The sequence below is a fragment of the Leucoraja erinacea genome, unplaced genomic scaffold (assembly GCF_028641065.1).
Source record: "Leucoraja erinacea ecotype New England unplaced genomic scaffold, Leri_hhj_1 Leri_690S, whole genome shotgun sequence".
Classification (NCBI taxonomy): Eukaryota; Metazoa; Chordata; class Chondrichthyes; order Rajiformes; family Rajidae; genus Leucoraja; species Leucoraja erinaceus.
The window spans coordinates 9,783-81,871 of record NW_026576609.1 but is presented as its reverse complement, the minus strand read 5'-3'; the positions used below and the strand labels follow the sequence as shown (position 1 = coordinate 81,871).

At 47.9% G+C, this 72,089-nt stretch overlaps 1 pseudogene; it reads left to right on the top strand.

Annotated features, from left to right (window-relative positions):
* The first annotated feature begins 32,196 nt into the window (after nucleotides 1–32,196).
* Nucleotides 32,197–46,295, top strand: LOC129694495 (zinc-binding protein A33-like; annotated as a pseudogene).
* Nucleotides 46,296–72,089: the final 25,794 nt, after the last annotated feature.

Genomic DNA, 72,089 nt, shown 5'->3' with positions numbered 1-72,089 from the left:
GGGGACTGCAGGCTGCCAGCCCAAAAGCCCGGAAGCCGCCCACGAACGCCAGACGACCCTCTGGAACCCATGTGACCGCGGCCCAACATACGGCTAACAGAACGAGGAAGCGGCAAATGGCAAAGGGGTCCGGAAGGGAGGGCCAGCGCCCAAGAAGGGGGGCATGCGGCGGGGCAGTGAGGACTCGGAGAGAGGGCGCGATGGGGCCGGCTCGAAAAGGGCACCTGACGGGCCGCGAGATGAAAAGGGGGCGCGTGGGGAGCACCAGAATAGGCAGCGGAGGGCAGGTGAGCACAGAACACAACAACAGCCCCAACGACACAACAAGGAAAACGGAAGAAATCTCCTCGGGAAAATGGAAAGGGGGCGGAGATGGAAGAGGCAGGCACAGGGGGAAACGAGAAACAACCCGGTGGCCGGGCTAAATGGCAACCAGGTGGTCGGCAGCACAAGAGAACCGAAGGGCAGGAAGGCGGCGCTGGGGGGGAAGCAGGCCACGAAGAGGGCAGGGGGGGAGAGGGGGGGGGAGAGGCACGGACGTGGCGGGGGGGGAGTGGGAAGGGCAGAGGAGCAGCGGGGGGGGGGGGGGGGGGGGGGGACGGGAAGGGGGGGTGCCGGAGGAGGCCAGCGGGACAGCCGGCGGGAGCACGCCGGCCAGGCCACGACCCGTAAGGGACGACGGCCAGGGCCGAGGGTGGGACGGCCAGGCCGCAGGAGGAGCGGGCAGCCCAAAAATCCAGGCTGGCCCACAAATCGCCCAGAGAGCCCGCGCGCCCACAACACGCCAGACTAGGCGCAACAGAAGGCCCCCCCCGTGCCCCCGCCCCCCCCGCCACGGACCGAGCAAGATGGGAAGGAGGGCAGAGGGAGGGAAGAGGGGGGGAGGGGTCCCTGGTGGAGCGGGACCCAAGGGGGCCCCGGAGCGCAGAAGAGAGGGAAGAGCGAGGGACCCAGCACGGGCGGGGCCGGACCCCAGAGGTACGCCCGAGCAGGCCGGATAACGGTCCCCGTTTAATGCCGACGCGGGGACGGCCGGGTGGCCATCCAGGTATCTAGCCACAGGAAACGGCACCCCCAAGCCCGGCGCTGAAAGGTTTTTTATACTACGCGCTTGAGGGCCATTTGGCGAAAGCCTTCGAAATGCAGATAAAAACATCCCCCTGGTCTCCCTTACACTCTACTAGTTACATTCGCTCGAAAAGTTCTTTAAGATTCGTCAGTGATGATTATCCATTTCTAAATCACATGCTGACTCGAATTCGTCACAATGGATTTCACCACGGATGTTTCCCAAATGTGGCTCTATCCCATCGTTACCTCCTGACTCTAGCAGATATTCCTTTGCTCGTCACAGTGTAACTACTGGTCTGTAATGCCCCCCGTTTTCCCTCTATCGCCCCACCATTATTTTAAAAAGCGGGGGTTACCTTAGCTACCCTCTCTCAATCCCAGTAACTACTCCATACTCTGTTTTAACTAATCTCTTTCTCTTCTCTTATCTATAAAACCTTCAGTCAGTTTTTAAGCTACCTGCCAGTTTTCTTTCATAATCTATTTTCCCTTTCCTAATAATGCCCACCTGATTCCACTTGTTATCCACGGTTGCACTACCTTCCCTGATTTATTCTTTTGCCAAATTGGGAAGAGCAATTGTTGTAGTTCTTCCATGCAGTCGTTAAATGCCTTGCATTGCATATCCACCGTCAACCCTTTAAGAATCAATTGCCGGTCAATCTTGGCCAATTCACGTCTCATACCCTCAAAGTTACCTTTCTTTAAGTTCAGAACCCTTGTTTCTGAATTAATAATGTCACTCTCCATCGTAATGAAGAACTCAACCACATTATGGTCACTCTTGCCCAAGGGGCCACGCACAACAAAACTGCTAAATACCCCTTCCTCATTACTCAATACCCAATCTAGAATAGCCTGCTCTTTCGTTGGTTCCTCAACATGTTGGTTTAGCAAACTATCCCGCACACATTCCAAGAAATCCTCTTCCGCCGCACCCCAGCCAATTTGATTCACCAAATCTATATGTAGGTTGAAGTCACCCATTATATCTGTTTTATTTTTGGTGCACGCATTTCTAATTTCCTGTTTAATGCCACCCCCAACTCCACTATTATTGTTAGGTGACCTGTACACAACACCCACTAGTGTTTTCTGCCCCTTAGTGTTTTCGCAGCTCTACGCATATCGATTCCACATCCTCCAAGCTAACGTCCTTCCTTACCATTGCGTTAATCTCCTCTCTAACCACCAACGGTACCCCAGATCCTTTTCCTTTCTGTCTATCCCTCCTGAGTATTGAATATCCCTGGATGTTGTGTTCCCAGCCTGTGTCACCCTGGAGCCACGTCTCCGTGATCCCAACTATATCATAATCATTAATAGCTATCTGCACAATCAACTCATCCACCTTATTACGAATGCTCCTTGCATTGAGACACAAAGCCTTCAGGCTTGTTTTTACAAAGCTCTTACCCCTTATACAATTATGTTGAAAAGCTGCCCTTTTTGATATTTGCCCTGGATTTGTCTGCCTGCCACTTTTACTTTTCACCTTGCTACCTTCTACCCTCATTTTACACACCTCTCTCTCTCGGCTCACACATTTAACAACCCCACCACCTCCTGTTCTCTGCCTATTTTTTTCCTCCTATGTTGGGTCTGAGTGCTTTCCTTCTCTGCCTCCTGCCTCACACACTGTCTACTAGCTTTCTCTATTTGAGTCCCTCCCCTAACCGTTCTAGTTTAATACTCCAGATGTGGTCTTACAACCCTATACAACTGCAGTACGTCTTTGATCCTCTACTGAAATCCTCTTGTTATGAAGGCCAACATTCCGTTAGCTTTCTTCACTGCCTGCTGTACCTGCATGCCAACTTTCAGTGACCGGTGTACAAGAACACCAGGTCTCGCTGCACCTGCCCCTTACCTAGCCTAAACCCATTGAGATAATAATCTGCCCCCTTGTTTTTGCCGCCAAAGTGGATAACCTCACATTTATCTATATTATACTGCATCTGCCACGCATCTGCCCATTCACTCAACCTGGTTAGAAGGATGAAACATCTTATTGAAACATATAAGAATATTACGAGATTGGATACGCTAGAGACATGAAACACGTTCCCGATGTTGTGAGAGTCCAGAACCAGGGGCCACAATTTAAGAATAAGGAGGAGGCCATACAGAGGAAATGAATGTTCACCCAGAGAGTTGTGAATCTGTGGATTTCTCTGCCTCAAAAGGCACCAGAGGACAATTCACTGGATGTTTTCAAGAAAGAGTTAGATTTAGCTGTTAGGGCTGACGGAATGAAGGCATACAGGAGCGGGGTATGCTGTAGGAGGCGCGGGGGCGGGGCCGCCCGCGCATTGATAACCGTTGCTAGGGCGGGATACGTGACTTCAATTGGCGGAGGGCGGCGTCTGTCCGTGAGGCGAGAAGCCCTGTGGTTGCTCTACTTGCGGCATGAGGTTTGCCCGTTTGTCAAGGCAATGGCAGCACCTGCGGGTGCACAGCAGTGAGCGGCCCTTCACCTGCTCTAACTGCGGCAAAGGCTTCACATCGTTGCCAGAACTGAAGGTGCACAGGCGTGTGCACACCGGGGAGCGGCCCTACATCTGCAGCGACTGCGGCAAGGGCTTCACCCTTTCCAACAGCCTGCTGGAGCACCGGCACACACACACCGGCGAGCGCCCCTTCACCTGCGCCCAGTGCGGCAAGGGCTTCACCCGCTCCAACAACCTGCTGTCCCACCAGAGGGTGCACGACTGTGAGCGCCCCATCCCCAGCCCGGTGTGTGGAGAGCTCTTTGCCATGGTCTCCCACGCCCTGTCTCACCAGCACGTACACACCAGTGGCCAGCCCTACGACTGCCCGTACTGCGGTGAGGCGTTTGACAGCTCGCGGGGTTTGCGGCAGCACTGGCGGACCCATGCCAGCGAGCGCCTGATCCCACTGCGACAAGCGTTTCAAGAACGCACGGTGACTGCAGGAGCACCAGTGGATACACATCAGAGAGAGACCCTTTGTGTGCGCTGAGTGTGGCAAGGATTTCGCCCGCTAGTCCAGCCCGTGACAGCACTGCCATACAAGTCAAGTCAAGAGAGTTTATTGTCTCGTGTCCCAGATAGGACAATGAAATTCTTGCTTGCTGCAGCATAACTGAATAATTTAGGCATAAATACAGATCAGATCATTGTGACCATATACCATAGAATAGACACACATAAATAAACAGATAAAGTGCAATAGACTGTTATAGTTCATAGTTTATTTGAAGTTGTGTTTAATAGTCTGATAGCTGTGGGGAAGAAGCAGTTCCTGAACCTGGATGTTGCAGATTTCAGGCTCCTGTACCTACCTGAAGGCAGCGGAGAGATGAGCGTGTGGCCCGGATTGTGTGGGTCCGTGATGATGCTGCCAGCCTTTTTGAGGCAGCGCCTGCGATAGATTCCCACGATGGTAGGGAGGTCAGAGCCGATGATGGACTGGGCAGTGGTCACAACTTTTTGCAGCCTTTTCCGATCCTGGACGCTCAGGTTGCCGAACTAAGCCACGATGCAACCGGTCAAGATCTTCTCCACTGTGCACCTGTAGAAGTTCTAGAGAGTCCATGATTTGCGCCATGATCAGCCTCAAAGCACGTCATTACCACAGACGTTAGTGCCACTGGTCGATAGCCACCTTGCTGTTCTTTTGACACCGTAATTATTGATGCCCTTTTTAATACCCACAACAGTGAGCATCCCCTGCCCATCCTGTGGTAAGGGCTTCACACACCTTGACCATCTGCTGGAGTAACGGCGAGTCCACACTGGCCAGTGCCCCTTCACCTGCCCGCTCTGTGGCAAGAACTTTGCCCACTCCTTCAGCCTGCTGGCACACCGCCACGTGGATATGCAATGTTTAGGTAGACACAAAATGTTAGAAGAAATTGATTACATTTCGGGTCAAGACTTCAAGCTGGACCCGAAACGTCACCCACTCCTTCTCTCCAGGGTTGCTGCCTGACCCGCTGAGTTACTCCAGCACTCTGTGAAACGTCACCTATCCATGTTTACCACAGATGCAGCCTGAGCCGCTGCTACTGCAGCATTTTGTGTCAGTTATACAGTGTGGATGCAGGCCCTTCGGCCCTACTTGCCCACACCGACCAAGATGTGCTGGCTACACGAGTCCCACCTACCTGTGTTTGGTCCATATCCCTCCAAATTTGTCCTGTCCATGTACCTGTCAAACGGTTTCCTGTACGTTAGGATAGTCCCAGCTTCAACTACCGCCTCCGGCATCTTGTTCAATACACCCACCATCCCGTGTGAAAAAGTTACCCCTCAAATTCCTATTAAATCTTTTCCCCTTTACCTTGAACCCATGTCCTCTGGTCCTCCATTCCCACACACTGGGCAAGAGATTCAGTGCATGTAACGAAATTGTGTTCGGTGCAAGATTCCAGCATCTGCAGTTTCTTGTGTCTCTCACCTATATCCACCTGTCACTTCTGAAGAAGGGTTCCAACGTGAAACATCACCCGTTCCTTCACTCTAGAGATGATGCCTGTCCCGCTGAGTTATTCCAGCATTTTGTGTCCACCTATCACTTTCCAGGCTTTGTCAGACCCCATCTCTCTTTTCCAGCTTCCTCCCCCCACCCTCTCTAATCAATCTTAAGAAGGGTTCTGACCTAAAACGTCGTCTGTCCATTCCCAGTCCAGGGGGCATGGGGGAAAGTGGTGGGAGTAGTGTGTGTGGGGTGGGGAGAGGTGGAATGGGGGTGAGGGAATGGGGCGGTTGCAGCAGACGCACTTTGCATGCTGCTCACACCGCACCTTCAGCTTTCGGCCTCACGCATCAGCTGCATCACGGGCTCAGCCCCGCCTCCGGGAATTTATTCTCCGTGGGTTCCGAAAGGGGCGATACCTTCATGGTGACTAACAGGTGAGAAGACCAATCTGCTGATCTCATGATTTTTTTAAACATTCATAACTGTTCTAATACTTCACCGGTCAGAACAAAACGTGTTGCTCTTGGAGCGGAGAACGGTGAGTAAGGTGGTAAAAACATCCTAGCGATGTAGGTTAACGTTTTTGCACAACTTTAAAAAAAACGCAAATCGGACAAGATGAGAGTTTTAGTAATAGTATACATAGATAAATCAATATAGATATAGATGAAAGTTTATCAAGTTTATTGTCACATGTATAAATTACAGTACAGTGATATTTGACTTCCCATACAGCAATACTAAGTAAAAAGCAACAAGACACATAGCGACATAAAATACAATTTCACTAGTATTCACTGGCGTTTAGAAGGATGAGAGGGTTCTTATAGAAAAATATAAAATTATATAAGAACTGGGCAAGCTAGATGCAGGAAAAATGTTCCCATATTGGGCGAGTCCAGAAGAAGGGGCCACATTCTTAGAATAAAGGGGAGGCCATTTAAGACTGAGGTGAGAAAAAACGTGTTCACCCAGAGTTGGGAATTTGTGGAATTCCCTGCCACAGAGGGCAGTGGAGGCCAAATCACTGGATGGGTTTAAGCGAGCATTAGATAGAGCTCTATTGGGCCAGTGGAATCAAGGGATATGGGGAGAAGGCTTCACTATGTTACAGTCCACAGGCCCCGAGGTAGAGCTCCTCACGGACGATCCTCGGCAAAGGAGAAAAATCGTCTCTCCGTCGAGGTAAGCAACTGAATAAACGTTTCCCAAATTCACCCCATCCCCCTCCCAATCCCCACATAAAACAAACCTAGAAATTCTACAACATACTTTTAAAACATAGTAAACAAATTAAAAACAGAATGGACAGACTGTTGGCGAGGCAGCCGCCCGGTTGACACTGATTGTTCGTCGGCCAATCTGTATTTTTTATTTTTTGCATAAAAAAAAACATTTAACTTGGCTCCAGTGGGTAAACGAGCAGTAGCCCTTGTTTCCACACTGTACTACTTGACTCTAACACGAAGTCCTGCAGTAGCTCGGTCGGTCAGGCAACATCCGTGGAGAGCATGGATAGGTGACGTTTCACAGTACTGGAGTGACTCAGCGGGTCAGGCAGCAACCGTGGAGAACATGGATAGGTGACATTTCACAGAGTACTGGACTGACTCAGCGGGTCAGGCAGCATCTATGGAGAACATGGATAGATGACAGTTTGGGTCGCGACCCTTCTTCAGACTGACACTGTCAACAGATGCGGGATGATTGGCAGATGAGTGAAGTGACGGAGGCGAGAGAAAATAAGGAGATAAAAGGGAGTGAGATCAGATGAGAGGAATATATATATGAAGCTTTAAAGGACATTAGTCAGGTAGCATTTGTAGTATTGCATGCAGTTCTGGTCACTCCATTACAGGACTGATGTGCAGGCTTTGGGGAAGGCACAGAGATGGTTCATCAGAATGGATTAAAAACAAGGAACTGCAGATGCAAAAACAGACACAAGATGCTGGAGTAACTCAGGAAGCACCTCTGGGGAGAAGGAATGGGTGACCGTTCCGATAAAGACTGTAGAGGGTCTCGACCCAAAACGTTACCCATTTTTTCCAGCAATTGAAATGAATGAACGAATAAGTTTATTGGCCAAGTATTCACATACAAGGAATTTGCCTCGGTGCTCCAACCGCAAGTGACAACATGGCTTACAGTGACAGTTTGAATGACATATAAAATATTAATAACAAAACATTATCGATTAAACATGTCAATTAAATAAAATACCAGCGCAAAAGGAGGCTACTCATGGATAAAAGCTGTTTTTATGTCTGGCTGTGGAAGCTTCGACAGTCCGGAGTCGCCTTCCAGAGGGAAGTGCTTCAAAGAGTTTGTGGCCAGGGTGAGAGGGGTCAGAAATGATCTTACCCGCTCGCTTCCGGGCCCTTGCAGCGTACAGTTGGTCAATGGAGGGATGGTTGCAGCCAATACCCTCCTCAGCTGATCGGACGAATCGCTGCAGCCTCTGGACGTTGTGTTTGGTGGCTGAGCCAAACCAGACCATGATGGAGAAGGTGAGGACAGACTCTACCATGGCCTTATAGAATTGGACCATTATTGCCTGTGGCAGATTGTGCTTCCTCAGCTGCCGCAGAAAGTACATTCTCTGTTGTGCCTTTTTGGCTGTGGAGTCGATGGTGGCCCTCCATTTGTCCTTGGAGATGATGGTCCCTAGGAACTTAAAAGACTCCACAGATGTGACTGTGTGACTGTGTGATTTTAGGAGAGCTCCCCTTCCCCTCACCCCACTCACTATGCGGCAGAAAACACCAGTGGGCGTTGTGTACAGGCCACCTAACAGTAGTAGTGGAGTTGGGGATGGCATCAAACAGGAAATTAGAAATGCGTGCAACAAAGGTTACATAGTTTTAATGGGTGACTTCAATCTACATATAGATTGGGTGAATCAAATTGGCTGGAGTGCTGAGGAAGAGGATTTCTTGGATTGTATGCGGGATAGTTTTCTAAACCAGCATGTTGAGGAACCAACGAGAGACAGGCTATTCTAGACTGGGTATTGAGTAATGAGGAAGGGTTAGTTAGCAGTCTTGTTGTGCGTGGCCCATTGGGCAAGAGTGACCATAATGTGGTTGAGTTATTCCTTAGGATGGAGAGTGACATTGTTAATTCAGAAACAAGGGTCCTCAACTTAAAGAAAGGTGACTTTGGGGGTATGAGACGTGAATTGGCCAAAATAGACTGGCAAATGATTCTTAAAGGGTTGACGGTGGATATGCAATGGAAGGCATTTAAAGACTGCACGGATGAACTACAACAATTGTTCATCCCAGTTTGGCAAAATAATAAATCAGGGAAGGTAGTGCATCCGTGGATAACAAGGGAAATCAGGGATACTATCAAAACAAAAGATGACGCGTACAAATTAGCCAGAAAAAGCAGCCTACCAGGGGACTGGGAGAAATTCAGAGTCCAGCAGAGGAGGACAAATAGCATAATTAGGAAAGGGAAAATAGATTATGAAAGAAAACTGGCAAGGAACATAAAAACTGACTGCAAAAGTTTTATAGATATGTGAAGAGGAAAAGATTAGTTAAAACAAATGTAGGTCCCTTGCAGTCATAAACGGGCGAATTGATCATGGGGAACAAGGACATGGCAGACCAATTGAATAACTACAGTGGTTCTGGCTTCACTAAGGGAGACATAAATAATCTGCCGGAAATAGCAAGGGACTGGGGGTTAAATGAGATAGAGGAACTGAGTGAAATTCAGGTTAGCCGTGAAGTGGTGTTAGGTAAATTGAATGGATTAAAGGCCGATAAATCCCCAGGGCCAGACAAGTTGCATCCCAGAGTACTTAAGGAACTAACCGCTGAAATAGTGGATGCATTAGTGATCATTTGTCAAAACTCTTTAGATTCAGGAGTAGTTCCTGAGGACTGGAGGGTAGCTAATGTAATCCCACTTTTTGAAAAGAGAGGGAGAGCGAAAGCGGGGAATTACAGACCAGTTAGTCTAACATCGGTAGTGGGGAAAATTCTGGAGTCAGTTATTAAAGATGGGATAGCAGCACATTTGGAAAGTGGTGAAATCATTGGACAAAGTCAGCATGGATTTATGAAAGGAAAATCATGTCTGACGAATCTGATAGAATTTTTCGAGGATGTAACTAGTAGATTGGATAAGGGAGAACCAGTGGATGTGTTATATCTGGACTTTCAGAAGGCTTTCGACAAGGTCCCACATGAGAGATTAGTATACAAACATAAAGCACACGGTATTGGGGGTTCAGTATTGATTTGGATACAGAACTGGCTGGCAGACAGGAAGCAAGGAGTAGGAATAAACGGGTCATTTTCAGAATGGCAGGCAGTGACTAGTGGGGTACCGCAAGGCTCAGTGCTGGGATCCCAGCTATTTACAATATATATTAATGATCTGGGTGAGGTAATAGAATGCAACATCTCCAAGTTTGCGGATGACACGAAGCTGGAGGGCAGTGTTACCTGTGAGGAGGATGCTAGGAGGCTGTAACGTGACTTGGATAGGTTGGGTGAGTGGGCAAATGGATGGCAGATGCAATATAATGAGGCTAAATGTGAGGTTATACACTTTTGTGGCAAAAACAGGAAAGTAGACTTAAGTAGAAAGTATAGAAAGTAGACACATTTTCAATCTGTCACCCTTACTTAGCCCTCCCCACTACTCCCTTATCACCCATGACTGCGTCCCTAAGTATGGCTCCAACGCCATCATAAAATTTGCCGATGACAGCACGGTGGTAGGACTGATCAGCGACAACAACGAATCAGCCTATAGGGAGGAGGTCCAGAACCTGGCAACCTGGTGGTCCAATAAGGGTCATGTTGATGCTTTGGCACCGACCGTGCAAGAGCTGGCTGGCACACAACCATTACTGGTAACTAAGGAAGTCTGGTTTCTTTACTAAATTAAGGAAGGAAGGAGGTTGGTTCACATGGCAGTGACTTTGCCGTAAGGAAGGGTACAGCCTTAATGGATGCTTGCAGGGAACAAAACCATCCACCAGACTGGTAGTAGAATATTGGCATTAGGGGTTGTGTGCCAGCCACATGATATCGTGACCTTTACATAATCAAATTACTGAGCGCAAACACACGTCATTCAATAATTTATCGGGGGGTCATTCTGACAGACTAATGAAGCAACCGACAGAGGCCACTATGCTACAAAAATGGTGCAACATACATTAGGCTTGTTCCTAACCAAACATTAACAGTTACCCGTCTATGGAACCACATACTGATGGGCCTTGGATTGGGACGCTACTAATACCATCTCCAGCTGCGCGGGAGATGGAATGCACAGGAGGCATCACTACTAATGTTGGGCATATATACCTGGGGAAGTGAGTTCAAGCCATGGCTTTAAGTCATATTGTTTTGGGTTATATCACCAGTATGTTAGACTACAAATTGACAACACGACCGAGGTTGCATATGTCAACCATATGGGTAGAAACATATCGACACCATGTGACTAGCTGGCCAACACTATTTGGGAATTGAATTGAATTAAATTGAATCCTCTATTGTCATTCAGACCTTTCGGTCTGAACGAAATGTTGTTGCCTGCAGCCATACATGTAATAATAACAACACACAATAAACACAAATTGGCATCCACCACAGTGAGTTCACCAGACACCTCCTCACTGTGATGGAGGCAAAAGTCTTAGAGTTACTGTCTCTATTAACCTGGATTAATAGCGTATGGAGATAGAGATTTGGATACCAGCTTCCAACTACCAGGGAAACTGAATTTAGTGGCAGACATCATGTCACGCTAGTCTAAAATAGTAAGATTAAACGAGAATTTACCAGTTTGAAGTTTGATCTGTATTTTATGAGGAGTTACGATGAGGGATTACGTGAAGAGCCCGCCTCACCACGCAGGTGCGCCATACTTCAAAGCAGCGGTGTGGAATCACAGATAGACACAAGTATTTGAAGTAACATAGTAAAGAAAAAGACACATCAATTGATCAGTTTGATCCATATAATGAGGGTGCGAGCGGAGGGCACGTAATCCCTCACCGTAACTCCTCATAAAATACAGATCAAACTTCAAACTGGTAAATTCTCGTTTAATCTTACTATTTTACTTCGGAGTCACGTGAGTGACTACGTGAAGATTTCAAAGCTCTGTGATTTCAAACCGTGTAACAGCTATTATTACACCATTGCCGAAGTCTTTGAGGGAGGAAGCGTGTTATCGTAATCAACCAATGAATCTGTTTATAGAAAAACACAATGGTATTTTTACAATAACAATGAAGAAATTTAAAAATGCTCCCCTGGGCTAATTTAAATATTTGCAGACTGGAATCTTTCTTGCAAATAAAAACAGGTTTTGTCAACAGCTTATAATACATTTTTTCTCTGAACGTTTTACCCCCACCATTCTGCTGTAGCCAGGATGTGGTTTATAGGCACTTTTTGGCGTTCGTCCATTCTTTTTGCCGTTGACGTGGAAGCTTGTCCTGTGGAATGAAACTTTGTACATGTTAGTTTTATCCCAGCAGCTTTAGTACCTGCTTGAGCCATCCCGAAATGGCTCGTTACCCGACCACAAGGTTTTTTGTGACTAAACCACAAGGCTTTTCATCTCCCTCGAATATTTAGGTTGTGTCTATGTAGGGTACTAGGGTCATGGCACATTACCGTGTTCTCTGGCGGGTAAGCCCGGATTTTATGACTGGATTAGGTGTTCCTGGTCTGGTTTGACCATTCCCTGGACAATGATAGAGATCTGGTCTGGATCTGTGAGCATGGTGTCCAGTTGCAATAAGAGTAGTGACTGGACCCTCTGTGCAGCTACAAGTGCCATCAACATGTGTGTTTAGAGCATAGATGGTTCAGGTTGAGGGATCTGGCTGGTGGGCATCCCCTGAGGTATGGCAGTACCACTGTGACATCCCATATATGGGTGTACCTGGTCTGGGGGTTTAGAGTTGTAATACCCTTCATAGATTTACCACCAGCCAGTGTGACCCCATGGCCTGTTGTCCTGTAGCTATTTTGAAAAGACAGGCAGGGCAATTCTAGCTGTGTTGATGGTACTGTAGCCGAATCCTTCATCATGGTGAAGGTTCACCAGGAATTCCAGTACGTAGTAACTGTATCGGTTGAGTAGGTTATCCCTGTATCCATGCAGTACTTCTCTTGATGCTGGACAAGTGCTGTAGTCCAGTGGATGTTCAGAGGGATGCTGACATGGTGTCGACGGTTCGTTATAATAATCCCAGTCCCAGAAGTGGCTTGTGCAGAATCTGCAACCCAGGAGCTTGAATTTCCCATGGCACAGATGACTTGTGCCCGACTCCGAGTGTTAATAATTCTGGGTCACTGGGGAATACCATCGAAGTTTCAACAACCATGTCATGGAGTATTGGGAAACCATGGCTGCGTAGGTCAGTCGGGTACTATCAAAATACCTGAAGCAGAGTCCTTTTGTACTGTGCGTAGTCCCCGACTGATGAGGCAGAAGGGAAGAATACATAGAAAATAATTTCACCAATCCAGCGCGAACGCATTTGCTGCCCAGGGTCTGGTTCCCAAGCGATATACATAGGACATCACCCAAACACCTGGTGATTTAGCGTTGATGCAAATAATCGATATCTGGCGTGTCATATAGTTTGATAGTTTTTTGAAACTTTTTTATAAAAACATCCAATCGATGTTGTCATTAAATTTATGTGACCTGGTGTCTGTCACTGTATTTAGCTTACCTGGCAGTTAAGTTCCTGATAGTCAAATACATCTTTGGACACACCATTGCCAAATTGTGTTGACCAACTTGTCGCATGATACCGACTTTATGCCGCCCATATGGTTAATGTAGGCCACCACCGTAGTGTAGTCTATTTATAACCGTACATGCAAATGCTTTAAATCCATAAAATTCACCCAATTAATGCCCCGTATAAGTGATAACCCCACCACTGTCCTTCTGATATTACTTCAGTGGGTAACTTCATGAGACGCTCAATGACAACCTATATGTCGTTTTTGATACTAAGGCCCGAATTATGTAGACATAAATGCTACCATTTTCCCAATTACTCTGTTACTTGTCGAGTAGTTGGTAGTTTGTTGACCATTAATTTGTTGCATGTTTGTGCCAATTCAACTATGTTGTCTCTTGGCAACATTATAGTCACGTAGACTGAATTGATTATGAAGCCCAAGATAGTCCAAGAAAGAGCTCTATATGCTGGTAGGAACCAGACCCACCTACCTCCATGGTTATTGGCGGTTTTGTCTTTTCTGTTTACTGAGTGCTTTGTTCTGACGACGTGCTGGCGATGTTGGGGGGAGGCGCATTTTCCAGGGGGTCCGCGGCGGGCCCTGATCTAAAAAAGATCTTTGGGGATAATGCGGCCCCAAGCGTTCACCAGTCCCATATTCTAGACGTCGACTGGTGGATGCCGTGGGGTGCTGCCGCTTGGGTATCGGAGGTCGTGGTTTGCTCGTCGCGGGGCCTGCCCTCATGAGGCCGAAGGTTTTTGATGCCTCTTCCATCTCCTTCAGCTTTTTGTTCAGATCTTTCCTAAACAGCAGTGAGTCAGCCTCCGCAGCTGGGGCTTTGCACAAGCCAGAAAATTTGGGATTGAGGGCAGGTCTTATATTTTCCCTCCGGAGATTGTTGTTCGAATTGTGTGGTACACATTAATGCCAGCACATCCTGCTGGCGTGTATACATCTCCGTTGTCTCCACAGAACGAGCAAAGGCTGTGATAGCTGACGTCAGGAGCCTTAGGATCCGCTGTAGCTTGAGTTATTGTGCCCGAATAGGGGCCCCCACATTTCCCCAGATTTGGCTGTTGAGGCTTTTTTCCCTTAGGGGCCTCACAGTTCTCTGGTGCTGTATGTTCTTCCAGCACCTTTTCCAGTAGAGGTTTATTGGATAGGTGGTTAATGCTGGCTGCCATTTTGGCTTCAGCGGTGCTCCAGCCCGTGGGGTTGCTACGAAGCGGTCCACCACACCCAACAGCTGTTCCTGTTCCTGCACCCCATGCCTACTCCCGATTTCGTCTGCCTGCCCCTGTTCCAGACCAGCCCTGCCCTGGTCACCAATGCAAGCCTCCTGGTATGAGGGAGCAAAGGGCAGTGCACAAGACACTGTGGAGGAGGTACCCGTCCTTTGTCCCCGGGAGCGCTGCTGTTCCCGGTGGACCAAGTCCTCCAGGAGCTGCTAAATGCAGGCGGCTATCTCTCTTCTGCTTTGGTGGAGACATGTCCCCCTCCGACGAATCGGAAACGACCGGCCGATTGGTCTTCCTGGCCGCTTTCCCAGTCCGCCGTGCAGGCTCTGGCGAGACTGGGCTTGGCTCGGTCTCGGGGATAGCGAACCGTTCTGAGAGCGACGCTGCCGCCGGTTGCTGCCCCGCTGGTAGAGTTGGAGCGGGGCAGTTTCTCTTTGAGAGTTTTCTGCGTTGTGACATCTCTGAAAGCCTGCAAAACACAACTGCAACTCACCTCTGTTATCCAATGCCCAAGAGCCGCTCCTGCAGCTCACGCGGCTGTCTCTCCCCCTCCTGGGTGGAGAGACGTCCCCGTCCGATTTCGGAACCACCGGCCGGTTCTTGCGTGTACATCCAGCCCGCTGCTCAGGCGCTAGCGGGGCTGGGCTCGGTCGCGTTGTCAGGTTAGCGGACCGCCCGGTAAGCGGTCCTACCGCCTGTTGCTGTCCCCGCAATGAAGACGCTCCTGCGCGGTCGAGCGGGCAGGTCCTGGCGGCCCGACGCCTCTGTGGCTTTTTTCCCAGCCTGCTGCGCTGACGGCTGGGCTTGGCGCAGTGTCGGGAGCGGAGCGGTGGTTAGCGGTCCTAGACGCTCTCTCTCTCTCATGCACTCGGGCTGCTGTCAGAGTGCAGCGCACTCCACGCCAACACTGCGGTAGTGGGTCCGCCCCTTCATCGGCTCCGATGGTCGGAAGCCTCCGCCCGCCCGCCTGCCTGCCTTCACCTGGCCAGCTACTCGAGGGGCGAGCGAGGACTGAGGAGAACCTCCTGAGAGGAACGAGTGCAAGCGCCGTCTTCTCTCCGTTGTCGCCCCTGTGTGGAGTGGTACCGGCACCGGCACAGCTCCCAGTCCGTGGTCCGCCGTGTGTGCGGTCCTGGTGGCGTCTTTCCCCCCCCCCTTCCGCGAACGGAACACTCCTTCCCCGGAGTCCAAGGGGGCTGCTTGCATGCCCTACGGGGAACAAGCAGACGCGAGGGGCTGTTAGAATAAAGGTAAGTACTTACCTAGCTTCGTTTTTCAGGTTGTAGCGGGAGCCCTGACTCCCGCCTCCGCTGTTGCCTGCTGAAACGAAATGCCGCACCTGCGTGCTGAGGCGGGCTCTTCGCGTAGTCACTCACGTGACTCCGAAGTAAAACCACTGTATGGATGTTGGATAAAATATGTATTGCGTGAACAGCACGGTATGAAACATCAGATAACGACCTATTCACATCCATGCTCTTACCAGTTATCAAATTATGTTCTTGGGAGCCAGAACCTGGGGCAGTGGTTCAGATGTATCTTCGCTGATTGGGGGATCATTTATGCATCCCTCCCTTTGCCTCATCAGTCGGGTATTTAGGAAGAAACAATAGACTCCACGTCTCGAATTTTGATAATACCTGATTGCCCTACGCAACCATGGGTCCGGGTGATATCAAAATGGGTCAGAACCATACATCACCATCCATCATAGACCTAACTTACTGGTTCTTCCCGCACTAGGGGAGTTACCCATGTCACTATTATATATTAACCTATTTATTTAGAGTTGAAAGCACCTCTTCTACACCTGGGACTGACGGACCGAATGCGGAATTATTTCAGCGGGTCACAGACAGTCCACCCAAACATCAGTACTTGGTATCATCTAGGTACGGGAAGTACTGCCACAACTATAATCATCACCCACAGATCTATGAACATCCCGTCTGTTCTGGAATTCCTGGCAAGCCTCCATTACGATGAGAGGCTCAGTCATAGTGCCATCTACTACACCAGAAGTGCTCTGTCAACATACCTGTCGAAGGTACATAACCGCATTCTGTTGGGCCACACCCTGGTAACAAAACTCATGAGGGGCATTTTAAAATTAATCCTCAAGAACCAGGTACTCCCAAATATGGGATGTGAGCATTGTACTGACCATGTTAAGAAACTGGTTTCCAGCTACAGCTCTGTCCCTACGGAAACTGACTATAAAACAGTCATGCTGATGGTCCTGGTCATGGCACAAAGGGTCCAGTCACTACAGAAAATAAGGTTGGACAACATGATTAATTCATATGGAATTTAATTTTCACATCAATGTAATAGTCATAAGGAACAGACAGGGGTCAGCAGGCCTAAAACAGAATTCAGGGCCTACCCTACAGATGGTCATCTCTGTATTATAACACACTTACTATCATACCGGAAGTATACTAAGATCATCAGAGGGAAGAAATGTCACTTTAATCAACTACTAACAGCCACTCAAACAGTGACAGTCCAGACCATCTCTATATGGCTAAAACAAGTCCTAAATAGGCTGGAGTGGACACTAGCATTTCAAATCTCACTCCACCAGGGCTGCAGCTACATTGGCAGCTATGAAGTTGGAAGTACCAATGGACTAATTCTCAAGACAGCAGGATGGTCAACGGAGGAAACTTTCCAACGACTTTATAACAAACCAGTCATTGAACCTGGAACATTTGCAGAAACAACTTTAAGTTCTGTATATAATTTACCCCAGGAATAGGGGCAATAATTGCTGTTAATATTTTTACTATTGGGTTTCAATATCGTATTGATGTCTAATGATGTTAACTTTATTCTCCCCAAAAATCAAGGCAGATGTGATGCATGGACTCGTTCCACGGCATGAAATCACGTGACTCCGAAGTAAAATAGTAAGATTAAACGAGAACTTACCAGTTTGAAGTTTGATCTTTATTTTATGAGGAGGAACGTTGAGGGAATACGTGCCCTCCGCTCCCACCCTTGATCATGGTCTGAACTGGTATCTGTTGTCTAATCTTACTATGTTTAGTCATTATAGTTATCTGTGATTCCACACCGCTGCTTTGAAGAATGGCACGCATGCGTCCTGGCGGGGTTCTTCACGTAGTCCCTCGTTTAATCTTACTATTCTCTTCCACAGAAGGAAGTTGAGGCCAGTTCATTGGCTTTATTTAGGAGGGAGTCAGATGTAGTCCTTGTGGCTCAAGGGATCAGGGGGTATGGAGAGAAGGCAGGGATGGGATACTGAATTGGATGATCAGCCATGATCATATCGAATGGCGGTGCAGGCTCGAAGGGCCGAATGGCCTACTCTTGCACCTATTTTCTATGTTTCTATGTTCGTAACGAGTCCGTCGGAGGCCGTTGCAATACATGGATATATCGTAGTGGCTCGTTATGCCAGCCGTAGGTACTCGGGGCTATCTTTTTACTGGTGGACATTTTGCATCAGGCCGAGAAAACGTCCCGACTTACCTGATGCCCCGAGTACCTACGACTGGCATTCCGCCTGGAATCCTGCGAGTCACCGTCAGATGCCGAGTCCGCGGAGTCCTGGTTAAACGCGGCCGGTCACAGGAAGTCTGTGAAACCGGCCCCATCAGAGACTGCGAGTAGGGTTACACATAGATAGGACCATCCCGCCTGTTATAGCGGGTGGCTGCTAGTTCCCACCCCGCCCTATAGGGGGTGTGAACGTAAGGTCACTGGGTCATCGTGTTTGACGCATGGAGCCGCTCAATCCATCTGGAGGACATCCGTAACTTTCGGTATATGTTATTAATGCAAGAAACGAACACTTTCCTACCTGTTAAAAACCGCCAAACTGTTTAATTTTTGCGCTGTAAAAAATTGTGGAAGTCGGGGTAAGCGTGAGAGACATTTACCTAACTTTAGAATTCCAAAGGTGAAGCGAAATGAAGGTAAAGAGAAGCGAGATCTGAAGGGACAACAGCAGCTAAAGTGCTTGGCGAACATTGGCTGTGCAAATATCGGAATTGAAAATATTGGGAATTATCTCGTTTGCTCACTGCATTTTATCAACAGTAAGGCATTACCATATAACCATATAACCATATAACAATTACAGCACGGAAACAGGCCATCTCGGCCCTACAAGTCCGTGCCGAACAATTTTTTTTTCCCCTTAGTCCCACCTGCCTGCACTCATACAATAACCCTCCATTCCCTTCTCATCCATATGCCTATCCAATTTATTTTTAAATGATACCAATTAACCTGCCTCCACCACTTCCACTGGAAGCTCATTCCACACCGCTACCACTCTCTGAGTAAAGCAGTTCCCCCTCATATTACCCCTAAACTTCTGTCCCTTAATTATGAAGTCATGTCCTCTTGTTTGAATCTTCCCTATTCTCAAAGGGAAAAGCTTGTCCACATTATTTGTGTTTTCCTTGATTCCTTGGCATCTAAAAAGTCTCAGAAGTTATAAATCTGGCTCTAAATTTTGCTTCAGAGGCGTTTTCGTTTTGTATGTAAAACCCCACGAGAACCATGAGCGCTTTAAAAAAATTTCAGCCAGATTTATCACTTTTGAAACTATTTAGTTGCCAAAGGAATGAAGAAAAAAGAAAAATAATGCCTCACTGATGATGAAATGCAGTGAGAAAACGGATAATGTTCGCCAAGCACTTTGGCTGTTGTTGTCCCTTCAGCTCTCGCTTCAATCTACCGTCATTTCTCCTCACTTTTGGAACTCTGAAGTGGCTAAATCTCTCTCATGCTTATCCCGATTTCCATAATTATTTACAGCGCAAAAATTGGCCATTTCGGCGGGTTTTAACGGGCCCGCTACGCTGGAAGCACTGGCAAGTACTTACCTGCAGTTCATCCCGTGTACTCCAGATGGCGTAGCTTAGCAACAGACCCGACTGCCGCGAAACCTTCCTATACCCCGCCCGTCGCCTTATCTCTTCTCCCCTGAAGCAGGCAGGTCAGGCACAGTCGGAGCCGGGTCTGATATTGTTAAACTTGCTGCCGCACACCGACTCCAACACTCCTGATCTTCAGCTGAAAGCCGAGCCGGTGTTCAGCCCCGGAGAAGATGTTCAGTAAATGCCCAGTGTCTGTTCCCTTCTCTTTCTGCAGTGAATTTAGTGGCGATTGTGATCCTGTCCCGGGGGAAGTGCGGCCTCTCCACCTGCACAACTCGCTACCTGGTGGCCATGGCAGCGGCTGATCTACTGGTCCTCATCACGTTCATATCGTATTGGCTCCGATATCATTACTTTTATTGGAGTTTCCTCTCCATCACCCCTGTGTGCAGAGTTGACGCTGTACTGCAGTTTGCAGCTACAGACTGTTTGTCTGGATCACCGTCACTTTCACCTTTGATCGGTGTGTCGACATTTGTTGCCAGAAGCTGAAAACAAAATATTGCAGCGGAAAAACTGCGGCTGCGGTTCTCGCAACAGTCGGCGTTGTGTTCTGTCTGAAAACCGTTCCCTGCTACTTCACACGAGAACCCCGGAAAATCATCGACAATGTCCCGTGGGGCTGTGTCATGAGGGACAGTTATTACACTGACCCCGGGTGGGTGGCATTTGACTGGTTCGAATCGGTTTTCACTCCGTTCCTCCCTTTCGCTGTAATCCTTCTTCTCAACGCTCTGACAGTCCGGCACATTTTAGTGGCCAGTCGGGTCCGTAAGGGGCTTAGGGGTGAGAGCAAGGGGGAGAACCGCAGTGACCCGGAGATGGAGAGCAGGAGGAGGTCTGTGGTTTTACTCTTCACCATCTCCGGCAGCTTCATCCTCCTGTGGCTGACGGCGGTTGTAAACTTCGTCTATTATCAGATCACAGCAATTGGAAATGATCTGAATGATTCTCAATATATCTTTGCCTACGTCGGGTATTTGCTGAGGAATCTCAGCTGCTGCACGAACACATTTATTTACGCGGCGACCCATCCACGTTCAGGGAGCAGGTGAAGAGCGCGGTGAAATATCCGCTCACCGTAGTCCTTCGGCTCATTAAGAAATCCGCGCCCTCAGCGCATCCCAGAGGCGGCCGCGGTCTGTCCCCTCCGGGATCCGGCTCCTGACATTCACAGCCGGATCTTCCAGGTGCCAGTCCCGATGGCCCTGCTCCGGACCACCAGCCCAACACATGAAGATCTGTCACATATCTCCAATCGTCCCATTTCCCTCCGCTGTCGGGCCCGGTCTGGGGTAAACTCCACCCTGGGAACGATCATCCCGCCTCCCAAGAAGCGTGGAAGCTTCCCAAGACAGCTTTGAGGCTCTAGGTGATCTAGACGTATTATTGTAAATGTGTGACCACACATTCCCGAAGGTCCATAGGGTACGCCATGAAACTGTTTGAGACCTAACGCCCCTGGTTAGTTCTGGTTGATTAAATTAAAAACATAAGATATTATGTTATTAGCAGATGTAACCACCCTGTCCAGTCGCAATTTATGTAGTGGCTGACCCGTGGCCAGTGCCATGAGGATTACTACCTTATGAGAACCGGCAAAAGATAAGGATGTAGCTCGAGCCCCCTGTTGACGTGATGTTAGCATAACGTCATTGTCCCATACTTCCGTGTAACTGGACCAGGGGGAACTTGTGTTTAGATATCCTATATAATTCTGGATAACTGAGGGTGAGGCCTGACAGTGTGGGTTCCACTTGTTGCTGCAAATATGATGAGAAAACACGTTGGCAGTGTAACTTAATTTTGGTCAAAGACTCATTTGAAAATTAACTCTTAGACGTCAGTTATCCGTGCTGTACATTATGCAACGTGTATTAAGACACAAACGTTTTCCATCTGCTGAAGTGGAGATGTAATGCCTTTTGGTGCTTCCCTGCACTCTGCAGTGATCACTTACACGGGTTGGTCTGACAACCCGAGCCGCGGGAATAGTCGTCTCAGAGTCTGCAAGTTAATGATTTGATGTAACCTAGCAATTATAGACCTGTTAGTTTGACTTCAGTGGTGGGCAAATTAATGGAAAAGATACTTAGAGATAATATATATAAGCATCTGGATAAATAGGGTCTGATTAGGAACAGTCAGCATGGATTTGTGCCTGGAAGGTCATGTTTGACTAATCTTCTTGAATTTTTTGAAGAGGTTACTAGGGAAATTGACGAGGGTAAAGCAGTGGACGTTGTCTATATGGACTTTAGTAAGGCCTTTGACAAGGTTCCTCGTGGAAGGTTGGTTAAGAAGGTTAAACTGTTGGGTATAAATGCCGGAATAGCAAGATGGATTCAACAGTGGCTGAATGGGAGAAGCCAGAGGGTAATGGTGGATGGCTGTGTGTCGGGTTGGAGACAGGTGACTAGTGGGGTGCCTCAGGGATCTGTGTTGGGTCCTTTGTTGTTTGTCATGTACATCAATGATCTGGATGAAGGGGTGGTAAATTGGATTAGTAAGTATGCAGATGATACCAAATTAGGGGGTGTTGTGGATAATGAAGAGGATTTCCAAAGTCTACAGAGTGATTTAGGCCATTTGGAAAAATGGGCTGAAAGATGGCAGATGGAGTTTAATGCTGATAAATGTGAGGTGCTACACCGTGGCAGGACAAATCAAAATAGGACGTACATGGTAAATGGTAGGGAATTGAAGAATACAGTTGAACAGAGGATCTGGGAATAACCGTGCATAGTTCCTTGAAGGTGGAATCTCATATAGATAGGGTGGTAAAGAAAGCTTTTGGTATGCTAGCCTTTATAAATCAGAGCATTGAGTATAGAAGGTGGGATGTAATGTTAAAATTGTACAAGGCATTGGTGAGACGAAATCTGGAGTATGGTGTACAATTTTGGTCGCCCAATTATAGGAAGGATGTCAACAAAATAGAGAGAGTACAAAGGAGTATTTACTAGAATGTTGCCTGGGTTTCAACAACTAAGTTACAGAGATAGGTTGAATAAGTTAGGTCTTTATTCTCTGGAGCGCAGAAGGTTAAGCGGGGACTTGATAGAGGTCTTTAATGAGAGGGATAGACAGAGTTGATGTGGACAAGCTTTTCCCTTTGAGAATAGGGAAGATTCAAACAAGAGGACATGACTTCAGAATTAAGGGACAGAAGTTTAGGGGTAACATGATGGGGAACGTCTTTACTCAGAGAGTGGTAGCGGTGTGGAATGAGCGTCCAGTGGAAGTGGTGTCGGCAGGTTCATTGGTATCATTTAAAAATAAATTGGATAGCCATATGGATGAGAAGGGAATGGAGGGTTATGGTATGAGTGCAGGCAGGTGGAACTAATGGAAAAAAGTTGTTCGGCACGGACTTGTAGGGCCGAGATGGCATGTTTTCGTGCTGTAATTGTTATATGTTTATATTGTTCTATGTATCATGCAGAGGATGGTTTCCTGAGTCACAGGCTGAACCAGCATGTTTTCTGTTTTGAATAACCATGCAAGGTTCTATATTATTCCCAACATGAGCGGGAATCATGGCTCAGTATGCCAGTCAGGCAGTTTGAAGGCCTGAAGCGGTATCTTGCTGGATTTATTGCAAGATCCGACTGACGAGGCAGAATGGAGGAAAAACATGCAATAACATTCCTCCCCAGTGTGGCGATAATGTATCTCTCTGTTGCCACATGTTTTGCAGCTGGTAAATGAGCCTGAATGTAAACATATCGATATTCGGTGTTCAGTCGAGCCAAAATGACATGAAATACTTTGTGATCCAACATCCATTCTGTGCTGTCATTGATTTCACATGGTACAAAAGCGTCAAATGAGATTAGGTAAATATCGCAGGATATTTAAACTTGATTGCACCCATTTGACTAACATATGCCACCACCAGCGTGTATCAACTTGGAGTTTAGCATGCAGATTATGCACATTCTTACAATAACCTTTAACGTATAAATGTACCTAGTGTGTATAGGTAGTTGATACCAATTACTGAAAAATCGGTAACGCATCCCACCCGCATCCGTAACCGGATATGGCATTCGTAACTTCTCATCTTTGAGCACTAACATCAGTCTGTAATTACTGAAGATTACTGACCAATCTACTGGAGCAATGCTGAATACTGCCACCATCGTGACTTTGGTAGCTTCAGCTGAGAATAGCATAGGTTTATTAATAATGACCTATATGGTACTTGAGAGGTTAATTCTTTGCACGTTATAAGTTCTGGTAATGCAAATGCCCAATTTGCACCGCTGAAACACAGCTGCTATATTGCCAATTACACTTGATGAATAGAAGGCTGCTTCAAAACCAACGAGGTTGTTACAGGCTTCTGTTAATTGCATCTCTTGCCCCAGGGCGCAGTCCTGGTTAAGTTGATTGTTAAATGTAAATCCCAATAATCAGTAGTTCTGATTGGTATCAACTTAAATTTAACTGGATGGGTGAGGGACCCCAATTCCTCAAATATAGTTTGGGCCTACAACAGTTAATTTTAGCAAAATACAGCGTTTACACATCATCCAGATAGGCGATAATTAATGTTCTTGAGCTCTGAAAAGACCAAGGACCGGTTTTGGTAATTAGATAAATAATCCTTGGAACTGAAGTTAGCCTATTTTGCAACGCTTTAACTGTTATCATTGACCCATACAGATACATTTCAAATATCTCCGGTGATCCCAGTGAATGGCAACTGAATAGCAGGCATCTTTGAAATCGATGCGTGCCTTATAGCTCGCGAATGTAACTAGTAGAGTGGATAAGGGAGAACCAGTGGATGTGCTATATCTGGACTTACAGAAGGCTTTCGACAAAGTCCCACATAAGAGATTGGTATACAAACATAAAGCACACGGTATTGGAGGTTCGGTATTAATGTGGATAGAGAACTGGCTGGCAAACAGGAAGCAAAGAGTAGGAGTAAACGGGTCATTTTCAGAATGGCAGGCAGTGACTAGTGGGGTACCACAAGGCTCAGTGCTGGGACCTCAGCTATTTAATATATATATTAATGATTTGGGCGAGGGAATTGAATGCAACATCTCCAAGTTTGCGGATGACACGAAGCTGAGGGTGATATTAGCTGGCAGGGGATGATAGGAGCCGCTGGCCGCAGGCCCCTGAGGATACTTGCGCTGACATGGCCCCTCCAGCGGACCTATATCATGTTTTTTGCTCTGGGCCAGACTAAAACTGATCCTGAATGCTCCTCTCCTCAGCGCGGGAGACATTGTGCAGCCCTGAAACAGGTGCCGTTGCCTGCGGGTTCTCCATAATACCCGGGATGATAACTCCCTCCTTTGGAGTATATCATTGTGGAGAACCTCTCCAGCAGGTGCTCCATGTGGGTTTGAACGTTTAAAGACGTTACCCATGTAGGAGGGGATCATCTCCATCAGGAATCCTCCTGGCCCGACTCGTTGGCGGGCCTCTTTCCTTAGCTCCCCTCCTCAGAGAGGAAGATGTAATATAGTGGCTACCCTCCAGGTGGGTTTGCCTATGTACTCCTGACCCGTCTTATATGAATGAGCGGGCCTCTTCCCTACGCTCCCCTCCGCAGAGAGGGAGATATAATTTAGTGGCTAACCCTTCAAACGGCTGTCTCGGTGCTGTCGGCACCAGTATGACGCCGCTGGCTCCAACACCAGCGACTCCAAAGGCGAATGTCGGCCGCCGACGATACTCGCACTTCCGCGGTCTCCGTAGCGGGTTCCCGCGGTCCGTTTCCGGGATTACCCGAGGTCATGACCGGGATTCCCCATGGTCCGTGTCTGGGGTTCCCGCGGTCCATAAAGGTTCACCGGCGGCCCGTACGGACGTCGCCCCGAATCCAACAGGCAAACTCTTTAATGAGTTTCCTGCAATACAAAAACCAACCCCTGAGGTAAGTTTAAAACTTACATTGTTGGTTGAAACTTACCTCTGGACAGCGCAAATGCTGCCGCCAGTCGGCTCGTTTGCGCAAAGCGAGTCAACGTAATGACGCGCCAGGTGACCGCCTTCTTCACATAGTCACTCACGTGACTCCGAAGTAAAATAAGAGTGTTGCGGTGATTGTATTTCGGACAGTTTATTTCTTTCCAGCATTTGTGGTGATTAACTGTACTTAAGGTGGGGTGAAATATTTAGAATTGTGTCCCTGGTTTGTGCCACTGATTACAATCAAGTCAAACTCCAGTACAATAGATAGGGAAAAGGGACAGTTATAATGTGCAACATATGCAAAAAAAAAATTTAAAAAATGGCGCGGCCCTGTCCAGCCGCCGTTGTGGCAGCTCCGCGAAAATTGTGTGTGTTTTTAACTTTTATGTTCCTTTTTAACTTATTTCTAAGTTCAACCTCCCTAGTACTAACAAAGTATGACAGGGAAACCCTCTTAAATCTAAACTCCAGGGCAAACGGAGACTTTTTAAACTCTGTACTTTCTGATCCAGCATGGCCAGCAGAGATCAACAGAAGCTGCTGCAACAACAAAGGGAGCTCGGCTGCAAGGAAAACCGGGGGGGGGGGGGGGGGGGGGGGGGGGGGATTCGGAATAGGCCGAAAGCCCAAGCCTTTCGTCCCCCTCTGCCCAGCATTCTTCTGGCGAATGTCCAGTCCCTGGAAAACAAGCTGGATGACCTCAGGGCGAGGATCAGATTCCAGCGGGACATAAGGGACTGCAACATCCTCTGCCTGACTGAAACATGGCTGACCTCACTGATTCCGGATCAGGTAATCTGCCCAACCGAGTCTTTCACTGTCCACCGTGCTGACAGAACAGAAGCATCTGGGAAATCCAAGGGTGGAGGAGTCTGCTTCATGACCAATATCAACTGGTGCAACCCTGGAAATATCAAGATGTTTTCCCGTTCCTGCTCGCCGGACCTGGAGCACCTGACAATCTCATGCCGCCCATTCTACCTTCCCTGGGAGTTCGGCTCAGTGATCGTCACAGCCGTCTACATTCCACCGCAGGCGGACACCGACGTGGCACTATCGGCCCTACACGATGTGCTATGTCGACATCAAAACAAGTACCCGGATGCGGCTATGGTGGTGGCTGGAGATTTTCGTTTATTTGTTCGGCATGGACTTGTAGGGCCGAGATGGCCTTTTTCCGTGCTGTAATTGTTATATGGTTATATGGTTAAATCAAATCTCAAGAAGGTCATGCCGAACTTCTACCAACACATCACGTGTGCCACCAGGGGGGAGAGAACTTTGGACCACTGCTACACACCGTTCAGGAAAGGCTACAAGGCCGTTTCACTTCCTCCCCTAGTAAAATCTGACCACGCTGCCATTTTCCTGTTGCCGGAGTATAAACAGAGGATAGTTCGGGAAGCGGTAGAGACGAGGGACGTAAAGCGGTGGTCCGACCAGTCAGAGGCCATGCTGCAAGATGCACTGAGTGATGTCGACTGGAATATTTTCGAAGCAAGTTCCAGTGACGTCAGTGAGTTCGCGGAAGCAGTCACGGACTTCATCGCAACAGTAACCGACAACATCGTCCCCACGGTAAGGGTAAGCACCTTTACGAACCAAAAACCCTGGGTAGACAGGTCTGTTCGTGTGGCCCTGAATGCTCGCACCGCTGCCTACAACTCGGGACTGGCATCAAGAAACATGGACGTCTACGAGGCAGAGTCCTACCGAATGAGAAGGGCGGTGAAGGACGCAAAGAGAAGGTACAGGGACAAGATGCAGTTACAGATGGAGCAGCAGGACACCAGAAGCCTGTGGCAGGGGTTACGGATTGTAACCAACTACCGGAGCATCCCTTCCTCATCCGCATGTGCCGGCACCTCCCTAGCTGACGACCTGAACTCCTTTTACGCTCGTTTCGAGAGGGGCAACACCACTCCAGGTCTGCCGACTATCGACAATACCATAGAAACATAGAAACTTAGAACTTAGGTGCAGGAGTAGGCCATTCGGCCCTTCGAGCCTGCACCGCCATTCAATATGATCATGGCTGATCATCCAACTTAGTATCCCGTACCTGCCTTCTCTCCATAACCCTGATCCCCTTAGCCACAAGGGCCACATCTAACTCCCTCTTAAATATAGCCAATGAACTGGCCTCAACTACCCTCTGTGGCAGAGAGTTCCAGAGATTCACCACTCTCTGTGTGAAAAAAGTTCTTCTCATCTCGGTTTTGAAGGATTTCCCCCTTATCCTTAAGCTGTGACCCCTTGTCCTGGACTTCCCTAACATCGGGAACAATCTTCCTGCATCTAGCCCGTCCAACCCCTTAAGAATTTTGTAAGTTTCTATAAGATCCCCTCTCAATCTCCTAAATTCTAGAGAGTATAAACCAAGTCTATCCAGTCTTTCTTCATAAGACAGTCCTGACATCCCGGGAATCAGTCTGGTGAACCGTCTCTGCACTCCCTCTATGGCAATAATGTCCTTCCTCAGATTTGGAGACCAAAACTGTACGCAATACTCCAGGTGTGGTCTCACCAAGACCCTGTACAACTGCAGTAGAACCTCCCTGCTCCTATACTCAAATCCTTTTGCAATGAAAGCTAACATACCATTCGCTTTCTTTACTGCCTGCTGCACCTGCATGCCTACCTTCAATGACTGGTGTACCATGACACCCAGGTCTCGCTGCATCTCCCCCTTTCCCAATCGGCCACCATTTAGATAATAGTCTGCTTTCCCGTTTTTGCCACCAAAATGGATAACCTCACATTTATCCACATTATACTGCATCTGCCAAACATTTGCGCACACACCAAGCCTATCCAAGTCACCTTGCAGTCTCCTAGCATCCTCCTCACAGCTAACACTGCCCCCCAGCTTAGTGTCATCCGCAAACTTGGAGATATTGCCTTCAATTCCCTCAGCCAGCGGGATAGCTACAGAAGCTGAAGTGAGGAATGTGCACACATTCTCGCTGTCCGAGCACGACGTGAGGAGGGCTCTGACACGGGTGAACACGAGAAAAGCTGCAGGCCCCGATGGCATCTCGGGGCGAGTACTCAAGTCCTGTGCTACGCAGCTAGCTCCAGTGCTCACTACATTATTCAACCTCTCCCTGGACAAGTCCGTGGACCCTGCCTGCTTAAAAAATCCATCATTGTACCGGTACCAAAAAATGCCTCCCCAGCCTGTCTGAATGACTACCGTCCGGTGGCCCTTACCTCGGTAGTCATGAAATGCTTTGAGAGGCTGGTGAAGAATCACATCTGCGCTTTCCTCCCTCGGAACATGGACCCGTTGCAGTTCGCATACCGTCCGAACAGATCCACGGACGATGCGGTCTCCCAGGTCTTGCACACCGCTCTCTCCCATCTGGACAGCCAGAAGGGGGGCTACGTGAGGATGCTGTTCATAGACTACAGTTCAGCCTTCAACACGATAGTCCCCACCAGACTGGCCGGGAAGCTAATGGAATTGGGGTTCAACACCTCCCTGTGTGCCTGGGTCCTGGACTTTCTCACCGCCAGGCCCCAGGTAGTCAAGATGGGAGGGAATACATCGGAGTCCCTCACCCTGAGCACTGGATCGCCCCAGGGTTGCGTCCTCAGCCCCCTATTGTACTCCCTGTACACACATGACTGTGTGGCTAGGTTCAGCTCCAATTCAATAATTAAGTTTGCTGATGACACTGTGGTGGTGGGCCTGATCTCAGACAACGATGAGAAGGCCTACCGGGAGGAGGTGGCTGATCTAGCACTCTGGTGCCAGGATAACAGCCTCCTCTTGAACATCAAAAAAACGAAGGAGCTGATCATGGACTTTAGGAGGGCACATCATCCGAGGACGTACACTCCATTGAGGATAAATGGGGATCCTGTGGATAGGGTGAACTGTTTTAAATATATGGGAGTCCACATCTGCGAAAATATGTCATGGGCATCACACGCCTCAGCACTCGTGAGTAAGGCAAGGCAGCGCCTTTACCACCTCAGGCAATTGAGGAAATTCAGAGTGTCTCCGAGGATCTTCCAGTGCTTCTACGCAGCGGCGGTGGAAAGCATCTTGTCCGGGAACATTACCATCTGGTTTGGGAATTGCTCTGCCAAGGACAAGAAGGCTCTGCAGAGAGTAGTGCGTTCGGCCGAACGCACTATGGGAACTTCACTCGCCCCCCTGCAGGAACTATACAACAGGAGTTGCAACTCCAGAGCAAATAAAATCATGGGAGACCCCTTCCACCCCTGCAACGGACTGTTCCAGCTGCTACGGTCAGGCAAACGCCTCCGTTGCCATGCGGTGAGAACGGAGAGGTTGAGAAGGAGTTTCTTCCCAGAGGCAATTCGGACTGTAAACGCCTATCTCACCAGGGACTAACTCTACTGAACGTTTTTCCTTCCATTATTTATTATGAAAAAGAATATGTGTGTTATGATTGTGTTTATAATTTGCTTGGTTGTTTTGCTGTTTGTCTTTTGCACAAAAGTCCGCGAGCATTGCCACTTTCATTTCACTGCACATCTCATATGTGTACGTGACAAATAAACTTGACTTGACTTGACTTGATATCGGTCTCAGCATTGCAGCGTCACAACCCGCTAACATTTATACAATGTCCTCGCATCTCTTTTCGGAGACCACGGCGTGCTTTACCTGCGTAAATCACATTGAAGTGCAGCCAGTAATAGCAACGGGAATCCAGAACCTCATCAATGAAGTTCCAGAGTACAACTTCAGGACATAGTCACAAAAAGCTGGAGTAACTCAGCGGGACAGGCAGCACCTCTAGACTAAAGGGGTGGATGACGTTTCGGGTCGAGACCCTTCCTCTGACTGAGAGTCAGGGCAAAGGGAAGCGAGAGATATAGACGGTGATTTAAAGAGATGTAGAACAAATGAGCAAACTAGTCCGAAGAAGGGTCCCGACGCGAAACGTCACCCATTCCTTCTCTCCAGAAATGCTGCCTGCCCTGCTAAGAAACTCCAGCATTTAGTAACAGTATTCGATTCAAACCTGCATCTGCAGTTCTTTCCTACATCATACGGAGGTTATCTTGAATATGTATAAAACACAGGTTTGGACCCAACTGGTGCATCAAGCCTATTTCTGGTCACCAAACGTAAGGAATGAAGCGAGGGTCATCGGGAGGGCGCAGGAGACATTCACTGGAATGGCTTCAAGGATGAGGAGATTCGGCTCGAGGGTGGGCTGGAGAAGCTGTTGCAGGTTCTCTGTGGAGAAGAGCATTTGAAAGGTTTCACAGAGGGTTCAAACTCGGGTCCGGTGTGAAGGGGGGGGGGGTGATGGGGGCGGGGTCTTACCCATCTGTGCGAGGTTCAAATGGGCACAGAATCGAGAGAGAGAAGCAACGTGGAATATGCCTCGGAGTGTAGGGAGAATTGCAGATGCTGGTTTAAACCAAAGATAGACCCAACATGCTGGAGTAACTCAGCGTGACAGGCAGCATCTCTGGAGAGAAGGAATGGGTGACGTTCCGGGTAGAGACGGTCGCCAGAATGTTGTGCTTATCTCAGGGGAATAAGGCTTTTCAGTTTAGTTTGTTGTCACGAGTTTCGAGGTACAGTGAAATATTTTGTTGCGTGCTATCCAGTCAGCAGAAAGTCGATACATGATTACAATCGAGCCACTTACAGTGTACAGATACTCGATAATGGAATAACGTTTAGTGCAAGGTTAAACCAGCAAATTCCGATCATAGTTAAAGTGGGAAATATTGAGGAGGGAGTCGGGATTTAAGAGTGTGGGGCGATTGTAATATGTGATTATAGATCTGCATCGCACGCAAATAGACGCCTTGGTTGGACGCCATCTCGGAAGCATTAGCGGCAAGAATGACCTGCAGGGGCGGGAGGAAATGCTGCCAATTGGGCTTTCGAATCTGAGTGTTCCGTGTTCCACACTCACTGATTCCACGGTGGCGCAGCGGTAGAGTTGCTGCCTTGCAGCGCTTGCAACGAATACGGGTGCTATCTGTACGGAGTTAGTAGGTTCTCCCCGTGACCGCGTGGGTTTTCTCCGAAATCTTCAGTTTCCTCCCACACTCTAAGGACGTACAGGTATGTTGGTTAATTGCCTTGGCGGATGTGGAAAATTGTTCCTAGTGTGTGCAGGATAGCGTTAAGATGCGGGGATCGCTGGTCGGTACGGACATCGCAGGTCGGTGCGGACTCGGTGGGTCGAAGGGCCTGTTTTCACGCTATATCTCTAAACTAAACTAAACTAAGCTGATCAGCAGACAAAATGAGCCTTTGCAAACTGCAATGAATGTTAGAGGATTACATAATATCCTTTAAACAATACACGCAAACACAGATTTCCCCAAAGACTGCTACATGAGAGTCAGGTGTACTGTTGTGGAATACAATAAGGGCGGAGGAAGGTCTCCGTCCACCCTGATCCCGGGGTGTGAACGGATATGCGAACGGCGGATTCCACTGCCCAACAGGTGCAACACCACCTCAGGTTACACCCGAGGCTTCATTAGCGCCCGGCCCCGTCCCTTTCTGTCCTACCTTAGTCTTTCTCGTCCATATTCAGGCCAGGTTAATGTTTATCTACCCCTCCCTGTGAGATGATTTGGAAGCGACCAGGACATCTTCACACTGAACACGCAGCCAGATAGCATTCATTGCCCGGGACGGCAGCCGGCGCAGCGACACGGTAATGTAGGGGTTGAATTTAATTTCGTTTAGACATACAGCGCGCAAACTGGCCCTTCGTCCCACCGGGTCCGCGCCGACCAGCGATCGCACGTTAACACTATCCTACACGAACTATAAACATTTTTTAAATGTCAAGTCATTTTTTAACATTGACCACAAATTGTAGTGTGGCGGGAAACCGAAGATCTCGGAGAAAACCCACGCAGATCACGGGGAGAACGTACAAACTCCGTACAGAAAGAACCCGTAGTCAGGATCGAACTCGGGTCTCTGGGGCTGCATTCGCTGTGAGGCAGCAACTCTGCCGCTGCGCCACCGTGACTATCACGTGACCTTACGTCATTCAGCAGCTCCACGTCAGTGAAAACATTTTGAACCAGGAAGTGGCGGATTTAAAATGGCTTCGAAAGACCAGGTCGAGAGTTTAACCGAGGAGGTAGTTTGCCCCATCTGCCTGGATTTCCTCACCGATCCGGTGTCACCGGAGTGCGGGCACAACTTCTGCCGCTCCTGCATCACACAGAGTTGGGACAGGGAAGGGAAAAACTCCTGCCCGGAATGTAGGGAGGAGTTTGCAGACCGCACCCTCAGGGTGAATCGGGCCTTGGTTAGACTGGCTGAGAAAGCTCGAGCACTGAGCCTGAATCTCAAAGAGAAGCAAAGTAAACTTCACTGCGAGAAACATCAGGAAGAACTTAAGCTCTTTTGTGAAACCGATAAGAAAGTGATTTGTGTGATCTGTCGAGATGCGCGGGAACACAAGTCTCACAGTTTTATACCGATAGAAGAAGCTGTCGAAATCTACAAGGTAAAAACAAACCGATATTCATTACATCATTGTGTCATGTTTTGTTTATTTTCTGACATTTTTCTTCTCTGTTCTGAAACCCAACCCCAGGATCAGGTGAAATCTTCTTTCGAATCTCTCACAAAAAAGAAATCAGAGATCGAGCAAATGGAGCAGCAACAGAAAGAGGGCATTTCTGGAGTTCATGTGAGGCTTTGTACTATTGCTGTAATTATTTTCTGTAGATTTGATCCCTGTGATGCCTGTAATAAGTGGGCTCCTCTATAGATCTCAGTAGTATGGAAACCCGAGATGTTGGGAGCGGTTGGGCAGCCAAGGACTTTATTCATTGGAGGGCGGGAGTCTGAAGAATGATCTATTGCAGGTGTATAATATCACGAAACAAAATGTTAGGGTGAATACTCAGTCTATTTCCCTGAGTGCGGCGTCGAGCATGCGAGGGCATAGGTTTAAGGTGAGAGGGTACAGATTTAATACGAACATTAAGGGCAACTTTGTTAGTGGGTGTATAGAATGAGCTGCCATGGGAGGTAGTTGATTCAGGTACCATAACAATATTTATAAACCATATAACCATATAAGAATTACAGCACGGAAACAGGCCATCTCGACCCTTCTAGTCCGTGCCGAACACATATTCTCCCTTAGTCCCATATACCTGCGCTCAGACCATAACCTTCCATTCCCTTCCCGTCCATATAACTATCCAATTTATTTTTAAATGATAAAAACGAACCTGCCTCCACCACCTTCACTGGAAGCTCATTCCACACAGCCACCACTCTCTGAGTAAAGATGTTCCCCCTCATGTTACCCCTAAACTTCAGTCCCTTAATTCTCAAGTCATGTCCCCTTGTTTGAATCTTCCCTACTCTCAGTGGGAAAAGCTTTTCCACGTCAACTCTGTCTATCCCTCTCATCATTTTAAAAACCTCTATCAAGTCCCCCCTTAACCTTCTGCGCTCCAAAGAATAAAGCCCTAACTTGTTCAACCTTTCTCTGTAACTTAGTTGCTGAAACCCAGGCAACATTCTAGTAAATCTCGTCTGTACTCTCTCTATTTTGTTGACATCCTTCCTATAATTAGGCGACCAAAATTGTACACCATACTCCAGAATTGGCCTCACCAATGCCTTGTACAATTTTAACATTACATCCCAACTTCTATACTCAATGCTCTGATTTATAAAGGCCAGCACACCAAAAGCTTTCTTTACCACCCTATCTACACGAGATTCCACTTTCAGGGAACTGTGCACAGTTATTCCCAGATCCCTCTGATCACCTACATTCTTCAATTCCCTACCATTTACCATGCACGTCCTAAAATATATTTGAAGAAATTCGTAGATAGAAAATTTTAGAACCAGATGTGGCAAATGCGGACAGGTGGAAATAGCGTAGATGGGGTAATAGATAATAGACAATAGGTGCAGGAGTAGGCCATTCGGCCCTTCGAGCCATTCAATACGATCATGGCTGATCATCCCCAATCAGTACCGCATTCCTGCCTTCTCCCCCTATCTCCTGACTCCGCTATCTTTAAGAGCTCTATCTAGATCTTTCATGAAAGTATCCAGAGGACCGGCCTCCCCCACCCTCTGAGGCAGAGAATTGCATACTCACAAGTCTCTGTGTGAAAAAGTGTTTCCACATCTCCTTTCTAAATGGCTTACGCCTTATTCTTAAACTCTGGCCCCTGGTTCTGGACTCCCCCAACATCGGGAACATGTTTCCTGCCTCTAGCGGGTCCAAACCCTTAATAATCTTAAATGTTTCCAAAAGATACCCTCTCATCCTTTTAAACTCCAGAGTGTACAAGCCCAGCCGCTCCATTCTCTCAGCATATGAAAGTCCCGCCATCCTAGGAATTAACCTTGTAAACGTACACTGCACTACCTCAATAGCAAGAATGTCCTTCCTCAAATTAGGGGACCTAAACTACACATAAATTCCGTACACTATGGCAGATTCAGATTGCCTCAATTTAAGCAAGTCAGTGTACAGTCAGAGACAACGAAATGCTTAAATCTCCCTTGAAGAGGGACATAGCAAACGACTGCACATAATATTCGGGGGGGGGGGGGGGGGGGGGGGGGGGGTGGTATGGTCGAGGTCACTATGGCGCTGTTGTCGACTGCTGGTTGCAGAGAGACCTGTAGCGCTCCCGGATGGTGTTGGCGCCAACTGCAGAAGGACCCCTTTGTTCCAATACTCAACTCCTCTGTTTTTGAAGGCAAACATGCCATTCGCTTTCTTCACTGCCTGCTGTACCTGCATGCTTACTTTCATTGACTGATGACCAAGGACCCCCTGATGCTGTTGTACTTCCCCTTTGTCCAACTTGACACCATTTAGATAGTAATCTGACTTCCTATTTGTGCTACCAAAGTTGATAAGCTCACATTTATCCACATAAAACTGCATCTGCTCACTCACCCAACCTGTGCAAGTCCCCCTGCATTGTCATAGCATCCTCCTCACAGTTCACACTGCCACCTAGCGTTGTGTCATTTGCAAATTTCCTAATGTTACATTGAATCCCTTCATCTAAATCATTGATGTATATTGTAAATAGCTGCGGTCCCAGCACCGAGCCTTGTGGTACACCACTAGTCACTGCCTGCCATTCTGAAAGGGACCCGTTAATCCCAACTCTTTGTTTCGTGTCTGCTAACCAATTTTCTATCCATGCCAACACTCCCCCCCCCCCACCCCCCCAAAAAAAACATGTGCCCTAATTTTGCCCAATGATCTATGTGGGACCTTATCAAATGCTTTCTGAAAGTCCATGTACACTATATTCACTGGCTCTCCCTTGTCCATTTTCCTAGTTACATCCTCACAAAATTCCAGAACATTAGTCAAGTATAAGTCATCCCCTTCGTAAATCCATGCTGACTCGGACCGATCCTGTTACTGCTATCCAAATGAGCCGCTATTTCAAATTTTATGATTGACTCCATCATCTTCCCCACTACCGATGTCAGGTTAACGGGTCTATAATTCCCTGTTTTCTCTCTCCCGCCTTTGTTAAAACTGGGGTAACATTAGCTCCCCTCCAATCCACAGGAACTGATCCTGAATCTATAGAACATTGGAAAATGATCACCAATGCATCCACGATTTCTAGAGACAGTTCCTTAAATACCCTGGGCTGCATACCATCAGGACCTGGGGATTCATCAGCCTTCAGTCCCATCAGTCTACCCAACACCATTTCCTGCCTAATGTGGATTTCCTTCAGTTCCTCCGTCACCCTAGATCCTCTGGCCATCAGTACATCAGGAAGATTGTTTGTGCCCTCCTTAGTGAAGACTGATCCAAACTACCTTTTCAACTCATCTGCCATTTCTTTGTTCCCCATAATAAATTTACCCTTTTCAGTCTTCAAGGGTCCAACTTTGGTCTTAACTATTTGTTTTCCTGTTCACATACCTAAATAAGCTTTTACTATCCTCCTTTATATTCTTGGCTAGCTTTCTTTCGTACTCATCTTTGCTCCCCGTATTGCCTTTTTGGTATCTTCTGTTGCTCTTTAAACATTACCAAATCCTCTTGCTTCCCGCTCATATTTGCTACGTTATACTTCTCTTTTACTTTTATACGGTCCCTGACTTTCCTTGTCAGCCACGGTCGCCCCTTACTCACCGTGAAATCTTTCTTCCTCTTTGGAATAAAGTGATCCTGCACCTTCTGTATTATTTCCAGAAATACCTGCCATTGTTGTTCCACTGTCATCCCTGCTAGGGTATCTTTCCAGTCAACTTTGGCCAGCTCCTCCAACATGGCTCCATGGTCCCCTTTGTTCAACTGTAACACTGACACCTCCGATTTACTCTTCTCTCTCTCAAATTGCAGAATAAAACTCACCGTATTATGGTCACTACCTCCAAATGGCTCCTTCACCTCAAGTTCCCTTTATCAAATCGGTCCATTACACAATTAACCAGATTTGATAAGGTCCTGGTCGGTTAAATTACTTTCACCAGATATTTCAGTATTATCAAGACTTGCCAAGGTAACTCTTGAATTGCCAAGTTAATGGTAGCTATGGATTAAATACAGGGAAATTAGTGTAGATACGGACAGAGCCCAGCATGGACATTGTGGTACGAAAGGCCTATTTCTACACTTCAGGACTCGAGATTCACTAGCCGAATGTCACCTTCCATGTCATGAAGAAACACAGCAGATTGACATAATATATTGATTTTAATCTTTCATCTGACAGAAAGAGTCACAAAACCTTCAGTCATTGATCACATCCCAGTTTGCTGAATTGCACCAGATATTCACTGAGAAAGAGCAGCGCTTACTTGGAGATATCCGGGAGGAAGAGAAAAAGATTGTAAAAGCAATGAAGAAAAATCTTCAAGAGATTCAAGAGAATTTAAATTCCATTCAAGAGGAACTCTCAAAGTTACAGGAACAGATCGATCACAAGGACGACGTGGTATTTCTGAAGGTGAGGGGTTACACTACAGTTCGGATAAGTGAAAGTTCGCAGTCACAAAATGGTGGGTTAAATTTCTGAAATAAATGCTGCATTTACCAGTAATTCAGTACTGGGTCAATGTTCCGTCTGTTCCATCTACTCACCACATCCGTTAATAATGCCCCAAATTCCCCTCTCTACATCGTGGACGTTCTGCTCATTCACTGCGGTCAGTTTTGCTGCTCCGCACAAGCTTTTCCCCATCCACTCACAACATCCACCAGTAGTCCCCACAGTTGCCACATCTCTCGTGTTTATCCATGTTTATCCACCTCCCCATGAAATGACCACTCCTGTGGTAGAGGGGTCTATATCATCTTGACAGAATCAATAGTGGAAATGTTGAAAGACCACCTGATATTTTATTTTCAATTGACTTTCTAATCATGATCTGATATGTCAATGTTTAATCTTGCACTAAATGTTGTACCCTTTATCCTTTATCTGTACACTGTGGACGGCTTGTTTATCATTCAGGTACAGTCTTTTCGTTGACAGGCCAGCATCCAAACAAATGCTTTTCGCCGTACCTTCTACATGTGACTATAATAATAAGTTCAGAAGTGATAGGAACAGAATTAGCCCATCAAGTCTACTCCGCCATTCAATCGTGGCTGATCTACCTGTCCTAACCCCATTCTCCTGCCTTCTCCCCATAGCCCAGACACCCATACTAAACAAGATAATATTAAATTATGTTAATTTCCCTTTAATTAGCCAAACAAAAACCACATGAAGTGTGCCGGCTTTCCGGTAAGTTTGATCCTCAGATGAATGGCAGTTTTTTCACAAATACTCTTTACACATTCTCCCTTGGTTCGTTGTTCGTTTGTTCAATACTTTCTATCCGTGTCAGCAAGGGTCATAATTGGGACATGGGAATTTTCAGCAGCTCCTAAAGCTCTACGGAATTGTTTCTGTTGTGATGTGACCCATCAGTCCCAATAAATTCTGAAAAAAACATAAAGTTCTGGAACAATTCAGCGGATTAGGCGACATCTGTGGGGGATTTGGATAGGTGACGTTTCGGGTCGGGACCCTTCTTCAGATTGTTGTTGGGAGAGGTGGGGAGTTGGAAAAGCGATGGAGTTTGACAAAGCCTCATGACTGGCAAAGGATACAGGCGAGGGCGGTTTGCCTGGCAGTTGGGTGGACATAGGCTAGAGATGAAAAGTGTAGAAAAGGGGGGCAGATAAGAAAAGAGGAGAGATATGTTAAGCCAGATGGAGGATTAGAGGAGTAAGGTAAGAAAAGAGGAGAGATATGTTAAGCCAGATGGAGGATTAGAGGAGTAAGGGTCCTGGGGGGAATGGGTAAGAGAGTGTGTTGGTGCGAATATGGCAGGGAACATAAAAACTGACTGCAAACGTTTTTATAGATATATGAAGAGAAAAAGATTAGTTAAAACAAATGTAGGTCCCTTGCAGTCAGAAACAGGTGAATTGATCATGGGGAACAAGGACATGGCAGACCAATTGAATAACTACTTTGATTCTGTCTTCACCAAGGAAGACATACATTGCAGGAAATAGCAGGGGGGCGGGGGTCAAATGAGATGGAGGAACTGAGTGAAATCCAGGTTAGCCTGGAAGTGGTGTTAGGTAAATTGAATGGATTAAAGGCCGATACATCCCCAGGGCCAGATAGGCTGCATCCCAGAGTACTTAAGGAAGTAGCCCCAGAAATAGTGGATGCATTAGTGATAATTTTTCAAAACTCTTTAGGTTCTGGAGTAGTTCCTGAGGATTGGAGGATAGCTAATGTAACCCGACTTTTTAAAAAGGGAGGGGGAGAGAAAACGGGGAATTACAGACCAGTTAATCTAACATCCGTAGTGGGGAAACTGTTAGAGTCAGTTATTAAAGATGAGGTAGCAGCACATTTGGAAAGTTGATAAATCATTGGACAAAGTCAGTATGGATTTATGAAAGGTAAATTTATGTCTGTCGAAGATTATATAATTTTTCGAGGATGTAACTAGTAGAGTGGATAAGGGAAAATCAGTGGATGTGGTGTATCTGGACTTTCAGAAGGCTTTCGCCAACGTCCCACATAAGAGATTAGTATACAAACTTAAAGCACACGGTATTGGGGGTTCAGTATTGATATGGATAGAGAACTGGCTGCCAGACAGGAAGCAATGAGTAGGAATAAACGGGTCATTTTCAGAATGGCAGCCAGTGACTAGTGGGGTACCGCAAGGCTCAGTGCTGGGACCCCAGCTATTTACAATAGATATTAATGATTTGGACGAGGGAATTGAATGCAACATCTCCAAGTTTGCGGATGACACGAAGCTGGGGGACTGTGTTAGCTATGAGGAGGATGCTACGAGACTGCAAGGTGACTTGGATAGGATGGGTGGGTGGGCAAATGCATGGCAGATGCAGCTCCTGCTCCTACTGCTGCACCTATTTTCTATGTTTCCATGAATAGTGGAAGCTCAAGAAACTTACAACATTCTTATGGGTTTGGACAGGCTAGATGCAGGAAGATTTTTCCCGATGTTGGGCAAGTCCAGGACAAGGGGGTCACAGCTTAAGTATAGAGGGGAAATTCTTTAGGACCGAGATGAGAAAAAACAATGTTCACACAGAGAGTGGTGAATCTCTGGAACTCTCTGCCACAGAAGGTAGTTGAGGCCAGTTCATTGGCGATATTTAAGAGGGAGTTAGATGTGGCTCTTGTGGCTAAAGGGATCAAGGGTATGGAGAGAAGGCAGGTACGGGATACTGAGTTGGAAGATCAACCATGATCTTATTGAATGGCGGTGCAGGCTCGAAGGGTCGAATGGCCTACTCCTGCACTTATGTTCTATGCTTCTATTAGGCTGGTCACATGGAAGAAATGGGGTAAAGGGGAGAGAGATGGTGTTACCTAAAATTGGAGATTTCGATGTTCATTCTGCTGTGTTGTAAATTACCCGAGCGGAATACGAGGTGACGATCCTCCATTTTTCGTGTGACCTCACTCGGTCAATGGTGGAGGTCCAGGGCTGGGAGGACAATATGGAAATGAGAAATGGAGTTTAGCAACCGGAATGTTCCGCAGATCTAGGTCGCTTAGTCTACGCTTGGTCTCGATGATGTACAGGAGTGGGTCGAACCGAAGCATCACCATTCCACATCCTCGTGAAATGCTGCCTGCTACGCCGTGTTCCAGCACTTATATGTGTTTTATATGACGGCATTTTGCATTTCTTGTATCTCAATGAATTGAGCTTTGTGTTTTATTTATTTCAGGATGAAGCTGGTCGGGAGAACAGGTAGGATATGTTCTTGACTGAAACTCTGTGTGGATGTGTAATGTAACAACAATTACATGTTCAATTTATAACCATATGTTTACTGTTTGCAGTGCGAGTGTTGAAACTGAATCGTTGTCTGTGACAGATGCTGCCCCGGCCTTTGAATCGTTCTATCACCCCTTTATGTTTAGCACAATGATAAGAGAAATAGCTGATGCCATTAAGCGGAGTAGCTTACAACCTGACGGTAGGAATATAAGACACTCTGATGTTTGTAAACTAACGTATCAAACCCCCCCCCCCCCCCCCCCCCCCCACACACACACACACACACACACACACACACACACACACACACACACACACCACCCACACCATTTTCCTTGGACCTCACTCCCCTCCACCACACCTCCACACCTTCTCTCTTGCTTCCGTGTACCTTATCTCGCACCATTTGTCTTTCCATCTGGATCCAACTCAACAAAATAGAGAGAGTACAGAGGAGATTTACTAGAATGTTCCAGGGTTTCAGCAACACACAACCTCCACAGGTCTAGGGCTCTTCCTCTTGCTTCACGATTTCGTACCCTTTCTCAGAGAAGCTTATCTCGCACCAGTTTTGTCTTTCCATCTCAGGCATTCATACGTGTTCCAACAATTGGCCTATGAAAACAATCCTCTTGCTGGTGCCCGCCTCTCCCTGGGGTTAGGTGGAGATGGAATCCCATCACGACCCACTCCTTTCCGCTTTCCGCAGACCGTTCCCTCCACAACTCCCTGGTTAAATCGTCCCTACCCAAACCACCCCCACCCCCCTCCAGGTGCCCACTGTGCAACCGCAGGAGATGTAATACCTGTCCCTATACTTCCCCTCTCCGACTCCGTCCAAAGACCCCAACATTCTTTTAAGGTGAGGCAGAGGTTCATTTGCACCTCCTCCAACCTCATCTACTGGATCCACAGTATCAGGTGTGGACGCCTGTATATTGTGTGGTACTGATTGGGGATGATCAGCCATTATCAGATTGAATGGCGATGCTGGCTCGAAGGGACAAATGGCCTACTACTGCACCTATTGTCTATTGTCTATATGGCGAGACCAAGCTCAGGCTTGGGGATTGATTCGCAGAAACACCTCCGCTCAGTCCGCCAGGAGATTTACCTGATCTGTTCAAGAAGGAACTGCAGATGCTGGAAAATCGAAGGTAGACAAAAATGCCGGAGAAACTCAGCAGGTGTGGCAGCATCTATGGAGCGAATGAAATAGGCAACGGTTCGGTCTGCATTAAGGATCTCGGCCCGAAACGTTGCCTATTTCCTTCGCTCCATAGTTGCTGCCGCACCCGCTGAGTTTCTCCTGCATTTTTGATACACCTGATCGCCCAGTTGCTAAACTCTTTAACTCTCTCTCCTTTTCCCACACTGACATTACTGTCCTGGACCTTCTCCGTTGTCAGTGTGAGGCCAAGTGCAATTTGGAGGGACAGCAGCTCATATTTCATTTGGGCAGCTTACACCCCAGCGGTATGAATATCAACCAATAAATTTCAGTAACGCTTCCATTCACTCTCTCCACATCCCTCCCCTTCGCAGTTTTCCCACCAGTTTGACTGTCTCCGACTACATTTTATCTCTGTTTGTTTTGTTGTTACCTTCTCCCAGCTAAAATGATCTATTCTACATTTTCCTTGAACTGCATCCCCCTGGTCTCCTTTTCACACCTTGCACTTCCTTATCTTCGCAGCCGCCCCCCCCCTCTTTCTTCTTCCCTCTCCCCTAACTTCGGTCTCGACCCGAAACGTCAGCCATTCCTTCTCTCTGGAGATGCAACCTGGCCGCTGAGTTACTCCAGCATTTTGTGTCTACCTTTGAAACAAAACATATCCATGCTCTGCAAAGATGCTGACGCAGCCTCTGTTAATTCGTTCAGCACATTCTGCCTCTTTTGTAATCTTGCATCTGCAATTCATTCTGTTAAATAAAACGGACATAGATTAATTTCTCCTCATTTATCAGACACATCTGAGCAACGTGTAGATGCACTGCTTGTGTATAATTATGGGCTGAGGGGGAATTGTCGTTTTATTCCAGTAGCAAACGCAGCTGCTGGGAAGGTTCACTTTCACACAGGGAGCTGCAGATGGGAGATCCCTGAACACAACCGACAGCCACGCCCCTCCCTCTGTATCACCACTTCTCACGAAAACAGGAGCACGTCACATGGCCCCTCATATCCGCCCTCGTTCAGTATGATCAAGGCGACTCCACCATAACTCTATCTCCTCTTTAACCACATCCAATTACAACTCGCATCAATCTGAAATCCGCGCCCCAATCCCACGGCGCCGCTACGCGGGTTCCCCAAAATCCATGACATGCCCCTCTTCAACCGGGAGAAAATCTCCAGCCCCCGGGAAATCTCTGATTCTCTGCTTCTCCCCCCAGTCTACGTCACGCTGGATGTTGAAACAGCGGGTCCGCAGCTTGAGGTGTCTGAGGATCGGAAGAGGGTGAGATCGAGCCGGAACCAGAGGAGTCTCCCTGACACCGGGAAAAGGTTTACAGTCAATTCGCGTGTGCTGGGATCAGAGGGATTCACATCCGGGAGACATTACTGGGAGGTGGAGGTAGCGGGGAATCAGGACTGGAGGCTGGGAGTCGCCGCAGAGTCTGTGGAGAGGAAGGGATGGGTCGCATCGACCCCGGAGACTGGAATCTGGAGCATCGCGCGGCAGGGTGGCGAGTTTCATGCATCCACCTCCCCCCAATCCCCTCTCCCCGCCCGTCCCATCCCCGGGAGGGTGGGAGTTTATCTCAGTTACGAGTCCGGGACAGTTTCATTTTACGACGCGGACACCAAGTCCCATCTTCACACCTTCACTGGGAATAAATTCACGGAGAAACTTTATCCTTTGATCGGTACTGTGCATGAAAACCGATGGCTGAGAATCTGCTCAGGTTCCGCTCCGGGTGTGTAAAATGGACGGGCCCCGGGACCGGCGTCAGGAGCGGGACTCAGTGGCTGTGGGGCACAAACCCGGTGGACAACAGGTCGGCGCTGAACCGCTCCCATTTAATCCCCAAATTCCGCATCGTGAAACCCCAGTGAGCGCGGAAATAAAACCAGGGGGGATGTAAATGTGGGAAGAGTGAAATAAACAGCAACTGAAATCAGAGCTGTCTGTCGATCCGTTCATTTTAACGCGTTAACCGCGTCCGGCAACGGAACAGAAATTACTTTTGTGAAAATGTAAAGATTGAAACAATCTCCCTTTCCGCTGGTTCAGCAGCAGCCGCGGGCGGCGGGTCCTGAGCTCCGGGCTCCCCCGAGTCCTAAAGTCCGCCGACTCAGATAGCGTCCTTGCAGCATTTGCTCTAAACACAACAGATTCGTTTTATTCAGAACGGATCTTTAGAGGAATGTGTTCAAACCGAATTCCCGGTTCCAGATGGGAGCCCGTTGCGCTCAGGCTCTGCCTGTCTCTCTGCAGGATACGTGGGTCATTCCTTGTTTCGCTCGCCGCCAGACCCCTCCCTCAACTCCCTCACAGTTAGTTCAATGGTTCTTTATTGTCACCTGTTCCATATAAAACCATATAACCATATAACAATTACAGCACGGAAACAGGCCATCTCGGCCCTACAAGTCCGTGCCGAACAAATTTTTTTCCCCTTAGTCCCACCTGCCTGCACTCATACCATAACCCTCCATTCCCTTCTCATCCATATGCCTATCCAATTTATTTTTATATGATACCAATGAACCTGCCTCCACCACTTCCACTGGAAGCTCATTCCACACCGCTACCACTCTCTGAGTAAAGAAGTTCCCTCTCATATTACCCCTAAACTTCTGTCCCTTAATTCTGTAGTCATGTCCTCTTGTTTGAATCTTCCCTATTCTCAAAGGGAAAAGCTTGTCCACATCAACTCTGTCTATCCCTCTCATCATTTTAAAGACCTCTATTAAGTCCCCCCTTAACCTTCTGCGCTCCAGAGAATAAAGACCTAACTTATTCAACCTATCTCTGTAACTTCCCTCAGGTACAATGGAATTTGGTTTACCAAACAGCCAACAAAAACAAAATGACTTAAAAAAATTAAACATAAACAGCCACGTTAGCGGCGTGTGAGAATCCTTAGGCACACAACACGCGCGGAGTCCAATGTCCGGGACACGCACGCACTTCACCGTGATGTGGCCAGTGATTCACCAACCGCTTGTCGTTCTCTCTGCAGTCCCTGTCCGCCTGAACAGTCAGAAAGCCGTGCGCCCACGCACCTGACTCCAGGACGCTCCCGTGGCGCGACGTCCTCCGTAAACACCGACACCACGGTACTCCCTCTGCGTCCCCACCAGTGCAGGTAATATCCACCTTGCTTTCGGTGACCTCGCACTCCTCCAAAGACGAATAACTTTTACCTACTTCCTCCTTTTCTCCCGCGGTCCTGACGATCGAAGCATCCGCAGTCGGGCGATGAAAACTCCTGCAGCTGGAGATCCCGATGACGATCCCTAACAAAGGAACCGTTAGTTCCACGATTTGCGGCCGCAGTGCGGCATGAGATACGATTGGAAAAAAAGTCTCATGCCGTCGTAGGAAGAGAGTAAAAAAAGTGCCCCCATCCCCTGTCCCCCACACAATAGGAAAAACAAAGATCACGTAAAACATACAAATAAAACGGACTAAAAACAATAAAGATGAAATGGACAAGACAGGCCATTTGGCGAGGCTGCCTCTCACGGAGCCACCCGGTGCATCATGTCTGTATCGCTCCTGGTTCCTGCTCTCGGTCACCGCTTTAACGCTTCATCTCCCTCACTGCCATTTTCCAACCAGCTCCCGCGTTCCTCTGCTCGAACTTTGACTCTTCCCATCGCTTTCTCGCCGTCTCCGTTTCAGGGAAAACGCGAGTGACCAAAGTCCATTCCAAGCCCGCGGACGCCATTGGCTACTTCGTCTCTCCACGACCCCTGTTTGCGCATCGAAATCAAATATTCCCTCCAAGATCGAGTGCGTACAGCAACAACCCGCTTACATTTACACAGTCCTCGCATCTCTTTTAGGAGACCCCAACGTGCTTTACTGGTGGAATTCACTTTGAAGTACAGCCAGGAACGGCAACTGAAATGCAGGAGTCAATTTGCAGACAGAAATATTCACAGACAGAGTTTAAAAGCAAGCTATACTGTCCAAAGCGTTTTGTGTTTATTTCAATTGTAGTATTAGAAGCACCAAGCACATAATTCAAATGAACACAATCTTTCTGTTCGGTTCTTATGAATGTTACTGGTCGTGCGATTTATCCAACTTCAGCAACGAGGTATAAATGTATCTGTTGTATAATACAATATTGTAAGTGGGTTTGATTTCAATGAGCCAACCCCTTTTACATGTTTTCCTCTCTGATTATCTGCCCCTGTTTCTTCCCTTCCTTCACCCAATCCATCAGGTGAAACTTTAATCGCCGCCCTCAGCCAAGGAGAGAGAAAGAGTCATGAGTTTTTAATGGTCATCTGTACCGAGGCGGATTAATGAATGTCTTACTTGTCCTTAATCTGGGTTTGCATCTATATCACTACTCACAATATTCCCTCCTTAAACCGCGGGCTACACTTCTGTTCCTGACTCCAATGTTAGTAAATTATGATCGCTCCTCATTCAAGGAATGTTGCCATTCCACCCCCCATGTCCGTAATCTTCCAGATTTGTAATCAGGATTCCCAACTCCCAAAAAAGTAGGTTGCAAAATCTCTGACTCCGAGCGTTTTGACTAAGCCCAGGCCTCTGTTGTGTGGGTGGACAAAGCTGAGAGAGTCAAGTGGGCTTGGGATGGGTCCGCAGTTGGTTAGGCAGGATCTGCGGAGAGAGGACATGAGTTCGCATTCCGAGTCTCTGGTCGAAATTTGCCCTGACCCTGTCAGTCCTGCTGCACATAAAAACAATCATCTTATTGATGTTGTTGGGATATAAGGCACTATTCCTCCAGTTTGTGTATGGCCTCACTCTGGCAACGGAGAAGCCCTGGACAGAAAGGTCAACTTGGGAATGGGAAGAGGAGTTAGCAATTGGCAGCCCTTTGCGGACCGTGTGCAAGTGTTCAGCGAAATGGTCGGCGACACTGGACTTTCGCACGAATGTGCACCAGGCGTTACCAGGAAAACAGGATGCAGTAGCTTAGGTGACCGTGAACCTCTGTCTCATTTGGAAGGACGGCTGTGATCCCAGGATGGAGGTGAGGGGGAATGTGCTATAAATGCAGTCAGTTCCGTTGTTCAGTTCAGTTTACTGTCACGTGTACCTACAGCGAAAAGCTCTTGTTGCGTGTTGTCTAGTTCGCAGAAAAGCAAGCCATATCCAGTGCATACACACATGGCAAGGGAAGAACGTTTAATGCAAAGTAAAGCCAGCAAAGTCCGATCAGGTACAGTCCGAGGTCGCCAAAAAGGTAGATATTAGTTCAGCACTGCTCCGTGGTTGTGGAAGTATGATTCAGTTGCCTGATAACAGATGGGAAGAAATTGTCCCTGAAATTGAAGGTGTGCATCTTAGTAGTGTCTTGTACAGTTGTATCAAATCGTGTATTGCATACCCTCACGGACCCAGCAAATGTATCAAACGCTTGCTGCAGTACCCTGCACTGTACCTGCACTGATGTAACACACTTTGATCAACGAGGGTTGTAGTGGCAGATTTTTCATATCTTTCATGTAATTAGCACCCTAGCCGCTAATTGGATGAGAATGGATAAGGGAATATCTTCGGTACGCATGCAAGCTGTCTCAGAGACCCTCAGAGCTTCTCCATTCATAAAGCTTCAGCACACAGTTTTTTAATTAATATTTTCTTTATTGTAGATAGAAAACAGTAAGATACGTCCAAGGGTTTTCCGCCTTGTTACGGCACTCCTCTTCGAACTCCAGCTCATTACTCCAGATATTAGAAAGCTCCTCGTATCTCTGTAACAATGACATGCAATGACATGGCCGAAGGATTTACCTTCTCCATTGTCTCTCCAAAACGAATCTAAAAACGGAACTTCTGCGCAAGCAGTTTAAGCTACAAACACGTCCATAAACACGTCATAAATCCCACCCACATTATAACGGGCAGTCTAATATTTAAAGGTAAATTCCATCCACAATGACACGCAACACAGGCCAAATGGCCACTACAAAACGGCCCCTAAATGTCCCGAATACATAATGAGGCAATTACTAATAAACATCAACAAAGTGGCCATAAAGGCTTAACATACATCAAAATGAAAATAAAAATACAAGGGAATAAAACCCCGTTGCACCTCGTCGGGAAAACAAACCCCGGTCTCCCGCGTGACAGGCGGGGATACTAATCACTATACTTCCTAGACTCATTTGACCCCTTTCCCACGCAGTTCCCAACCCTCACTTTCATCCCCCTCGGCACCAAACTCACTGCCCCTGAAACCCCCCCCCCCCCTGTGCTCCCTGCTTCCCCCCACTACTCACTTCATCCCTTTTCCAGCACCAGCCTCTCGCTCCCTCCCTACCTCCTGACTCTCTCCTCTCACTCTCTCTGTGACCCTCTCCCCTTAATCCTGCCCATAACAGTTTCCCCGTCTGATATATCCTTCTCTCTCCCCTCCACTCGTTATTTATCCACCCCTCCCCTCTCTCTTACCCCCCTCTCTCGCTCTCTATCCACATTCTCTCCCTCCGCACACCCTCTCTCCCCACACACTCCCCCCATCTATCTTTCTCTCTCTCTGTCGACGCCTGGGCCTCCTCCTCCTCACCAAAGATCCGCTATAAGATCTTTGCTCTTCACCGTCCAGTGCAAAGATCATATAGGATCGTTGGTCCAGTGCGGGTCGGCTCCATCTTGGCCCAGTGACGTCATTTCCGGGCTGAGGCCCCTGCACCGCGTGGTGGTCACTCTCTGTCACGGTCTCTCTCTCTCTCTCTCTCTCTCTCTCTCTCTCTCTCTCTCTCTCTCTCTCTCTCTCACAAATCTTATTTTTCATTTTAAATAAATCAACACAAAAATAAAAAAGGCAAGTTAATAAGAAACATTGAAATAATACACAAAACTCAAATACAAAAATATACAGAAACATAAAATAAATAGAAATATTAATATATATATATATATATATATATATATATATATATGAATTATATATAATGCAACTATACCATCAGTCACACACCCCATCCACCCACTCTGGCTAATTAAGAGTGAAGAATGCACCGGCACACAGCAACATTTAACAAACCAGCACTGAGTCTGGCAGAACCGGCAAGTCTGTAAATTATGATTAAAAAAGGTTGCCATGTGTGAAAAAAAATTATCAGTACATCCCCTCAATGTATGACATTTCGGGTTAGGATCCTTCTTCAGACTGACACTATGTTCACAGATGAGCGGGTGATCAGCAGAATGGTGAAGTAAGTGACACAGGCAAGAGGAAAGACGGTTGACCCGAATGGTGTAAAAACAAGGACTGCAGATGCTGGTTTACAAAAGAGGACACAACATTCTGGAGTAACTCAGCGGGACAGGCAGCATCTCTGGAGAGAAGGAATGTAGATTGGATATTGCATGCTAGCCAATTAGAGTGTCTGTTGATAGTACCCCCGCCTAGTACATGCTTTATAATATTAGGAACTCGCGTACGTCAGGCAGTAGATGTAGAAGCGTAGACATGTAATGTGCTCCATACCCAATACTGTAAGTAGTTTAATATAGATGTGTTGTATCTTGAAATGTTAAGAGTCCGGTAATTACATGGTGTCAGAAGTGGGATTCGAACCCACGCTTCTAATTGGAGACCAGAATATCGGTAACCATCACATGCAACGGGTCCCAGCAGGGACTAGGCGCGGCGTGCCTCCAGACCACTGCTGACGGCGACGTAAAGCCAGTCTCATATATCTCCGGTACACTGACTGACACCGAACAACGTTATGTCCAGATTCAAAAAGAAGTGCTTGCAGTGGTTTTCGCCTGTTCCAAATTCAAATACTTCGTTTTTGGTAAAACAGTCACCATCGAAACTGACCATCATCAACCATTGGTCACTATTCTGAACAAGCCGAACCATGCGCCCCGGCGCGGCTGCAACGAATGATGATGCAACTGCAGCGTTTTGACTTCCACATCGTGGCCAAGAATGGTAAACACATGCACATAGCAGACACCCTCTCCAATGCAACGCGTACGACCAGCGAACAGCACCTCGTCCAACAGGACCAATTCTCAGTCATGACGGTCTGGTTTGTGCCGACGGGCCGTTACGCCGTTTGCCGAACACACGGCTGCGGGTGGAACTTTACAATTGCTGTCCGGCCTCATACGGAACGGTTGGAATACGACCATACTTCCTAGTTTGTGATGAATTAATGCTGCATGATGGAATCATAGTCAAAGGCCACAAGGTTCCTTCCGCACTACGGGGCGAATACTACGATGCATCGGGCAGTGCGAGGGGGTAAGTGAAACGGAGGTCAAAGTGCTGTATGTGAATGCGCGAAGTATAGTGAATAAAGTGGACCAGCTTGAGGCTCAGATAGAAACTAGCAAGTATGATGTTGTGGGAATTACAGAGACATGGCTGCACGAGGGCCAGGGCTGGGAACTGAATATTCAAGGGTAAACCTCCTATCGAAAAGGTAGACATGTGGGCAGAGGGGGTAGGGTTACCCGGTTGGTGAGGAATGAAATTCAGTCCCTTGCAAGGGGTGACATTGAAACATGAGATGTGGAATCAGTATGGATGGAACTAAGAAATTGCAAGGTTAAAAATACCCTAATATGACTAATCTACGGTACCCCAAACAGTAGCCTGGACATAGGGCGCAAGTTGAATCAGGAGTTAAAATTGACATGTAGCAAAAGTAATGCTGTGGTTGTTATGGGCGATTTCAACAAGCAGGCAGACTGGGAAAATCTGGTTGGTACTGGACCCCAAGAAAGGGACTTTGTAGAATGCCTTCGTGATGGATTCTTTGAACAGCTTTATTGGAGCCTACCACGGAGAAGGCAATTCTGGATCTATTGTTATGTAATAAACCGGATTTGATAAATGACCTCGAGGTTAATGAGCAATTAGGAGGCACTGATCATATCATGGTCAGGTTTAATCTACAATTGGAGAGGGAGAAGGGTAGATCTGAGGTGTCAGTGTTGCAGTTGAATAAAGGGGACTATGGGGCCATGAGGGAGAAGCTGGCCAAAGTTGACTGGAAAGATACACTAGCAGGGCTGACAGTGGAACACACATGGCAGGTATTTCTAGGAATAATTCAGGTGCAGGATCAGTTCATTCCCAGCAGGAAGAAAGAATATATGGAGTGAAAGGGATGACCATGGCTGACAAGGGACGTCAGGGACAGTATAAAAATTAAAGCGAATAAGTACAACGTAGCAAAGATGAGCGGGAAGAAAGAGGATTGGGTAATGTTTAAGAACAACAGAAGATAACCAAAAAGACAATACGGGAAGAAAAGATGAGTTACGAAGGTAAGCTAGCCAAGAATATAAAGCAGGATAGTAAAAGCTTATTTAGGTATGTGAAGAGGAAAAATTACCTAAGACCAAAGTTGGACCCTTGAAGACCGAAAAATGGGAATTTATTATGGGGAAAAAATAAATGGCAGATGAGTTGAACAGGTACTTTGGATCGTCTTCACTAAGGAGGACACAAACAATCTTCCTGATATAGTAGTGGCCAGAGGATCTGGGGTGACATAGGAACTGAAGAAAATCCACATTAGGCAGGAAATGGTGTTGGATAGACTGATGGGACTGAAGGCTGGTAAATCCCCAGGGCCTGATGGTCTGCATCCCAGGGTACTTAAGGAAGTGGCTCTAGAAATCGTGGATGCATTGGTGATAAATTTCCAATGTTCGATAGGCTCAGGATCAGTTCCTGTGGATTGGAGGGTAACTAATGTTATCCCACTTTTAAGAATGGCGGGAGAGAGAAAACAGGGAAGTATAGGCAAATTAGCCTGGCATCGGTGGTGGGGAAGATGCTGGAGTCAATTATAAAAGATGAGATAGCCGAACATTTGGATAGTAGTAACAGGATCGGTCCGAGTCAGCATGGATTTACGATCATACGATTTCATCCCTCACCATCAGGGTAACCCCACCCCCTCTGCCCACATGTTTATCATTTCGATAGGAGGTATACCCTTGAATATTCAGTTCCCAGCCCTGGCCCTCTTGCAGCCATGTCTCTGTAATTCCCACAACATGCTGGACTAATCTTCTGGAATTATTTGAAGATGTAACTAGGAAAATGGACAAGGGAGAGCCAGAGAATGTTGTGTACCTGGATTTTCAGAAAGCATTTGATAAGGTCACACATAGGAGATTAGTGGGCAAAATTAGGGCACATGGTATTTGGGGTAGAGTGCTGACATGGATAGAGAAGCGGTTGGCAGACAGGAAACAAAGAGTGGGGATTAACGGGCCCGTTTCAGAATGGCAGGCAGTGACTAGTGTAGTGTCGCAAGGCTCGGTGCTGGGACCGCGGCTATTTACAATATACATCAACGATTTGGATGAAGGGATTTAAAGTAACATTAGCAAATTTGCAGATGACACGAAGCTGGGTAGCAGTGTGAACTGTGAGGAGGATGCTATGAGAATGCAGGGTGACTTGGACAGTTTGGGGAAGTGAGCAGATGCATGGCAGATGAAGTTTAATGCGGATAAATGTGAGGTTATTCACTTTGGTAGCAAAAACAGGAAGGCAGATTACTATCCAAAGGGCATCAAGTTGGGAAAATGCGAAGTACAACGGGATCTGGGGGTCCTTGTACATCAATCTATGAAGCAAGCATGCGGGTACAGCAGGCAGTGAAGAAAGCGAATGACATGTTGGCCTTTATAACAAAAGGAATCGAATATAGGAGCAATTAGGTCCTTCTGCAGTTATTCAGAGCCCCAGTGAGACAACAGCTGCAGTATTGTGTGCAGTTGTGGTCCCCTAATTTGAGGAAAGATATTCTTGCTATTGAGGGAGTGCAGCGTAGGTTCACAAGGTTAATACCCGGGATGGCGGGACTGTCATATGCTGAGAGAATGGAGCAGCTGGGCTTGTACACTCAGGAGTTTATAAGGATGAGAGGGCTTCTCATTGAAACATATACGATTATAAAGGTTTGGACCTTTGGGGTTGATGAGCCATGATCACAATAACTGCCGAATGGCCTCATCCTGCACCTATTTTCTATGTTTCCATGATACGCTAGAGGCAGGAAACATGTTCCCGATGTTGGGGGAGTCCAGAACCAGGGGCCACAGTTTATGAATAAGGCGTAAGCCATTTAGAACGGTGACGAGGAGACACTTTTTCTCAAAGAGAGTGGTGATTCTGCGGAATTCTCTGCTCCGCCGCAGGTTCTCAGGATGCTTTCAAGAGAGAGCTAGATAGGGCACTTAAAATAGCGGAGTCAGGGTATATGGGGAGAAGGCAGGAACGGTGTACCGATTGGGGTTGGTCAGCCATGATCACATTGCATGGTGGTGCTGACTCGAAGGGCCGAATGGCCTACTCCTGCACCTATTATCAATTGTGTATTGTCTATTGACATCAACAGGAGCCACCCCGGCACGGAAGCCACCCTCCAACGGACCCAGAGTATGTTCTTCTGGCCCGGAATGACGAAATTAATCTGTGAAAAGACCGAAACGTGCGCTATGTGCAACAGTCTTGCACCACACCAGCAGAAGCAACCTCTTCTGCCCCAACCAGCTCTTTCCCTCCCGTTGTCCTCACTGGCCGCCGACATCCTTGAATGCATGGAAAACTATCTTGTTCTTGTGGACACTTACTCGGGATGGATCGAAATAGACTTACCACAAACCATTTCCTCTGAGTGTGATCGAGAGGCTGCAATGACACCTCTCCGTACATGACCTGGGTGTCATGGTACACCAGCCATTGAAGGTAGGCATGCAGGTGCAGCAGGCAGTAAAGAAAGCGAATGGTATGTTGGCTTTCATAACAAAAGGATTTGAGTATAGGAGCAGGGAGGTTCTACTGCAGTTGTACAGGGTCTTGGTGAGACCACACCTGGAGTATTGCGTACAGTTTTGGTCTCCAAATCTGAGGAAGGACATTATTGCCATAGATGGAGTGCAGAGAAGGTTCACCAGACTGATTCCTGGGATGTCAGGACTGTCTTATGAAGAAAGACTGGATAGACTTGGTTTATACTCTCTAGAATTTAGGAGATTGAAAGGGTATCTTATAGAAACTTACAAAATTCTTAAGGGGTTGGACAGGCTAGATGCAGGAAGATTGTTCCCGATGTTGGGGAAGTCCAGGACAAGGGGTCACAGCTTAAGGATCAGGGGGAAATCCTTTAAAACCGAGATGAGAAGAACTTTTTTCACACAGAGAGTGGTGAATCTCTGGAACTCTCTGCCACAGAGGGTAGTCGAGGCCAGTTCATTGGCTATATTTAAGAGGGAGTTAGATGTGGCCCTTGTGGCTAAGGGGATCAGAGGGTATGGATAGAAGGCAGGTACGGGATACTGAGTTGGATGATCAGCCATGATCATATTGAATGGCGGTGCAGGCTCGAAGGGCCGAATGGCCTACTCCTGCACCTAATTTCTATGTATCTATGTTTCTATGGCTCCCCTGTAAGCATTCAGACTGCCAATGGCAGGTAATTCAGCGGCCAGGTATTCAAGAACTTTGCTAAAAGATGCAACTTCCAACACGCCACCAGCAGCCGAGAATTTCCGCAGTCCAACGGACTGGCCGAGAGCGCTGTTCGGAGCGAAACAACTCATGGAACGTTCCTACCTGGCAAAATCCGACGTCTACCTGGACTTGCTCAACCTACCAAACATTGTACGAAAATGCGTTCTTGCCTTCCCCGCCCAGCGACTAATGTCGCGCCAGACATGTCCACCCTTGTCTGTCTCTCAGCAGCAGCTGCAGCCGCGCGTCCGCTCCCCGTCCGCGGTGCAGAAACAACTTAACCGCGATACACAAAAGTGTATCTACGACAAGTCCTGCAAGCCGCTTAAACCACTGCCACATGGACAAGTGGTTTGCTTGCAAACCGACAAAGGATATACCCGGCTGCGGCTCGTTTACGGCCCTTCCAAAGAACCACGTTCCTAACTGATCGAAGTGGACGGTGTCATCTACAGACGCAGCCGTCAACAAAACGTTCAAGTGAAGGGACCACGTCCTGCGCCTACAAGTCCTGATGCCCCGCCTCACGTGTTTGCCCCAACGCATGTTCCAGCTACTCCACCTCCTGCTGTAATTGCTACCACGTGTTCCCCGCGTCAGTCTACTCCTGGCTCGCCTGTGGCGACTTCTCCCACCTGGCCCGCCGGGTCGCCGGTCGTATCCCCACTCCCGGTTCCCATTTCTTCTCCCGCAGAGGAGGGTGAGGCGTTCACCTACCGGACAAGGGCCGGACGGGTTTGCAGACCGCCCATTAGATATGGTGATTTTGTATAATCCTGCTATGTTTCCCTCAGTATATTGTTTAAGGCAACGTAGTTGCTTTTCATCTTATACAAGAAGAGATGTAGATTTGCTATTGCATGCTAGCCAATTAGAGTTAGTAGTAGTCCCGCCCAGTACATGCTTTATAATATTAGGAACTCGCTGACGTCAGTTAGTAGTTGCAGCAGCTTGGGCATGTAATATACTGTATATCCAATACCGTGGAGATCAATAAAATGTGTTGTACCTTTAATTGTGCACTAGTCCGGTAATTACAGTGTGATTTTATCTCCTTTAATATTGACTGAGAATCCCATGTAACTGAAGGATTAATTAGGGTGGCGGGTGTTGAGCCCGTTCCGGAATTGTTCTGAATCTATATGTGGAAGACTCGGCCTCATCTGCGTTTAATTTCTTCTTTTGAACTGATGCTGGGCTAGCTGCGAATTTGTTAGTGATAATAACGACGTGGAAGGTGTAGGACAAGGAATACAAGAATATTGTTTTACAGAATGTTGTGCACAGGGAGACAGGGTGGTGAAGATTCCGACCGCCTTCATGACGCATGTCATTGAGTACAAGCTTAGGAACGTCATGCGCAAAATGAACAAAATGTGGGCATATGCTCATAATTTATTCATGATCGGAGTAGAATTAGGCCATTCTGCCCATCAAGACGTCTGCGCCACTCAATCATGGCTGATCTATCTTTCTCACAGGACCCCATTCTGCTGCCATTTTCCCATAAACACTGACAGTCGTACAAATCAAGAATCCATCTCGGCCTTAAACATATTTATTGATGGCCTCCACATCCTACCGCGGCAATGTATTCTGCAGATTCACCACCCTCTAACTAAAGACATTTTCCATCATCTCCTGTTTGTCCACACAAATTGTGTGCAGTTCTAGTCGGTGTTATTCCTGGAGCGCAAAAGCTTTTGAGGTGACATTGACGCGTATAGCATTATGAGAGGTAAAGAGAATATGGCTCGACATAAGATATTAAACAGGGTAAGGGAGTCTACAAGGAGAAGTCAACAAAATGTTAAGAGGTGAAATATTAAGAGCTGTGGCAGGGTGCAGGTATTCCATGATCAGGTTTTACAGAACAAACTGGAACCGAGGACAGAAATGTCTATGTGGGAATGGGAAGAAGACTGAAAGTGTCCAAATCAGGTTGGTTCACGTGGGCAGAGCGAAGGTGTTCCGCGAATCGATCGCCCAGTCTGCGTTTGGCCTCGTCGATGTATAAGAGTCCACACCTTGAACAATGGATACAGTAGATGAGGTTGGAGGAGGTGCAATGAACCTCTGCCTAACCTGAAAGGACCGTCGGGGTCCCTCGACTGTCGATGGAGGAGGTATTGCGACAGGAGGTGCATCTTCTGCGGTTGTAGGGGAAGGCACTTGGGGAGAGGTTGATTTGGGTGGGAAGGGAGTTGCGGAGGGAGCGATCTCTGTGGACGGCGGAAAGGGGTGGAGATGGGAAAATGTGGCTAGTGGTGGGATCCCGTTGGAGGTGGGAGAAATTTCGGAGAATTATGTGTTGTATGCGACGGCTGATGGGATGGGAGGTACGGACTAGAGCGACCTCTTGCGACTAACGGGAAGGGGGAGCAAGGGCGGTGCTGCGGGGTTTCAAGGAGACACAAGTGAGGGCTTCATCTTTGATAGGAGAGGGGAACCCCCAAAAGCATAACGAATGAGGACATCTCGGGTGTTCTAGTATGGAACACCTCACCTTGGGCGCAGAAGCGACCTAGACGGAGGAATTGGTAGCAGGGGATTGAGTCTTTACAGGAAGCAGGGTGGGGAAAAGCGTAGTCGAGATAGTTGTGGGAATCAGTGGGTTTGTAATAGATGTCAGACATTAGTCCTTATCTTGTGATGGAGTTTGTGAGGTCAATGAAGGGGAGGGAGGGTCGGAAATGATACAAGTAAATTTGAGTGCAGGGTGGAAAATGGTGGTGACGTTTATGAAGTCCATGATTTCTTCATGGGTGCAGGAGGTAGCACCGATATAGTCACCATTGTAACAGATATAGAGTTCGGGGATAGGGCAAGTGTACGTCGGGAACAGAGATTCCCTACAAAGAGGCAGGCTTAGCTGGGGCCCATGCGAGTGCCCATAGTTACGCCTTGGACTTGGAGGAAGTGGGAGGAATCAAATGCGAAGTTATTGAGGGTGAGGACCAGCTCCACTAGTCGGAGTAGATTGTCAGGGGAGGGACATTGAATGGCTGCAGTCGAGGAAGAAACGGAAGGCTTTAAGGCCTTCCTGATGGGGGGTGGGGGTCCAAGTTGGCGAGGAAGCGTTTATTGAGGGTGTGGATCTGGCGCTGAATGAATTACAGGTGGGGACCATTGCAGGTGTGGGTGAGTGAGACCCGGCGCTGCGGGAGAGTGAGAGCGAGAGCGAGAGCCTGCTGGTGCCGCCGCATCACAGCCAGTGTAGAGCGCAGGGCACGGAATGAGACCTTCCACTGTCGGTGCCTGTAATCCGGGTTGGGTCCGAACTGGGACGTCTGGAAACGAAGCTGGAATCCACACGGTAGAAGATGGAGGCGCAGGCAAGCACCGGGAAAACACACGTGGCTGTGGTGGCCCCCTGGTCGAACCTCTGCGACCTACTTTAAGTCCAAGATACTTCACTTGCCCTTCGTCTCTTTAATGACTTCCTATTTCCGAGCCCTCACTTCCTCATCTTTACTATGGACGTTCAGTCACGCTACACCTCCATCCCCCACCAGGAATGCCTTAAAGCTCGACCGCAGAACCATCCAAATTCTCTCCTCTAACATTCTTCTCCGTGTAGTGGAGCTTGTCTTCAACCTCAACAACTTCTCCTTTGACTCCTCCCACTCCCTCCGTGCACCCGTATGGGCCCCAGCTATGCCGGCTTATTTGTAGGGTACGTTGAACAATCCCTTTTCCCTGCGTACACTGGCCCCATTCCAGAAATATATATCCGTTACATTGATGACTACATTTGTGCTACCTCTTGCACCCATGCAGAACTCATGCATCAACTTCACCACCAATTTCCATTCTGCATTCAAATTTATTTCAACCATCGCCGACATCTCCCTCCACTTTCATGAGCTCACAATCTCCATGACAAGAAGTAGACTATTGACTGACGTCTATTGCAAAGCCACTGACTTCCACAACTGTCTTGACTGCATTCCTTCCCACCCTGCTTCCTGCAAAGACTCGATCCCCTACTCCCAGTGTCTCCGTCTACGCCACAGTTACGCCCAAGTTGAGATGTTCCACACTAGAACATCCGAGGTCCTCATGCTTAAGGGAACGGGGATTCCCCTCTCCCATCATAGACGAGGCCCTCACTCGTGTCTACTGGGTACCCCATAACTCCGCCCTTGCTCCCGCTCCCTCTCGTCGCCACAGAGACAGGATCATCCTAGTCCTTACCTTCTACCCCATCAACCGTCGCATACAACGAATAATCCTCAGAAATTGCCGCCAACTCCAACGGGATCCAACTAGTAGCCACGTTTCCCCCTTCCGCTGGGACCTTTCTCTCCTCAACTCCCTGGTTAACTCATCCTTTCCCATCCAAACCACCCCCTCCGCAGGTACCTTTCCCTGCAACCGGTGAAGATGCAACACCTGTCGCTGTAACTCCTCCTTCGACTCAGTCCAGGTATCCCGACAGTCCTTTCAGGTTAGACAGAGGTTTATTGCTATCTTCTCCAACCTCCTCTACTGTATCCGTTGTTCAAGATATGGACGCTTATACATTGGCGAGACCAAACGCAGAATGGGCGATCGATTGGCGGAACACCTTCGCTCAGCCCGCGTGAACCAACCTGATCTCCAGCTTGCTGCATGCTTTAATTTTCCTTCCCATTCATGCCTAGACCTTTCGGTTTCCTTTATTTTTAGAGTAAGGCTAATCACAAATTGGAGGTTCAGCATCTCATATTTCGCTTGGACTGCTTACAGCCCAGAGGTATGAATATTGATTTCTCTCACTTCAGGTAGCCCCGGCATTCACCCTCTATCAATCCCCCAGTCAAGATTCAGTAGCTTCTCATTTTCACCCTGCAAACAGCAAACAATGGTCTGTTTCCTTTATCATCGTAACTTTTTGGCATATCTTTCATTCATTGGTCTTTATCGCTTCACTTCACCGTCTATATATCTCGTTTCCCTTATCCCTAATCACTGAAGAAGGGACTCGACGGGAAACATCGCCAATCCCATCTCCCGACAGAGATGCTGCCTGTCCCGCTGAGTTACTCCAGCTTTTGTGTCCATCCCTGGGTCTCAATGAACGTAAACAAATTATCCATAATATCGCAGTTTCTGAATTGCTACCACATACTAGATTCATGGTTGCCGCCATGCTCCCGGGTCCCCTACACCGCCCCACAAAACTCACCATTCTGTGGGCACAGGGCTGGCCAGTCTGTCTTCAAAACGAAGGATCAGAAATATCAAGCGCAAGTCTACATTTCAGTTTGCGTGAATGTGTGAATGTGTGAATGTGTGAATGTGCGTGTGAGTGTGTGTGTGTGTGTGTGTGTGTGTGTGTGTGTGTGTGTGTGTGTGTGTGTGTGTGTGTGTGTGTGTGTGTGTGTGTGTGTGTGTGTGTGTGTGTGTGTGTGTGTGTGTGTGTGTGTGTGTGTGTGCGTGTGCATGTGCATGTGTGTGTGTGCATGTGTGTGTGTGTGTGTGTGTGTGTGTGTGTGTGTGTGTGTGTGTGTGTGTGTGTGTGTGTGTGTGTGTCTGTGTGTGTGTGTGTGTGTGTGTGTGTGTGTGTGTGTGTGCATGTGTGTGTGTGTGTGTGTGTGTGTGTGTGTGTGTGTGTGTGTGTGTGTGTGTGTGTGTGTGTGTGTGTGTGTGTGTGTGTGTGTGTGTGTGTGTGTGTGTGTGTGTGTGTGTGTGTGTGTGTGTGTGTGTGTGTGTGTGTGTGTGTGTGTGTGTGTGTGTGTGTGTGTGTGTGTGTGTGTGTGTGTGTGCGCGTGTGTGTGTGTGTGTGCGTGAGCGTGCGTGCGCGCGCACATGTGTGTGTGTGTGGGTGTGTCTGTGCGTGGGGGTGCGTGGTGTGTGTGTGTGTGTGTGTGTGTGTGTGTGTGTTGTGTGGGGTGTGTGTCAGATTCAGATCAGATTCAGATTCAAACTTTATTGTCGTTGTGCAGTGTATAGTACAGAGACAATAAAATGCAGTTAGCATCTACCTAGAAGGGCGACATAGAATATGAGCAATAAATATATTTACCTACATACAGTCATAGTAGTGCAATTACTTCTGGTGGAAGGTATGTGCCGCTCCTAGACCTTCTGAAGTCTACAATGAGCTCCTTGGCCTTCTTGGAGGTAAGGGCCAGGTTGTTGTCAGCGCACCATGCTGCTAGGAGCTGGACGTCCTACCTATAGTCCGACTCATCGTTGTTGCTGATGAGGCCAATCACCGTTGTATCATCTGCATACTTGATGATGGTGTTAGTACCATGTACAGGTGTGCAGTCGTAGGTGAAGAGGGAGTGGAGGAGGGGGCTCAGCACACAGCTCTGTGGAACGCCGGTGTTCAGGGTGAGGGTTGAAGAGGTGTGCTTGTCTAACCTCACAGACTGGGGTCTGTTGGTTAGAAAGTCCAATATCCAGTTGCAGAGGGAGGGGTCGATGCTCAGGTTACCGAGTTTGGTGATCAGTTTAGAGGGTATAATGGTGTAGAAGGATGAGCTGTAATCGATGAACAGCATTCTTACGTAAGTGTCTCTGTTGTCGAGGTGGGAGAGGGCGGAGTGAAGTGCCGTTGAGATGGCATCCTCCGTACTCCTGTTCTTGCGGTAGGTGAACTGATAGGGATCCAATGTGGGGGGTAGACAGCCTTTGAGGTGTGCCAGGACCAGCCTCTCGAACCACTTGGTGATGATGGGGGTAAGTGCAGCTGGGCGGAAATCGTTGAGGCTTGCCGCAGTGGAGTGTTTTGGCACTGGCCCGTAGAGGATGGTCACCGCACTGTTCGGGCCAGTGCAGGGGTGCGAGCGGATGGCCAGCGTAGACCGCTGGCAGCAACGTTACCCCACCCACGTGGCCGATGTGGCCCCAGTGTGCCGGCAGCTGTCCGAGCGATGGCTACAGGTCAGTGCCCCCCCCCTCCCCTCCCTCTCCAACGCTCACACACCCCCCCCCCCCCCCCGTCACTCACCTCCCCTCCCCATACCATCACTCACCCCCCCCCCCCCCCCCCCCCATCACTCAATCCCCATCCACGTGCCTTGATGTGTCAGCAGCTGTCCGAGCACCACCTGTGGGTGTAGAGCCTCAATCCCAGATCCCCTCCCTCTCCCCCACCCGGGAGAGAGGGAGGGGAGGTGGGTGGCAGTGGGGAAGTGAGCGTGGCGGATAGATGGGGTTCGGGGGGGGGGGGGTGTAGAGGGCGAACAGTTGACTGTAAACGATCACAGCTGGAATCGTGCTTTGCTTTTCTGTGCGGTCCCTCTGCTGATGCGGAATACCTCCCTACTGGACTCCTCGGTCAGTGGGGTTTTCCACTGGTCTGGCAATGAGCAGATGACCAAGTTCCAGATGGCTTGCACCATGGCAGACGTCTTCAGATTCCCCAATGCCCACCTGCGCCCGGTAAGTGTGTGTGGGTGGGGGTGGGGGGGGGGGGGGGGGGGGGGGGCAGGCTAGAGTGGCTGAGTGGCCTCTGGCATCCTGCTTCCAACGCTCTGATACCTGGAACTGAAAAGGATTTGCACATAGAACTCAAGATACATAAAAACATAAATTACATAAAACATTTAAAAAAGCCAATGCCAAAAAAATTCAAAGGCTTCTCGATGGCCTCCTTTCAGCCGGTGTTGTGCTCAACCCATATTACCGTTCGCAGAAGTTCCCACGGTACCCGCAAGAGTCATTACGGATATCGCACGGATATCGCACTGGCATCTGCGTTCATACAATGTTGCAACGCTGCTCAAGTCACTCTTGGAGAAATTCAAAAATGTTTGAATTTTCTCCCGACCTTAACAAGTTACACGACTACCTGCCGTTAGCGCCACGGGGGTCCTCGGTGGTCCACGAATGCCGTACTGTTATCGCAGGAGGTTCCCACGATGTTAAACTCTTGTTAAGTCTTGCTTCAGGTCACACAGTGAGAAAGAGCCAATACTCGCATGCGGCATTCAACATTGAAGTAATTGCTTCCAGCTTCACAGTAGTGTCTCGTTTCTGGCTTTGACCAGCGTGGCTGAACAACGGACGCTCCTACGAGGAATGCGAGTGCAAAAAGCTGCAGCAGAGGAGATGAATGGGGAAGTTGAGGACAGTGATCTCTGTGAGTCATGAATGCCCCGATTGGAGAGTTGCCGAGAAAGGACTCGAACTAGGGTATGCTGGGGATTTGTGCAGAAGCAAATCATACCTTTTCAATGAAATATACATCACGGATATCAAGGTGGGCACCATGTTATTGGAAATATGTTGTCCAGCTGGAAAGGGTATGATTGAAGGATACGTTTTACGAGAATGGTGCCTGGACCAGAGGGTCTGAGGTATAGAGAGAGGTTGAGGTGGCTGGGACTCTATTCCTTGGAGTGCCGGTGGATGAGGGGTGACCTCATACAGGTGTGTGCAATCATGAGATGCATAGTTTGGGTAAGACCAGAGTAGGTGAATCGCGGTCCAGAGGACATAGGGTCAAGGTGAAGGGGAAACGATTTCATATGAATCAGAGGAGTAACTTTTTCACACAAAGTGTGGTGGGTGCATGGAACAAGCTGCCAGAGGAGTTTGTGGAGGCAGTAACTATCCCACCCTTTAAGAAACAGTCAGACAGGTACATGGAGGTTTGGTTTACTGGGATATGGGCCAAACGCGTGCAGTTGGGACTAGTGTAGCTGGGACATGTTGGTCGTCGGAGGAAGGTTGGGCCGAACGGCCTGTTTCCATGCTGAATCCCTCTATGAATCTATGACTCCATGATACGGGCCCTTTGGTCGAACAGGTCCACGCCGGACATCGGTCAACTTTCGTCAGAGTTATGTTACCCTACTTTCCCCATCCACGTCCAGGTCTACCGACTATCGACGATTCCGCCAGCGGGCTGGCTAACGAAGCTGAAGGGAGGAATGTAAACACATTCTCGCTGTGCGAGCACGACGTGAGGAGGGCTCTGACACGGGTGAACACGAGGAAAGCTGCAGGCCCCGATGGCATCTCGGGCCGAGTGCTCAAGTCCTGTGCTACGCAGCTAGCTCCGGTGCTAACAACAATATTCAACCTCTGGACAAGTCCGTGGGCCCTGCCTGCTTCAAAAAACCCATCATTGTATCGGTACCTAAAAATGCCCCCCCCCCCCCCCCCCCCCCCCCCCCCCCCCCCCAGGGTTGCGTCCTGAGCCCCCTATTGTACATGATCGCCACAACATCATACTTCCAGGTGTCAATCCAGGCTCTAAGTTCATCCACCTTTCTTACAATGCTCCTAGCATTAAAATATACACATTTAAGAAACCCACCCTCTCTTATTCTCAGATTATTTTCTTTTTCTTCTCTCTCCCCTACATTTTGGGTCAGAGTGCTACCATTCTCTGCCCCCTACTTCACACACTGACTGCTAGCTTTCCCAATTTGAGTCCCTCCCCCCAACCATACTAGTTTAAAGTCTCCCCAGTAGCCTTTTCAAATCTCCCCGCCAGGATATTGGTCGCCCTTGAGTTCAAGTGCAACCCGTCCTTTCTGTACAGGTCGCACCTTCCCCAAAAGAGGCCCCAATGATCCAGAAACTTGAATCCATACCCACTGCACCAGTCCCTCATCCACACATTTATCCTCCACCTCGCTCCACCTATATCAACTCACTTCCACTATAAATACCAAGCGCTGGTCCACAGTAGCAAAATGTTAACGTGTCGTTCAATGTGACATTGTGATCTGTATTATTGGGAACTGTATCACAGCGGACGAAGTACAGCTCACTGGACCCAGAGTGTTGACTGAACGCCCACTGAAGCTGGTTAAATACACGTTTTCTGTGCAGTTTAATTATTGGAGATTTGATGACGGAACACAACTTATTATGTACAGGTTGAGAGGAAAGATATTTTGTTTTCTAAAACAAATGTTCAAACATCAATTTCCCAGGACCACACAGATCCCCCGACAAACAAGGTTTTTTTTAATTAAGTTGTGTGCATGCACGATAACGATTTAGCCCGAGACCATCAGCTCGCTCAGTAGCTAACCCAGTCTAAATCTGCCGACGTGTTCACTAAAGCAAAATGTTGACATATTCGGGATATTTTGGATGTTGCACTGAGATAGGTCAGATATACACGAGAATATTGCTGGCATAGATGAAACGGGAGAGACAATGCTGCTGTGATATATTTATTATGGTTCCTACATTAGATTCCTTCCTTAACACATTTAGACATAATTCTCCACAGATATGTCATCCCGCTCTTAAGTTCCTCTCTGAATTTAGACTGAGTTGCCGCGTAAATACACGTGTTTGTGCAGCAACTCAACAGCAGGAGCATGGAACTGCTTTCGTCCGCGATAAACGCCGGGTCACTGAAACCGGATATATAAAACCGCGTTTTTATCTGTGTCCAGAGGAACCATATAAAATACGTCATCCATAGCATAATGAAGTTGCCTGAAATTGCAAAGAGCAAGATGATTGACTTCTTTCTGCTTTCCAGCTCGGCATCATGCTCTGCATCATGTTCTTTCTGCTTTCCAGCTCGGCGCGGGGCTTGTTTTCACAGAGGCCCAGGACCGTTGGAGAGCAGTGGAGGAGGGTCAGGGCTTTTACCAACATCCGTAACGTTCCACACTCCATAGTGAGGGTTCTGGTGGAAGCCGCTGACTGGTGGAAGCAGACTAGAGGAAGCAGCTGATTGCGTGCAACCTCAGGTTAGCATTTGTGCTTTCTGGTTAAAGGTGCAGTGCTTTAGTAAAGGTACAGTGGGTTAAAGGTGCAGTGCTTTAGTAAAGGTACAGTGAGCCAAGGGTACAGTGGGTTAAAGGTGCAGTGCTTTTTGTTTATATAATAAAGGGCAGTTTAAAGGTCACGAGGGAGCAGCTGTTGTGTGTCAGATACCTGCTGATTTCTCCCAGCAGTTTCTATTGTGTTATACTGGTATCGGATCCAGGGTAAGGCGGGAGAATGACAGTCAGAGCAGTATACTGTTCTGGATGTCAGATGTGGGAGGTCATGGTGTCGGATGGCCCTCCAGACGTCCACGTCTGCACCAGGTGCAGCGAGATGGGGCTCCTAAGGGACCGTATTAGGATCCTGGAGCAGCAGCTCGATTACCTCGCTTTGATCAGGGAGAGTGAGGAGGTCATAGAGGGGAGTTATAGAGAGGTGGTCACTCCAAAACCACGGGAGAGAGACACGTGGGTCACATTAAGGAAGGGCAAGGGGCAGAGGCAGGAACGAGTGAGTCAAATTCCACCAACATGTATCCTTTCCCACTAGAGTAGACAAGACACTGGACAAAGTCTACACCAATATGGCTGACGCTTACAAAGCCATCCCCCTCCCCCACCTTGGTCAGTCTGATCACGTCTCATTGTTCCTGCTACCTAAGTACTACCCACTCATCAGACAGGTTAAACCAACTGTAATGACAGTTAAAGTCTGGTCAGAGGAAGCGGACTTCACACTTCAGCAGTGTTTTGGAAACACTGACTGGAAGGCGTTTGCAGCCCAGGCCACCCTTGACTCTCACACGGACATTGATTCCTATACATCCTCTGTTCTGGACTTTATAAACTCCACCATCAATAGTGTCACCTCCCTCAAACAGGTGACCATATACCCGAATCAGAAGCCATGGATGAACAGCGAGGTCAGGCTACTGCTGAAAGCACGGGACACCGCTTTCAGGTCAGGCGATGCTCGAGCCTACAGTTCATCCAGGGCTAACCTGAAGAGGGGCATCAGGAAGGCCAAGCACTGCCATAAGCTCAGGATTGAGGAACACTTCAACAACAACTCCGACCCCCGACGCATGTGGCAAGGCATCCAGGCCATCACGGACTACAGACCCTCCAACATCACCCCCACATCCAGCGACGCCTCCTTCCTTGAGGAGCTTAATCACTTCTATGGCCGCTTCGACAGGGACAACCTAGAGACAGCCATCAAGGCTGTGCTACCTGCCGATCACCAACCCCTCACACTCACCCCCTACGACGTGTACGTGGCACTGAGTAGGACTAATGCACGTAAGGCTGCTGGCCCTGACGGCATCCCCGGGCGCGTGCTCAGTGCCTGTGCTGCGCAGCTGACAGACGTCTGGACTGACATCTTCAACCTGTCACTTGCCCAAGCAGTTGTCCCCACTTGCCTTAAAGCCACCTCCATCGTGCCAGTGCCAAAACACTCCACTGCGGCAAGCCTCAACAACTTCCGCCCAGTTGCACTTACCCCCATCATCACCAAGTGCTTCGAGAGGCTGGTCCTGGCACACCTCAAAAGCTGCCTACCCCCCACACTGGATCCCTATCAGTTTGCCTACCGCAAGAACAGGAGTACGGAGGATGCCATCTCAACGGCACTTCACTCCGCCCTCTCCCACCTTGACAACAGAGACACTTATGTAAGAATGCTGTTCATCGATTACAGCTCAGCATTCAACACCATTATTCCATCAAAACTGATCACCAAACTCGGTAACCTGGGCATCGACCCCTCCCTCTGCAACTGGATACTGGACTTTCTAACCAACAGACCCCAGTCTGTGAGGTTAGACAAGCACACCTCTTCAACCCTCACCCTGAACACCGGCGTTCCTCAGGGCTGTGTGCTGAGCCCCCTCCTCTACTCCCTCTTCACCTATGACTGCACAGCTGTACATGGTACTAACACCATCATCAAGTATGCAGATGATACAACGGTGATTGGCCTCATCAGCAACAACGATGAGCTGGCCTACAGGGAGGAGGTCCAGCACTTAGCAGCATGGTGCGCTGACAACAACCTGGCCCTTAACTCCAAGAAGACCAAGGAGCTCATTGTAGACTTCAGGAAGTCCAGAGGCGGCACGCACACCCCCATCCACATTAACGGGACGGAGGTGGAACGTGTTTCTAGCTTCAGGTTCCCGGGAGTCAACATCTCCGATGACCTCTCTTGGACCCACAATACCTCTACTCTGATCAAGAAGGCTCATCAGCGTCTCTTCTTCCTGAGGAGACTGAATAAGGTCCATCTGTCTCCTCAGATCCTGGTGAACTTCTACCGCTGCACCATCGAGAGCATCCTTACCAACTGCATCACAGTATGGTATGGCAACTGCTCTGTCTCCGACCGGAAGGGTGGTGTGAAAATTGCCCAACGCATCACCGGTTCCACGCTCCCCTCCATTGAGTCTGTCCAAAGCAAGCGCTGTCTGCGGAGGGCGCTCAGCATCGCCAAGGACTGCTCTCACCCCAACCATGGACTGTTTACCCTCCTACCATCCGGGAGGCGCTACAGGTCTCTCCGTTGCCGAACCAGCAGGTCGAGGAACAGCTTCTTTCCGGCGGGCTGTCACTCTACTAAACAACGTACCTCGGTGACTGCCAATCACCCCCCCCCCCCGGACACTTATTATTTTTTTTATTAAAATCGTTTGCTATGTCGCTCTTCAAGGGAGATGCTAAATGCATTTCGTTGTCTCTGTACTGTACACTGACAATGACAATTAAACTTGAATCTGAATCTGAATCTGAATCTGAATCGGAGTACTCCAATGTCGGTACACCTCGCAAATAAGTACTCCTGTTTGAGTACGGATGGGGGTGACAGCCTACCCGGGGGTAGTGACAGCGGACGGGCCTCCAGCACAGAGACCGGCCCGGTTGCTCCAAAATTTAGGGGGAAAAAGAGGGCAATAGTAATTATTAGGGGGTCGGATAGGCGATTCTGTGGACGCAGTCGGGAGACCAGGATGGTGGTCTGCCTCCCTGGTGCCAAGGTCTCGGACGTGTCTCAACGCATCCAGGATATCTTTAAATCAGAGGGAGAGGAGCCTGAGGTCGTGGTACATATAGGTACCAATGACATAGGAAAAAAAAAGGGAAGAGGTCCTGAAGGGAGGATTTAGGGAGTTGGGAGGAGAGTTAAGAAAAAGGACCAAAAAGGTAACAATCTCAGGATTACTGCCTGTGCCACACGACAGGGAGAGTAAGAATGGAGCGAGGGCTTTATTCTTTGGAGCGCAGGTTAAGGGGGGACTTGATAGAGGTTTTTAAAATGATGAGAGGGATAGACAGAGTTGACGTGGAAAAGCTTTTCCCACTGAGAGTAGGGAAGATTCAAACAAGGGGCCATGACATGAGAATTAAGGGACTGAAGTTTAGGGATAACATGAGGGGGAACTTCTTTACTCAGAGAGTGGTAGCTGTGTGGAATGAGCTTCCAGTGAAGGTGGTGGAGGCAGGTTCGTTTTTATCATTTAAAAATAAATTGGATAGTTATATGGATGGGAAGGGAATGGAGGGTTATGGTCTGAGCGCAGGTATATGGGACTAGGGGAGATTATGTGTTCGGCACGGACTAGAAGGGTCGAGATGGCTTGTTTCCGTGCTGTAATTATTATATGGTTATATGGTTATAAGGTGGAGGATAAATGCGTGGCTGAAAGACTGGTGCAGAGGGCAGGGATTCAAGTTCCTGGATCATTGGGACTTCTTTTGGGGAAGGTGGGACCTGTACAGAAAGGATGGGTTGCACTTGAACCCGAGGGGGACCAATATCCTAGCGGGGAAATTTGCAAAGGCAGCTGGGGAGACTTTAAACTAGAATGGTTGGGGCGAGGGTCTCAAATAGCGAAAGGTAGTAGACAGAATGGGAGGCAGGAAGTAGAAATGGGAAGCACTCGGACACAAGAGGAGAAAGAAAAAAAAGGAAATAAACAGAGAATAAGAGACGGGGGTTTTCTTAAATGTGCATATTTTAATTCTAGGAGCATTGTAAGAAAGGCGGATGAGCTTAGAGTCTGGATAGACACCTGGAAGTATGATGTTGTGGCGATCAGTGAAACGTGGTTGCAGGAGGGCTGTGATTGGAAACTAAATATTCCAGGATTTCGTTGCTTCAGGTGTGATAGATTTGGAGGGGCAAGAGGTGGAGGTGTTGCATTGGGAAGATATTACAGCAGTGCTTTGGCAGGATAGATTGGAGGGCTCATCTAGGGAGGCTATTTGGGTGGAATTGAGAAGTGGGAAAGGTGTAGCAACACTTATAGGGGTGTATTATTGACCGCCAAACGGGGAACGAGAATTGGAAGAGCAAATATGTAAGGAGATAGCGGAGATTAGTAGTAAGCACAAGGTAGTGATTGTGGGAGATTTCAACTTTCCACACATAGACTGGGAAACACATTCTGTAAATGGGCTGGATGGGTTGGAGTTTGTAAAATGTGTACAGGATAGTTTTTTGCAGCAATACATAGAGGTACCTACTAGAGGAGGGGCAGTGCTGGACCTCCTGTTAGGAAATGAGACTGGACAGGTGGCGGAGGTATGCGTTGGGGAGCACTTCGGGTCCAGTGATCACAATACCATTAGTTTCAATATAATTATGGAGAGGGTCAGAACTGGACCTAGGGTTGAGATTTTTGATTGGAGAAAGGCTAACTTTGATGCGATGCGAGATGATTTAAAAGGAGTGAACTGGGACATTTTGTTTTATGGGAAAGATGTAGAAGAGAAATGGAGGACATTTAAAGGGGAAATTTTAAGAGTACAGAATCTTTATGTTCCTGTTCGGTTGAAAGGAAACAGTAAAAATTGGAAAGAGCCCTGGTTTTCAAGGGAAATTGGACATCTTGTTCGGAAAAAGAGGGAGATCTACAATAATTATAGGCAGCATGAAGTAAATGAGGTGTTTGAGGAGTATAAGGAATGTAAAAAGAATCTTAAGAAAGAAATTAGAAAAGCTAAAAGAAGATATGAGGTTGCTTTGGCAAGTAAGTTGAAAGTCAATCCAAAGGGTTTCTACAGCTATATTAATAGCAAAAGGATAAGGAGGGATAAAATTGGTCCATTGGAGAGACAGAGTGGACAGCTATCTGCAGAGCCAAAAGAGATGGGGGAGATATTGAACAATTTTTTTTCTTCGGTATTCACCAAGGAGAAGGATATTGAATTATGTGAGGTAAGGGAAACTGGTAGAGTAGCTATGGATACTATGAGGTTCAAAGTAAAAGAAGTACTGACACGTTTGAAAAATATAAAAGTGGATAAGTCTCCAGGTCCTGACAGGATATTCCCTAGGACATTGAGGGAAGTTAGTGTAGAAATAGCCGGGGCTATGCCAGAAACATTTCAAATGTCATTAGAAACGGGAATAGTCCCCGAGGACTGGCGTACTGCGCATGTTGTTCCATTGTTTAAAAATGGTTCTAAGAGTAAACCTAGCAATTATAGACCTGTTAGTTTGACTTCAGTGGTGGGAAAATTAATGGAAAAGATACTTAGAGATAATATATATAAACATCTAGATAAACAGGGTCTGATTAGGAACAGTCAACATGGATTTGTGCCTGGAAGGTCATGTTTGACTAATCTTCTTGAATTTTTTGAAGAGGTTACTAGGGAAATTGACGAGGGTAAAGCAGTGGATGTTGTCTATATGGACTTTAGTAAGGCCTTTGACAAGGTTCCTCATGGAAGGTTGGTTAAGAAGGTTCAACTGTTGGGTATAAATGCAGGAATAGCATGATGGATTCAATAGTGGCTGAATGGGAGAAGCCAGAGGGTAATGGTGGATGGCTGTTTATCGGGTTGGAGGCAGGTGACTAGTGGGGTGCCTCAGGGATCTGTGTTGGGTCCTTTGTTGTTTGTCATGTACATCAATGATCTGGATGAAGGTGTGGTAAATTGGATTAGTAAGTATGCAGATGATACCAAGATAGGGGGTGTTGTGGATAATGAAGAGGATTTCCAAAGTCTACAGAGTGATTTAGGCCATTTGGAAAAATGGGCTGAAAGATGGCAGATGGAGTTTAATGCTGATAAATGTGAGGTGCTACACCTTGGCAGGACAAATCAAAATAGGACGTACATGGTAAATGGTAGGGAATTGAAGAATACAGTTGAACAGAGGGATCTGGGTATAACCGTGCATAGTTCCTTGAAGGTGGAATCTCATATAGATAGGGTGGTAAAGAAAGCTTTTGGTATGCTAGCCTTTATAAATCAGAGCATTGAGTATAGAAGCTGGGATGTAATGTTAAAATTGTACAAGGCATTGGTGAGACCAAATCTGGAGTATGGTGTACAATTTTGGCCGCCCAATTATAGGAAGGATGTCAACAAAATAGTGAGAGTACAGAGGAGATTTACTAGAATGTTGCCTGGGTTTCAACAACTAAGTTACAGAGATAGGTTCAATAGGTTTGAGTACCCCGGTGAGTACCCCGGTGGCTGTACACCTTAGAAATAAGTACTCATGCTTGAGTAAGGGTGGGGGGGACAGCCTACCTGGGGGCAGCGACAGCGACCGGGTCTCTGGCACAAAGACCGGTCCTGTTGCTCAGAAGGGTTAGGAAAAAAGGGGAGGGCAATTGTAATAGGGGACTCTATAGTCAGGGGGTCGGATAGGCGATTCTGTGGACGCAGACAGGAGTCCCGGATGGTAGTTTGCCTCCCTGGTGCCAAGGTCAGGGATGTGTCTGAACATGTCCAAGAAATCCTGAAATGGGAGGGAGAGGAGCCCAAGGTTGTGGTGCATATAGGTACCAACGACATAGGTAAAAAAGAGAAGAGGTCCTGAAAGAAGAATTTAGGGAGTTAGGTAGAGAGTTAAGGAGAAGGACTGGAAAGGTAACAATCTCAGGATTACTGCCTGTGCCACGCGACAGTGAGAGTAGGAATGGAGTGAGGTGGAGGATAAATGCGTGGGTGAGGGACTGGTGCAGAGGGTATGGATTCAAATTTCTGGATCATTGGGACCTCTTTTGGGGAAGGTGCGACCTGTACAGAAAGGACGGGTTGCACTTGAACTCAAGAGGGACCAATATCCTGGCGGGGAGATTTGCAAAGGCTACTGGGGA